We start from the raw sequence: 60,948 nt of genomic DNA, 5'->3' as shown, positions 1-60,948 counted from the left end.
CTACCAGGACAGTCATCTGGACATTGACGATATGCATCAGACTGGCTCGTCTCCAACCCCACCCTTCACTTCTTGACTGACATCTTCCATTATTTCCTTGAAGTCTGATTACCTGACTCCTTCTGACATTGTGACCTGGTAATTCTTGTGATAAATAAATACTTCAAAGAAGGGAACATATTTGCCATGTAACAAGCCAAATCCACCATGAAAGAATTTGTTGCCAAGCTTGAAGTAATAGATACGCAGAGACGAATGAATACAATCAGACTTATGTCATTTGCTTTCAAGGTGTTTAATAATACAAATGTATGTAGAAAGCACAGACATTTAATATCTTAATCACGACTAACAATGCTCGTCCTGCAGTAACTGGGCTGCATTTTTTAGAGAAAAAGTGACTAAACCTTTGAAGCTATTTTTTATCATTTCAGCCATGAATAGAGCAGATGATAATAGTAAACTTTGAAATATATTTCATTAACTAAAACAGCTTCTCTGTCTTTTTCCCCCCCCTCTTTCTCCAGCGGTGAGCTGTGTTTCTGAAAGCCTTATGTCCTTCCACTTCAGACAGATAAGAAGGCTAATAATTAATTGTTTCCCTGCCTAGAAGATATTTCCCTTAGATGATTTAGGTCTCTGAGGAGACTAGGCTATCCTGGGACTGTCTGTAAGGAGTTATTAGACACTATGAGTTTCTCCTTATCTCTCAGCTGGATCAGCGGATGCAGGACTGAAAACTGATTTACACAAACTGCTTAAATAAGTAAAAGACACAGGAACAGATTTCTATAATGAAGTATTTTACAAAGTCCATTATGATCAGAACAATTGATTTACAAAATTTTCGTTGAAAGTTAAGAAACGCTTTCACTCCCCCTTGGCTTATACTGCACAGCAGCAAGATATTCCACTGCACTTGGTCTCTGTTGAGATCACAATTTATTTTCAGTACAGATGAAAAGCCACAAGAAGAGTAGTTCTAGCGAGGCAAATATAAAAGTGCAAAGTTTTTTTTTGGTCCAAAACATGTCCAAAGATTAAAGAAATTTCATTAACGCGTTTCGAATGACTAAGACTAGAGATGAGCGAGTATACTCGTCCGAGCTTGATGCTCGTTCGAGTATTAGCATACTCGAAACGGCTCGTTGCTCGGATGGGTATTTCCCCTGCTCGAGATCGAGCATTTAATTAAGGAAACACCGTGAAGAACAGTGAAGAATACAATGAAAACAGTGAACACAGGATCATTTAAGTGAAAAAACACAGTGAAGAACACATTGCAGATGTTCTGTACATCTGCTAACTTATCCGAAGACACATGTGCCGAACGGTGTTCTTCACAATAGTATGTGAAAAACAATATGTGTGAAGAACACACTGCAGATGTACGGAAACATCTGCAATGTGTTCTTCACTGTGTTCTTTCAATGAAAACATCTTCTTTAGTGTTCTCCTTTCAATGTGTTTTTTCAGTGAAAAATGCTCGAGTCTCCCAATGACTTCAATGGGGTTCGTTATTCGAGACGAGCACTCGAGCATCGGGAAAAGTTCGTCTCGAATAACGCGCACCCGAGCATTTTAGTGCTCGCTCATCGCTAACTAAGAACAAAGCTGAGTTTGAAACGCGTTACTGGAGTTTCTTTCCATGTGCACAGGTTTTGAATCTCAGTTTTTTCCAATATGGACAAAATTTTTTACTTTACGTTTGCCTCACTGGAACTGCTTTTCATCAGCAAGGCCCAGGATTAGCATCTGTGCTGAGGCGGCTTTGCACCTTATATGGTAACTACTTCCAAATAACAGCGTTATGGTAACACTCCTTTTCCTGTGCTTAAATACTTGACTTTCGGTACGTCCTTGGAGAGTGGAAGTAAAACAGAATACCAAGGAGAAACATACGCAAAAAAAAGGGAGAACAAACAACTTTACGCATGGATATCGTCTCTCATTCCTTTGTGCCGTGACTCTTTAAATGCTCCTTTAATTGTATCTTATAAGGAAAATGTTGACCACATTGTATGCAGGAGAGCTGACGTCGCACCGTGTGGATTTTACGATGCATGTTATAGTTTGACTTTGTGATGAATGTTTTACTGCAGTCAGGACAAGTGTATGGCTTCTCTCCAGTGTGGACTCTTTGGTGAACGACAAGATGGTTTTTCTGTTTGAAGCGGCTTCCACACTCCGTACACTCAAACGGCCTCTCAGTGTTGTGGATCCTTCTGTGGTTTACAAGCCCCGATTCTGTCCTAAAAGCTTTGCCGCAATTGGAGCACGAAAACGGTTTCGCTTCAGTGTGTAGTCTCAGATGCTTCACAAGTTCCCAATGATGGACGAAGCATCTTCCACATGAATTGCAGAGGTTTGGCTTTTCATCCGCCTGACAGCACCGGTGTCGGAGAAAAGCAGCATTGTAGGTAAAGCTTTTTCCACAATCAGAACAGCAAAAAGGCTTTTCTGGGGCGTGAAATTTCAAATGTCTCAAAAACTTGTGTTCACTAACAAAATGCCTCTCACAGTAGGAACACGTGAAGGTCTCATCCCCCTCGTGTTGCTGCTGGTGGCCGATGAGGTCATCTTCTCTAGAGAAGCACTTGCCACACCGTGAGCAGAAAAATGGTTTTGGCCCAGTGTGGGTCCTTTTATGTTCGGACAGGTTCGATTTGTTGGAGAATGGTTTTCCACACTCTAAGCAAGTGAACAGTTTCACTCCAGTGTGGATTCGCTCGTGTATGATGAGTTGAGAGGTACAAGAAAACTGCTTATTGCATTGGGAGCAAGAAAGGTAGTTTTCAATTTTATGGCCCTTCATATGGGCCAAAAGATCGGACTTTAAGGAAAACTTAGCTCGACACTTTGAGCACGTTGACTTTCGTGCTCTTCGAAAGTCTCCCATAGATTTGTCAATCTTGTGAGATTGGATCTGGTGTATCAAGAGCTCGGACTGAGAGAGAAACTGTTCCCAACAGATAGAACACGTGGGCTTCTTTCCTTTGTGGGCGTCTCGATGCTTTACAAGATTTCCATGATTGCTGAAGCTTCTCTGACACACAGGACATGCATACATTGTCTTTGTAGTTTGGGAAGGTGAAGATGTAAATTTTATGCATTTATTGGCATGTTCTAGTTGTGGGGATCTGTCGATACCTACAGAAGCCTCATTACTTTCTAAGTATTCTCCAGTATAAGCAAAGGCACAAATCTCATTTTTCACCAGATCGCTTTCTTCACATAATACCGATTCTTTCTTTATCTCCGTTGGTAGATATTGCTGCGATAGGTCAGGTAGTGCACAAGTGCCGGACTGTGTGAGGTTACCTTCTTCACTTGAGGCTGGTTCCTCCTTAATATGAGATGTAATTTGTTCTGTATGATTAGTGGGTGTATAAATGCTGGTGTCTGTAACATTTCCTTCTGTCCACGAGGGTGGTTCCTCCTTAACTTGAGTAGGTGAACATTGATTAATGGATGTATAGATGCCAGGATTTGTCAAGTTTTTCTCATCACAAGAGGTTTGTTCCTTAATCAAATGAGTTAAATGATGTTGGTTGTTTGTAGATGTGCTGAGGTCTACAAGGTTTCCCATCCTGGAGATGGGTTTATCTTTTCCATTAGCAGTGGAATACTGTACACCAAGATTATTGTATTTTAGATCTCCATCCTCCCATGAATTTGGTTCCTCCTTAATATGAGAAGCGGATCGTGGTGTATACCTAGTAGACAGACTGAAGTCCTCTTCCTTAACATGAGGAGTTTCTTCCATAACTAGATCCGATGGGCCCGTCTCGACTATCCTGAGTTCAGTTGTCATGTCCCTTTTACTTTTTGCCAGTTTTTTTTAGGTTTTGTTCCGTATGTAACTCCAGAGGATATTTGACACTTTACTTAATCTTGATGAAAATGTGATGGGTCAGATTTCTAGCCATCGATCTGTTGGATGATAAAACACAGAGCAATTAATACATATGGCTTATGAAGCTTTGAGATACATCTTTCTTATATCTACGATCCTCTAAACTCTGTCTCAGGTGCAACACACATCCCAGATGTTCACATGGAGATGACGTTTCGTAGCAAAATCACAACACGGCAAGAAGATTATCAAGAAAATCCATGATACAACGCTCATCCTTAAGGTCCACTCCAATAAAACAACTTTTCTTTACAGTCACATAAACAATATTTATCCCCATATTCACAAGAGAAGTGTGTAATAGCTATGTGGTCCCAAGGTTGAAAACCAAACCAGATGTAACAAACTGAGATTTCCAAGTTCGCCCAGCCTTCCTGGATAAGACTGTTGGATATTGGTGTCATGGATCAAACCAGTCGTGGTTGGTGGACCTCATTTCGCTCAAAGTTGCTGCTTATATATAGGGCAACATACAATAGTTTTACAGGTACCATAGTCTCGTGATGGATATGGTACCTTCATCCACACCCTTCTATATGTGGATGTCCCGTGATGATGTATAAACCATTCGACATTTCATATTTTTGTTTTGAATTCAGACTTGGGAGAATCATAATCCCTACATGAATATACACTTAAAAGGGGAAAGGCCACTTTAATTATTTTGGGCAGGCCAACAATGATTTTTGTCACCTAGCTTCATAAGGAATTCTCCAGCGTTGTCCCAAATCTCCGATGTGATTCAGCAGCTCCTCCATCTTCTCTCGTCTTCTGTTTGGAGTGTTCACAGTTGTGTTTCCAATCAGTGAGCGGAGGCACAGCTCCGAAACACAGAGAAGATGGAGCCCGACTGATCCCATCTACTGAGGCACCATCCCGGGGTGCAAGAGGGAGAAAGAGAAGAGACCTAAACGGGCGGATTTATTGCTCGATACTCGCACTAGGGGGGGGGGGGCTACTTTATTTAAATCAAATGGGCACAATTAAAATGATTTAAGATCAAGATGGCCAACCCCTTCAAGACGAGAAAGTTCTGATGTGCCACTCATCCTCCTAAAAATTGCATCCTTTTTGGCAGTCATCAGATCGTAGCCTATAGACCGATGTAGACTTCTAATGACTGAGGCAAGCCAGTAGATAACTGTAAGAACTTTTCCCTCTAAGAGACCTGACCGAGTAAGAATATATTTAACTTTCTCCAAACCAGCAAGGTTTTCAAAGTTGTATTCCTGATCATTACTTTTCCACAAGCCATTCCAATATAACAATAATGTACAGTAGACATTGGACATGAACAATGCTTTCCACTCATTTCTAAAAGTAGTAATAGTTTATTAGGTAATTTACCAATATACATCTATGAATAGTTCTGCTCCGCTTTCTTGATATGTAAAGTGAAGTCTCCTGTCATTTACCTCATCAGCCACAGATTCCTGACCATAAAATGGCTGCAGATGGCGGGTTATGTGATCTCCATCTGTCCATGAGCAATCACCCTGCCAGGACCTATACTATTCAGGTCCTGGCAGGGTGATTGTTCGCGGACAGAGAAGACCACATGACCCTCCATTTGCAGCCATTTTATGGACAGGAATGTCTGACCGATGAGGTAAAAGGAGGGACAGAACTGTAAATAGATGTAGATTTGTAAATTACCTAATATCCCCCCCCCCCCACACACACACTTTTTTTTTTTTACACATTTTTGCTGTTGGGTTATGATTTGACCTGCTTTATTTTACATATGTTCAGAGTTGGATCCAGCGACAAATGCTCATCATAAGAAACAAATTTATTGTCATCACAGAAGACTGTCCTATGGGTCATACCAATGCAGTATTGTGTGTCAGGTCTAAAATTCCTCCTCAAATAATTACAGTGCGGTACAGGAACCAGCAAATCAATCGACACGTGTAATAAAGGTGTCCGTAACTTACCTACAAACAGCTGTGACAGAGGCAGAGAAACCTCTAAAGTGGCGACCATTCCAGAGAAGAGGTGGAGCATTTGTGGATGCGACTTAAGGCAAATCTGACCTGTCCCCATTTAATTTTTCTATCCATGAACAAAAACCTGTCAGCAGGAATGTGATTTTTAGCTGGTGGCAGGTTTCAATAGTCTATGTTATGCTGATATTAAAAATACTTTTGTCAGCATTCTGAGTCATTTCAGTACTTCATAAAGCTTTATTTCCTGGCTCCCTGCTAGCAGCATGAGTCCCTAGGAAGGAGGTATCAGTCTCCTCACCTCCACACTCATGCAGATCAATGGGATGGTGTAGAGGAGAGGAAGAATGCATAGGCTTGCAGGCACACACAGGCAGTTGTGGCCCCTCCCCTGGGACTCAGCACACGCTGCTGGCACGGAGCTAGGCAATGTGAAATAAAGCTTTATCAAGTACTGCAATTATTCAGAATGCTGACAAAAGCATTTTAATAGACTATTGGAAGTGGTCACCAGCTAAACAATCCTTCACATTCCTGGTGACAGGTTCACTTTAAATTTAAGATTATCCCTGCTTGCTGGGTGGATACAAAGACATGTTTCTCCCCTGTTAATGGCCTCTACATGGCACTAGTATTGGTTTGGGAGGTATTTTGGACCTTCCTTTTATACAGCAGGCATTCGGAGCCATTGTTCAGACTGCAATGTCAGTAATACAAGACAAGGAACTGGTAAAAGTTTAGGATAAATCCGGCTGCCATCCGTCAAAATGTGCAGCTTCCACTGAGAGTTCAGGTCTTTCAACATGTAACACTAAGGGGTTAAAATCCCTTTTGGATAATGAAGTTTTCCAGCCATTTTTGGACTGATTGACTAAATAGTCCATCATTATGGGATTTTACGGGAAGTAACGTCTCGGATAATCTTCATGTGGACAGAGGAACATGTTAAACCTCAAAGTCTCCGGTGCTTTCCTGGTGATTTTCCAGGTGTTCCTTCAGTTTGCTTTTATATGGGAAATGTCTTCCACACCGCGGGCAGGAGAGTTGTCTCCTCACAGTGTGAATTCTCTGGTGGATGTTAAAGTTGGACTTGGTGGTAAATCCTTTCCCACAGTCGGCACAGGTGTATGGTTTCTGCACATTGTGGACTCTCTGATGTCGCACAAGGTTGTTCTTTTGCTTAAATCTGTTGCCGCACTCCGGACACACAAACGGCTTTTCGCTGGTGTGGATTTTTTTGTGGTTTATTAGACCGGACCCTGTGCCGAAACACTTGTCACATTCAATACAAGCGAAAGGTCTCTCCCCGGTGTGAGACCTCTGATGCTTCACCAGGTCACTTTGTTTCAGAAAACCCTTCCCACAGACTGGACACACCAATGTTTTCACACCAATATGTGTCCTTTCATGCCTAAGGAGAAGAGCCTTATGGAGAAAACGTTTCGCGCACAGGCTGCAAGGAAAGGGTCTGTCCATCGTATGAAATTTCTGATGTCGGACAAACTTGTGCTCATCCACGAAGCTACGACCACATTTATGGCACGTGAAGGTCACTTCTACTTCATGAATCCGCTGGTGGCTGACAAGGTTGTCTTTCCGTGCATACGATTTTCCACACACTGTGCAACGGAACTGCTTTGATCCCGTGTGGACCCTCATGTGTTCGGCAAGATTGGATTTATTGGAGAAACGCTTCTCGCACTCGGTACAAGAGAATGGCTTCTCTCCTGTGTGAATTCTCTCATGGATAATAAGATGCGAGTTGCTGGCGAATACTTTATCACATTCCCAGCAGTACAGACTTCTGCTGGTTTTGTGTGTTCGTATGTGCGCGGACAGATCCGTTTTATTACAGAAGTCAGCGCCACACTCCACACAGCTCATCTTTTTTCCTTTGTGTGTCTCCCGATGTCTCACGAGATTACCATGGTTATTAAAACCTCTCTTACATACCGGGCAGGTGTAGGTGGTCTTTGACGGTTCGAGGGATGAAGAAGCAGAAGAAGAAGTTTCCGAGGCCTTCTTTTTCCCTTCAATTCCTTCAAAATACTCTCCTGTAATGGTAAAAGAGTGAACATTATTGCCGGAAAGTTTTCCTTCAACACTTGATACTTTTTTACTAGGATCTACGGGTTCCTGAACACTGCTAGAACTTCCTTGTTCCTCCTTAATTTGGCTGGGCCGGCACAGGTCTGTATGATCGGTGGCTGTGTTGCCGGTTGTATCTTTGACAGATCCTTCAACATAAGACACTAACTCTTCCTTCACTTCACTCGATGGATATGGAGTATGACATCTGGTTGCATCAGACTTGTGGTCCGTGGAATTTCCTCTAAACACAGTGGTTTCCTCCTTAGCATAAGTAGGAGAATGTTCTATCAGATGTGGGATGCTTCCTTCATAATATGAAGCAGATTCCTCTTTAATACAAGGAGAAGAATATCGTGTAATATTTGGGTCTCTGCGGGTCCCTTCTATAGGTTCTTCCTTAATATCAGATGACAGATCTTGTTTAGTAGAAATGTTGGTGTCTGGGAGGTTGTCTCCATCCTGGAAGGCGGGTTCCTTCTTAATATGAGAAGTTTGATGCGGAATACAATCCGATAGGCTTCCTCCATATTTTGGGGTAGGATGTGTGACATCGGGAAGGCTTTCTCCGTCTTGTAAGACGTTCTTTATTAATGTCCGTACAGGAGATGTTCTGTTCATGATCAGTGTTTTGACAAAGGACTGAAGGGCTCCTTCTACAACCCGGCTCGGCTGTGATCTGTTCCTTCATAGTCTGTCTGTTTATTGGAAATATTCAGTTGTTTTTTTCCTCCCTCTGTTGCAGTTCCCATCACATCTAAGCAGGAGCTCGCCCTCTTTTATCTTCTTGGAGCAATGGCCAACTTAAGAAAGTAATGATGTCTTCCAGATTCGTGATGAACATTCCTGTTAGAAAAAAAATAAGGTAAGTATTTATAATGGTAATGTTCCTACATTATCCAGTACCTTAAAGGGAACCTGTCACCAGGGACCTCATTTTCACTAAAGACAGGTTGTAAAAGCCCATGACACCTGCAGTGCACATCTCCCTCTCTGCCTTTTCTAAGTATTTGCATTACAATATAATTGTGTGTTATAACTTACTCTTGCACCCTGACAAAATCCTGGGGTAGTCACAGGGGTTGGGCTTTAGTTTGGATGCATTTCAAAAAACAACATGTGATTAGTCTGAGCTGCAGACAGCCTCCATCTTTGTGCTCCTGTACAGCTCCTCCCTCCCCCACTGAGGTCAGGCTGACCAGGATGTGACCTCTGAGAAGGAGCAGGAGGAGGAGCTGTATAGGAGTACAAAGGTGGGGGCCAAACTCTGAGGAGTGAGTAACAAAGCCAAGTCACATGTTTTTTTAAATGCTTCCAAACCAAAGTCCAACCCCTGTGACTACCCCAGGATTTTGTCAGGGTGCAAGAGTAAGTTATAACACACAATTATATTGTAATGCAAATGCTTAGAAAAGGCAGAGAGGCAGATGTGCACTGCAGGTGTCATGGGCTCCTGCAACCTGTCTTTAGTGAAAATGAGGTCCCTGGTGACAGGTTCCCTTTAAAGGACTTTTACCATCAGATTTACTGATGCTGGATGTCCCAAACTTACTTTCTTGTCCATTCTGTCAGTGGATGATCTTTCTTTTTTGAAGTCCTGTGACATTGGCATTGTTCTAAAAAAAGACCTTATGAAGATATTCAAATGAGCCAAAGGTGCTCAGTGCTACGTCACCTGAATGCCTCTCAGCTCCAGCTCCTGCTAATATATGCACCTCCACTCCGTGTTCATGCTGCATGGTTCCGTCCACCGCTCCGCTGACGTCACTATCGGAGGCAGGTTGAGGTGCTATGAACACAGGGGGGTCGTGCATATATTAACAGGAGGCGGTCAGTGATGTAGTCCTAAATGCCTCCGGATCATTTCAATATCTTTAAAAAATCTTTTTTAGAACAATACCGATGTTTCAGGACTTCATAAAAACAAGATCAGCCCCTGACAAACGGGACAAGCAAGTAAGTTTGGGACATCTACCATCAGTAAATCTGATGGTAAATGTCCTTTAACTCCAGACCCATGACTACATATGATTGGTTTATGTCACGGGCGCTGTTTCATTTGAGAACGAGTATATGAACACACATTGTCGATTACGGTGGGTCTGGGGTGGGTGTACGGGTGTACGATCATATCTCCTGCTCCTTTAAGGTCCTTTGCCCGCTGTGCTGTGATGGTCCTCGTAAGTTTCATACTGTAGATTTTAAATGTTTGATGATCTCCCGTTGACCATTCTCTGAACCTGCAATGAGACCTCATGGTGGGTAGTCTGGGAAATAAGCAAATATGTTTTCCGAAATAGAAAACAACCTCCTTTTGCTACCTTGAAAGGCAGCCCCCCCCCCCCCCCTGTAAGCCCCAAGCATGACTTACAAGAACCCTAAAAACATGATGCGAGATTACACCAAACCAGTATATTTATTCCAGAAGGAACAGATTCCCAACTGTAGACAGCGCTGTTTCCATGTGGTTGTGTCTCTTCAGTACAGTGTAGGGATCTGGTTTGGCTGTGTGAAAGGCTTGTGACTAGGGTCAGGAAGTAAGCGAGTAATTCATAGTCATAGTTTATATGATTGAAAAAAAAGACACTTGTCTATCAAGTTCAACCAAGGAAGGGTGCAATGCAGGTCAAAATAAATATATTTTTTTAAATTTCAACCAAATTTCCTATTGTCCTTTTATATATTTTTTTTACATTAAGATTTATTAAAAAAAATGTTGGGGGTTAAGAAGGCAACTCAAAAAGATGGACAAAAAAGCAAGACATGCAATGACAATACAATCATCAGGAAAGCTTGAGCGTTGTCGCTTGTAGGGGAACTCCCAAACACACAGCAAGTATATTCACATGGTCTTAATTCCTTCGAGTTTAGGATTCATCCGTCTCCGTCGATGTGTCCTCTGTCAACTCAAGGTAGCGAGCAGAGAGAATGTGAATGAAGACCAATGAAATCAGGTTATCCAGAAAACACTCAGGGGATACTCTTTGTGGGTTTGTATATCAAGATTTTCTTCCTAAATTTTAACTTCGATCACACTTCAGTACAACCCTTTAAGTCGGTGAAATCCATAATATCACCATCTCAGAGTTGCCATATGTGGGTCCTGGTGCTGTGATTAATCAAAACTGGCTCACGGTTTGCATGAATCTGGCGCCCCTGAACTGCTCGGGAAGTCCGCACCATTTTTTTTTTGGTGCACGTTCTTCATGCTGCAGAATTGTGGAGCTCGTCGGATATAAATGTGGTGCAAACTCCGACTAAGGGCTTATTCACATGGCCGTCTGCGGGGACGGACATACGGCCGCACCGGGATCCGGTGGCACACATGTGTGGCACCGATCCGGGCCGCACACCGCAAAAAGATAGAGCATGCTCTACGTTTCGCGGTGTGCGGCTGTGAGCCGCTGTTTTCTATGGAGCGAGGAGGGGTCACCTCCTCCTCTCCAGCACATGGCGGTATGCCCGTACGGCGGACATACCGCTTGTGTATGTACCCTAAGTGCCAACAGCCCTTTAGGTGCACATTTTTTCTGTATTGCGACACAGAGCAGCCGCGACATAAAACTGGCGCAGACACTTTATAAACACATGTACAAGCAGTTTGCACATTCCTTTTAGGGCAAACACTTTAATAAATATGAGCCAATGACTATTACGCCGTGTGGAAGGTGAACATATTAGCCCAAGTGCAGGGTCCATTTATCACCACCTCATCTTTCGCTTCTTCTGCCTCAACCACAGGCCCCGCTTGCTCTTCAGATAAGCACACAGCTGGTTATGAAGTTCCTTTTCATGACATTGCCCTACTACAAGATGTCACCACAACTACTTTTACTAGTCACATTTAGGGCTGAGGAGTCGGTGACCATTTTGGTGGAGTTGGAGTTAGGGAAATTGAGACGTCGGTGTCAGAAGTCTGATGACGGACTCCACAGTCCTGGTCACGGTGTTTGTGCGACTGAGGGAAAGAAATTAATCGATACATAGTAGTAATTCACCAGACATCTTGCCGGAACAACTGTCACTACATTTACAAAGGTCCGTTACTGAAAATTAGACCAACCAAGGCTCCTGATTCTTTGCCTAATCATCAATGATCAAGATGAAGAGGAAGAGAGGAGAGTATAAATACCGTATATACTCGAGTATAAGCCGATCCGAGTATAAGTCGAAACCCCTAATTTCAACACAAAAAACTGTGAAAACCTACTGACTCGAGTATAAGCCGAGGGTGGGAAATGCATTGGTTACAGCCTCCCAGTATATAGTCTGCCAGCCCCTGTAGCATACAGCCTGCCCAGCCCCTGTAGCATACAGCCTGCCCAGCCCCTGTAGCATACAGCCTGCCCAGCCCCTGTAGCATACAGCCTGCCCAGCCCCTGTAGCATACAGCCTGCCCAGCCCCTGTAGCATACAGCCTGCCCAGCCCCTGTAGCATACAGCCTGCCCAGCCCCTGTAGCATACAGCCTGTCCAGCCCTTGTAGCATACAGCCTGCCCAACCCCTGTAGCATACAGCCTGTCCAGCCCTTGTAGCATACAGCCTGCCCAACCCCTGTAGCATACAGCCTGCCACCCCCTGTAGTATACAGCCTGCCACCCCCTGTAGTATATAGCCTGCCCAGCCCCCTGTAGTATATAGCCTGCCAGCCCCCTGTAGTATACAGCATGCCCAGCCCCTGTAGTATATAGCCAGCCAGCCCCCTCTAGTATGCAGCCTGCCCAGCCCCTGTAGCATACAGCCTGCCCAGCCCCTGTAGCATACAGCCTGCCAGCCCCCTGTAGCATACAGCCTGCCCAGCCCCCTGTAGCATACAGCCTGCCCAGCCCCCTGTAGCATACAGCCTGCCCAGCCCCCTGTAGCATACAGCCTGCCCAGCCCCTGTAGTATATAGCCTGCCCAGCCCCTGTAGTATATAGCCTGCCCAGCCCCTGTAGTATATAGCCAGCCAGCCCCCTGTAGTATGCAGCCTGCCCAGCCCCTGTAGCATACAGCCTGCCCAGCCCCTGTAGTAGGAAAAAAAATAATACTGTACTCATCTTTCCGACGTCCCCCATAGGTCCTCTTCTGTCTCAGACTGTCCCAGACAGAAGAGGACCTACAGGTGATGTAAGAAAGGTGAGTTTTGACTTTATTTTTTTAGTTGACTCGAGTATAAGCCGAGTTAGGGTTTTTGAGCACAAATTTTGTGTTGAAAAACTAGGCTTATACTCGAGTATATAAGGTAGGTGTTTTTACAATTTGTTGATTTTCTTTACTGTTGGGAGGCCGCTGGGCATTTTGTAGGGTCTGTATTTCCCACCCTAGGCCAAAAAACTGTAGAGTAGAGCAGCACAGTGATATAAATGGATAATAAACCCCGATGCAGGTGCAAGCCTCAGCGAACCCGACTCAAATGGTAAGCAAGAGTAATCCGAAAAATAGAAAGCGAGGCAGCACTCCTGGTAAAATAAGGCGTTTATTCATGAATCACCCCTTGTGGATTCATCCACCATGGGCGATTCATGGATAAACACCTTATTTTTCCAGGGGTGCTGCCTCGCTTTCTATTTTTCCCATCCTAGGCTTATACTCGAATCAATAAGTTTACACATTTTACACTTAAAATCATATCCAAGTCAATGTGCACCGTCTTTACAAAAAAAAAAAAATCAAGAAGGATAGAAGAAATCAAAATATCTGTTTTTTAATAGTTTAACACTTACAATCTTGCACCTTTGGAACTTTGGTTGAAATAAATGCATGAAGCGCAGCTCAATGTCACCAAAGCCCATCACAGGCAGAGTCTTATACACAATGTACACAGTACAAGCGATCGTGGTGTGCAGGATTCCCATTCCCAGGATTACCACATGTTCTGAGCCTACACTATGTCATCATCTGCAAATTCTTCTAAAAATCAGACCTACCCATAAATAGCTAGGATTACACCAAAACCTACATTTTTACAGAAATATATGCCTTCTATGAAAAAACTAATTAACCATATTCACTCATCAGATTTTACCCCACTAAACTCTGGTCGGGGATGAAATGTCCTTTCTAGAATTCCCTCTTTTATATGAAATCTCCCACATTTACCTATAAAAAAAATCTCCTCCAAAGTCAGGCAAATATGACTCTTCTCACATTATGTTCACATTAAATTAGTTAAGTTTAGTGGACAGTAGTGTCAGTTCAGAAGCCCCCATCTTTGGTTTTATAGCACCTAGATACAAGCTTTTTGTGTAATATTAAAGATAAGAATTCCATCTTTCAAATCCCACCAGGCTTGTTGTTCTGTAAGCTTTCCTTAGGAAGATCAAGATCCTGTAATTAGAAGTCTTAGAAATTGTATCTTTGAGCCATCTAGCAATGGCGGAACAGGAAACCTTTTTCCCTTTGTTCTTTCCTGCGAACTGTGTGAATAGACTCTTGTCTTTTTGGAATGTTTTAGTTCTCTTAATCTGAGATAGACAAGAATAGCTCTTCTAACATCTAGTGTGTGCCTTAAAGGGAATCTGTCACCAGGAGACCCATTTTTAGCCCTCCCCCAGTCCCCACAGAGCATAGTGCATACACTGCCAAAGTGTTTTTGTATTAAAAATTGGTTTTACAGAAAAAAAAGATATGTTATATTGTACCTTTCATTAGCATCTGCTGTGTGACTAGGCAGTTGCCAAATGGGAGGGTCTGGAAAGGAGCAGTCCCCCCCCCCCCCCACCACCCTTGGGGAACAGCTACTCCACGTGACCTTTTCAAATATATGAAAACACCCATCACTTGGCTTAGCGACGCCCCCTGCTACTCTACAGCCACATGTTTGGGCAATACTGCTGCGCTGTATACAGCTATCATACTACACTATACATTATAATAGCTGTATACAGCGCAGCAGTACATTATATCCCTGTAGTGTAATAACAGTATAATATACAGTATCATATAATGGTGAGTGCAGTATAATAGCTGTATACATCCAAGCAGTACATTATATCCCTGCAGTGTAATAACAGTATAATGTATAGTGCAGTATAATAGCTGTATACAACCCAGCAGTACATTATATCCCTGCAGTGTTATAACAGTATAATGTATAGTGCAGTATAATAGCTGTATACAGCGCAGCAGTACATTATATCCCTGCAGTGTAATAACAGTATAATGTACAGTATTATATAATGTATAGTGCAGTAGTACATTATATCCCTGATGAAAACCAAGATTGCCTTCCCAGAGGGAAGGAGAAGAGGGCACTGATACAATACACAATTTTAAAATGTCAAAATTATCCTTTATTAATACAACAATACATAATGCCATTAAAAAACCATGAAGACAGCGAATGTGGCCTCACTGTAGAGGAGGTGCACAGGATACAGTATAATACAGGGTGGTGAGGCACAGAAACAGAAAAGGGCGGTCTACCAATGGGCAAGGTGGAACTATGTTATATGTATATATAGAAATATGGTAGCAGATGGCCAACAGGATTGGTTCCCATAGAAGTTGTTCGTGACCAGTACCGGTGTACACAATGAGCAACTGGTGCCTGGTATGTTGTTTGTTTACACACCAAGGACCCTTGATTTAAGCTACCACTCCTTACCTAAATCGTGAATGTGTTCCACCGCCCGGGAAGACCACCTCCCCAGAGGCCCTCAGTGCCCTCTTCTCCTTCCCTCTGGGAAGGTAATCTTGGTTTTCATTTGTGTAATTTTGTGGCACTGTTGTGGTGCGGTACTCTGGAGTGGGGGCTCCATCACAATTACAGGAATAATCCACTACACGCAGTGGACTGTCCAGCCCCCCCCCCCCCCCCTTCTTTCCTGACCCTATTCGTTAGATTGTACATTATATACCTGCAGTGTAATAACAGCATAATGTACAGTATTATATAATGGTGAGTGCAGTATAATAGCTGTATACAGCCCAGCAGTACATTATATCTATGCAGTGTAATAACAGTATAATTGCAGTATTATATAATGGTGAGTGCAGTATAATAGCTGTATACAGCCCAGCAGTACATTATATCCCTGCAGTGTAATAACAGTATAATGTACAGTATTATATAATGTATAGTGCAGTATAATAGCTGTATACAGCGCAGCAGTACATTATATCCCTGCAGTGTAATAACAGTATAATGTACAGTATTATATAATGTATAGTGCAGTATAATAGCTGTATACAGCGCAGCAGTACATTATATCCCTGCAGTGTAATATCAGTATAATGTACAGTATTATATAATGTATAGTGCAGTATAATAGCTGTATACAGCGCAGCAGTACATTATATCCCGGTAGTGTAATGACAGCATAATGTACAGTATTGTATAATGGTGAGTGCAGTATAATAGCTGTATACAGCCGAGCAGTACATTATATCCCTGCAGTGTAATAACAGTATAATGTACAGTATTATATAATGTATAGTGCAGTATAATAGCTGTATACAGTGCAGTAGTACATTATATCCCTGCAGTGTTATAACAGTATAATGTAAAGTATTATATAATGTATAGTGCAGTATAATAGCTGTATACAGCCCAGCAGTACATTATATCCCTGTAGTGTAATAACAGTATAATATACAGTATTATATAATGTATAGTGCAGTATAATAGCTGTATACAGCGCAGCAGTACATTATATCCCGGTAGTGTAATGACAGCATAATGTACAGTATTGTATAATGGTGAGTGCAGTATAATAGCTGTATACAGCCGAGCAGTACATTATATCCCTGCAGTGTAATAACAGTATAATGTACAGTATTATATAATGTATAGTGCAGTATAATAGCTGTATACAGTGCAGTAGTACATTATATCCCTGCAGTGTTATAACAGTATAATGTAAAGTATTATATAATGTATAGTGCAGTATAATAGCTGTATACAGCCCAGCAGTACATTATATCCCTGTAGTGTCATAACAGTATAATATACAGTATTATATAATGTATAGTGCAGTATAATAGCTGTATACAGCGCAGCAGTACATTATATCCCTGCAGTGTAATATCAGTATAATGTACAGTATTATATAATGTATAGTGCAGTATAATAGCTGTATACAGCCGAGCAGTACATTATATCCCTGCAGTGTAATATCAGTATAATGTACAGTATTATATAATGTATAGTGCAGTATAATAGCTGTATACAGCCGAGCAGTACATTATATCCCTGCAGTGTAATAACAGTATAATGTACAGTATTATATAATGTATAGTGCAGTATAATAGCTGTATACAGCGCAGCAGTACATTATATCCCGGTAGTGTAATAACAGTATAATGTACCGTATTATATAATATATAGTGCAGTATAATAGCTGTATACAGTGCAGTAGTACATTATATCCCGGTAGTGTAATAACAGTATAATGTACAGTATTATATAATGTATAGTGCAGTATAATAGCTGTATACAGCCGAGCAGTACATTATATCCCTGCAGTGTAATAACAGTATAATGTACAGTATTATATAATGTATAGTGCAGTATAATAGCTGTATACAGTGCAGTAGTACATTATATCCCTGCAGTGTAATAACAGTATAATTGCAGTATTATATAATGTATAGTGCAGTATAATAGCTGTATACAGCCGAGCAGTACATTATATCCCTGCAGTGTAATATCAGTATAATGTACAGTATTATATAATGTATAGTGCAGTATAATAGCTGTATACAGCGCAGCAGTACATTATATCCCTGCAGTGTAATAACAGTATAATGTACAGTATTATATAATGTATAGTGCAGTATAATAGCTGTATACAGTGCAGTAGTACATTATATCCCGGTAGTGTAATAACAGTATAATGTAAAGTATTATATAATGTATAGTGCAGTATAATAGCTGTATACATCCGAGCAGTACATTATATCCCTGCAGTGTAATATCAGTATAATGTACAGTATTATATAATGTATAGTGCAGTATAATAGCTGTATACAGCCGAGCAGTACATTATATCCCTGCAGTGTAATATCAGTATAATGTACAGTATTATATAATGTATAGTGCAGTATAATAGCTGTATACAACCCAGCAGTACATTATATCCCTGCAGTGTAATATCCGTATAATGTACAGTATTATATAATGTATAGTGCAGTATAATAGCTGTATACAGCCGAGCAGTACATTATATCCCTGCAGTGTAATATCAGTATAATGTACAGTATTATATAATGTATAGTGCAGTATAATAGCTGTATACAGCCCAGCAGTACATTATATCCCTGCAGTGTAATAACAGTATAATGTACAGTATTATATAATGTATAGTGCAGTATAATAGCTGTATACAGCCCAGCAGTACATTATATCCCGGTAGTGTAATAAAAGTATAATGTACCGTATTATATAATATATAGTGCAGTATAATAGCTGTATACAGTGCAGTAGTACATTATATCCCGGTAGTGTAATAACAGTATAATGTACAGTATTATATAATGTATAGTGCAGTATAATAGCTGTATACAGTGCAGTAGTACATTATATCCCTGCAGTGTAATAACAGTATAATGTACAGTATTATATAATGTATAGTGCAGTATAATAGCTGTATACAGTGCAGTAGTACATTATATCCCTGCAGTGTAATAACAGTATAATTGCAGTATTATATAATGTATAGTGCAGTATAATAGCTGTATACAGCGCAGCAGTACATTATATCCCGGTAGTGTAATAACAGTATAATGTACAGTATTATATAATGTATAGTGCAGTATAATAGCTGTATACAGCGCAGCAGTACATTATATCCCGGTAGTGTAATAACAGTATAATGTAAAGTATTATATAATGTATAGTGCAGTATAATAGCTGTATACAGCGCAGCAGTACATTATATCCCGGTAGTGTAATAACAGTATAATGTACAGTATTATATAATGTATAGTGCAGTATAATAGCTGTATACAGCGCAGCAGTACATTATATCCCGGTAGTGTAATAACAGTATAATGTACAGTATTATATAATGTATAGTGCAGTATAATAGCTGTATACAGCGCAGCAGTACATTATATCCCGGTAGTGTAATAACAGTATAATGTACAGTGGTGACCTCTGACTCCGTCCTCACCTTGCTATAGCTCTGATTTCTTAGGATCGCGCTTCTCCTTTCTCTTCTTTGAAGCAGCAGTCCGGACCGGAAGTGATACCTGCTGCTGCCAACAACTTCTTCCGGGTTTGCGTTCCAGCTACAGTGACGTTGACGAGGCCCCGCCCCGGACGTGCAGTCATGGCGGAGGAGCCGGCGGCGCACAGGGCACGTGTAATTTGGACATTTTGGAGTCAGGACTGGATGTCTGTCCCAATCCCTGACCTGGTGGAAAAGCCGCCTGTGTTGCTCTTGAACACCAATCACAGCGCTGCTTTCATTTTGTGAATGCATTGTAGGAAAGGAGAGCAGTGATATGTTGCTAGGGGCAACAAAAGCATATTTAAAGGGCTAGTCCAGGTTATACCTTAAGGCATTGCACCAGTACTTTTGTGTAAGGCTGGATAATGTATGGCATAATGATGCGGATACTAATCCTTTACAATATATATAAAATAAGTCTTGCAACACCAAAAATCTAAAGAGGCCTTTAATAATAAATAACAAATATACAATGGACTCTTCTAGGCAAAGGTTTATGCCATTACAACCCCCCCACCCACCCACCCACACCCCCACACACACACACACAGTATAATCTCCCCTTTAGTGCCTCCACCTCCCTCTCACACGGTATTAAAGCCCCCCAGCGGCTCACTCACTTATTGTACCCCCAAGCAGCTCCCGCTCTTAGGCTACATTCACACTACCGTATGGAGGACGTATATATACGGCCGATATACGTCCTCCATAGACGGCAATGGGCGCACGGCGCCCTACGGGAGCGGTACGGTGCAGCACACGTGCGGCACCGTACCGCTCCGTACCCGGAAAAAAGATAGGACCTGTCCTATCTTTCTCCATAGTACGGCGCCGTGCGCCCTGTATCCCTATGGAGAGGGGCAGGGGTGAGCTGCGCTCACCTCCTCCTCCTCCTCTCCCAGCGGGCAACGGCAGTTTGAATATATCCTATGGGTGAAGACACACGTGGCGTTTATAGGCCGTTTTTGGGTCGTTTTTAGTTAGTGCGTTTTCAGATCGTGAAAAACGCATGCGTTTTTGACAGGTTTGACCAATTATCTTAATTCAAACTGCTCAAAAAACGCATGTGTTTTTTTCCAATCTAAAACCGCTCTACTAAAAACGCCCCAAAAACGCCATGTGTGTCTTCACCCTTAGGGCACGTTCCGCTAGCGCCGCGTTCATAACGCGACGCTAGCGCACAGGGGGCAGAGTTTGGGGCGATCGCATATGCGTTTCCAGAGAAACGCATGCGATCGGGTTATTAATCGCATGTGTTTCCCGGGAAACACATATGCGATCGGCCCGAGCCCCGCCCACTGTGCGCTAGCGTCGCGTTATGAACGCGACGATAGCGGAACGTGTGAACGCACCCTCAGGTTGAAGACACACGTGGCGTTTTTGGGGCGTTTTTAGTTAGTGCGTTTTTAGATCGTAAAAAATGCATGCGTTTTTGAGCAGTTTGAATTAAGATGATTGGTCAAACCTGTCAAAAATGCATGCGGTTTAAAAAAACGCATGCGTTTTTTACGATCTGAAAACGGCCCAAAAACGCCATGTGTGTCTCCACCCATGCCGTGTACTGCGAAGCTGAAAAGAAATTCCAAATGTGGAAAAATTGTAAAAAAAACTCAAAAAATTTGCCATCTTCTGAAGCTAATAACTTTTTCATACTTTGGCGCACGGAGATGTTTGAGGTGTCATTTTTTGCGTAATGAGGCGACGTTTGCATTGCTACCATTTGAGGTCTGTGCGACATTTTTATAATTTTTTATTCCATTTTTTATGTGATGTAAAAAGGTGTAAAAGTCGCATTTCGGACATTTGGACATCTCCCGTCTCGGAGGTCACCGCCGGCCATAACCGGTTTTAAATTTTGATAGATCGGGCATTTTGGGACGCGGCGATACCTAATATGTTTGTGATTTTTACTGTTTATTATTTTTTATATCCGTTCTAGCGAAAGGGGGGTGATTTGAATTTTTTATATTTTATTAAATTTTTTTTATTTTTTAAACTTTTTTTAAACTTTTTTTTTCACTAATTCTTAGACCATCTAGGGTACATTAACCCTAGATGGTCAGATCGTTCCTACCATATACTGCAATACTTCTGTATTGCAATACAGTCCCCGGGTTACATACAAGATAGGGTCTGTAGGTTTGTTCTTAAGTTGAATTTGTATGTAAGTCGGAACTGTACATTTTCTAATTGTAATCCCAGACAGAACTTTTTTGGTCTCTTTGACAATTGGATTTTAAAAATGTTGTATTGTCATAAGATCCAGGATTAACACTAAAGCTTCATTGTAGACGCCTGTGATAACTGTTACAGCTGATTATTGCAGCCTAAGGATAAAGTACAATAAATTACCAATATCCAGTGGTACGTTTGTAACTAGGGGTTGTATGTAAGTCGAGTGTTCTTAAGTAGGGGACCGCCTTTATATGGCATTTTTGCAGCTCATTCATTACAATGAGCCACTGGCTCATTGTAACGAATCTGCAGAAGCCATTAAGCCTCGGGTCAAACGAAGACCCGAGGCTACCATGGTAACCGATCGCCACCGTCTTTTAAAGTCGCCGGCGGCAATCAAAGGGTTAATAGCTGTGATCGGTGCAAGCACCGACCGCGGTTATTAGCGGTGGGGGTTTGCTGCAATATGCAACAACCACCCCCTTTGTATGAAGAGGACTCAGCCCGTGAGCCCTCTTCATACATTCCCTATACCTCTGCGCCGTAGAGCTACGGCGCAGAGCGTTAACGGGTTAAAAACGGACCAAAAACGGGTTCAAAACGCCACATGTGGCATCACCCTTATAGTGACCCCCAGCAGCTCCCCTCTTATTGAGCTCCCTCCTCCCCAACAGCTTCCTTTGTTATTGCGCCCCCACAGTAAAATAAAAAATACACGAAATCCCCCTGCAGCAGCTCCTCCTCTCCCCTTCAGCTGCTCCTCCTCTCCCCTTCAGCAGCTCCTCCTCTCCCCTTCAGCTGCTCCTCCTCTCCCCTTCAGCTGCTCCTCCTCTCCCCTTCAGCAGCTCCTCCTCTCCCCTGCAGCAGCTCCTCCTCTCCCCTTCAGCTGCTCCTCCTCTCCCCTTCAGCAGCTCCTCCTCTCCTCTGCAGCAGCTCCTCCTCTCCCCTGCAGCAGCTCCTCCTCTCCCCTGCAGCAGCTCCTCCTCTCCCCTGCAGCAGCTCCTCCTCTCCCCTGCAGCAGCTCCTCCTCTCCCCTGCAGCAGCTCCTCCTCTCCCCTGCAGCAGCTCCTCCTCTCCCCTGCAACAGCTCCTCCTCTTCCCTGCAACAGCTCCTCCTCTCCCCTGCAACAGCTCCTCCTCTCCTCTGCAGCAGCTCCTCCTGTCCTCTGCAACAGCTCCTCCTCTCCTCTGCAACAGCTCCTCCTCTCCTCTTCAACAGCTCCTCCTCTCCTCTTCAACAGCTCCTCCTCTCCTCTGCAGCAGCTCCTCCTCTCCTCTGCAGCAGCTCCTCCTCTCCTCTGCAACAGCTCCTCCTCTCCTCTGCAACAGCTCCTCCTCTCCTCTGCAACAGCTCCTCCTTTCCTCTGCAACAGCTCCTCCTTTCCTCTGCAGCAGCTCCTCCTCTCCCCTGCAACAGCTCCTCCTCTCCCCTGCAACAGCTCCTCCTCTCCTCTGCAGCAGCTCCTCATCTCCTCTGCAACAGCTCCTCCTCTCCTCTGCAACAGCTCCTCCTCTCCTCTTCAACAGCTCCTCCTCTCCTCTGCAGCAGCTCCTCCTCTCCTCTGCAGCAGCTCCTCCTCTCCTCTGCAACAGCTCCTCCTCTCCTCTGCAACAGCTCCTCCTCTCCTCTGCAACAGCTCCTCCTTTCCTCTGCAACAGCTCCTCCTTTCCTCTGCAACAGCTCCTCCTCTCCTCTGCAACAGCTCCTCCTCTCCTCTTCAACAGCTCCTCCTCTCCTCTGCAACAGCTCCTCCTCTCCCCTGCAACAGCTCCTCCTCTCCTCTGCAGTGAGGCCGACGCGCAAGGATGACATCATTACATTGCGCCTGCCGGCTCTCTCCACTTTCACTGTATTCAGCAGAGCTGATGTCCCAGCACATACCTTCCGCCGGGCTGGACAGAGCCTGAAAACTAGTACTGTGATATTCAGTCCACCGACCCGGTGTTTGGAAGGCAGAAACATAACCATTAAGTCCACTGCTGTCTATGGAAAGTAGAATCTTCAATACAACGTAATGGTAAATGGAGACATTGATTATCTTCTTATAAAGTATCAAATGAATCAGAATAATGCTGGCGGCACACGTGGCGTTTTGAACCCTTTTTGGTGCCATTTTTAAGCAGTCCATTAAAAAACGCATGCGTTTTTGACCCGTTTTAATTAAGATAGTTGGTAAAACCTGTCAAAAAACGCATGTGTTTTTAACGCAAGTGTTTTTTTAACGCACTGCTTAAAAACGGCCCCAAAACGGGTTCAAAACGCCACGTGTGCCACCGACCTTAAGGTGGTGTCACACATGGCGTTTTGAACCCACTTCAATGGGTCATGCGTTTTCAGTCCGTAAAAACAAGTGCGTTTTTTTTTTGTCCATTTTTGTCCAGTTTTCCAAATTACCTTAATTAAGAACGGACAAAAACGGCTAATTTTTTTTAAAAAACGCAAGCATTTTAACAGGCTGAAAACGCATGACTAAAAATGGACTAAAAACGTGTTCAAAACGCCACGTGTGACACCACCCTTCGATTTTATAGAAAAAGTTTCTTATTTTCTGTTTTCCAGGTTATGAGTCATCATTATCTACCCAATCCCTCTCTGTACTACGTATCTACTGACAGGATGTGATGTGAGAAATACATTTATTATGTTTGTACAGACAGAAACTCACAGAGGAAACCAAAAAAAAACAAAAAACTGATCAAAACCACCACATGAAGATGACAGTGACGATGGAGCCTTTCACTGAGAACTCTGGAGATTTACAGGGAATGACAGAAATCTGGAAGTTTCTAAATTCAGTTTGTTCTGTATAATAAAAGAAAAACAAAGTTTCTCAGTATATTAATCATCCACAGTCTGGGGCTCATTTACTAAGGGTCCGCAGACCGCATTTCCGGCGGGTTTCCTGACTATTTCTGATTTGCGGCGCTTTTAACAGGGGTTTTTGGCGCACACGATCGGATTTTGGCACAATCGCGTCAACTTTCATGCGACACAAATCGGGGGGCGTGGCCGTCGGACAACCTGACTGATTCGGACTAAGCGCGGGATTTAAAATTCAAATTGTGTCGCAAACCAATGCACTTACATGCACCGGGAAGAAGAAGGTGAACTCCGGCGGACCTGAGCGGGGAAGCGACACATGCAGGAACTCGGGCGCACGATCTTAGTGAATTGCGCTGGACTTCATCTTCGTCGGACAGCGCACCTCGGGGATCGTGACAGGACCGGTTAAGTAAATCTGCCCCATTGTATTTCTGTTGAGAATGTTTATACTGCAGAAAGTAATTTGAGAATTTGACCCTGTGCAGGAGTTAGCAGGCAAATGAACTGCTGAACCAAGTTCAGTATGTCAATCACTTGTGGGTAGGCAGCCTCAAGGCACGTTCACACGGTGCGTTGCATCACGTTTTTTTAATGTGTTTTTGATGCATTCAAAAGGCTTCAACCTTGATCACATGCTGAGGTTACATTGCGTTTTAGCAGATGCAGTGGAATGTTACCTCAGCATTTGTTCAAGGCTGAAGCTTTTGCAACGCGTCAAAAATGCATCAATAAACGTGACGCAACACATCGTGTGAACGCGCCCTCAGTGTAACATTTCACTAGCTTCATCCATGTTGTCACTCCACCCATGAACATATAGGGGGTCATTTATCTCTTTTCTTTTATTTTTCGCTACTTTATACGGCACATTTGATATATTTGAGCCTAAATGTGAAGGTATGAAAATTTTGGCACAAATTGTGCATAAAAAGTTACAAATAAACTCCATTCCTGACCAGGAGTAGGAAAAATTAGCAGAAGAAGAAGTTGAAGAAGAGTTCAAGACTTTTGTGTGACTTTTAATTAAAAACACCCCAGAGGGCATGGTCACGCGTTCCGCTAGTGTTGCATTCACGCTAGCGCACAGGCAGAGGCACGATCGCATATGCGTTTTTAGAGAAACGCATGCGATCAGGTTAGGCCGGCGTCACACGTGGCGCTTTGAACCCATTTTTAAACCGCACGTGTTTTTTGAAAACGCATGCGTTTTTTAACGGACTGCTTAAAAATGGCCCAAAAACAAGTTCAAAACGCCACATGTGCCGTCGGCCTTATCAATCGCATGCGTTTCCCTGGAAATGCATATGCTATGAGGCCGAGGCCCGCCCCCTGTGCGCTAGCCTCGCGTTATGAACGTGTGACCGTGCCCATAGACTCAGCTGCCTGATATATTGACCTCTAAAATAAATCAAACAAGTCCAAAAAACAGAAAAAACAAGATGGCGCAAAGGAGTCACCTCTGGCCTATGCAGAGGGCGGGGCGGTCCGGGGAAGAGGCTGCGCTTTGGACTGCCCCCTCATAAATACACTGGACAGCTTTGAGAGTGGGATGGCGTTTCTAGTGTACAGCGCAGCAGTGTTTGTTAGCGTTATCGGAGGTTTCCAATAACGCTATCGTTGTAATACCGCTGTGTTTGTTGTAGCACTAGGAGCTTACTTACTTTAGTAACATCTCCTAGTGCGGTTTTTGAGGGTGACAGTGGGAGCTGAGCTGCAATTACGGGACAAGACGCAGAGCCATCTGCTCCAAGCTCCGTACTCTGTGTTGTGCTTAAACAGGCCTGGGCAGTTAAAGAGGACCTGTCACCCATAATTTCGGCATTAGGAGCTCATTACTAAAGTAAGCAGCTCCTAGTGCTTGATCAAACGCTGCAGTGTTAGAGTGATAGCGTTACCAGAAACCTCCGGTAACGCTATATAACACTGCGGCGGGGTACAATGTAATTGTCGGACAGCTCGCAAAGCTGTCCGATGTATTCATGAGGGGGGTGGGGTTGTGGCGTGGCTAGGGGACGGCCTATGGAGCGAGCGGGGCGGTCCGGGGAAAAGGCAGCGCCTCGGACCGCCCCCTCATGAATACATCGGACAGCTTTGCAGTCCAATTATTACATTGTACCCCGCCGGAGTGTTTGATAGCGTTACCGGAGGTTTCCGGTAACGCTATCACTCTAACACTGCGGCGTTTGATCAAGCACTAGGAGCTGCTTTCTTTAGTAAGCAGCTCCTGGTGCCGAAAAGTTAGGTGACAGGTCCTCTTTAAGCAGCTCTATGGCCAGGTTAGGGTTAGGATCTTTTCAAAGATCTATTTTTAGTTATATTTGTAGAATAACATATGGAAATCTGTACATGCATGGGGCAGTCTCCAGTTTTAGGATTCCTGATCCTTCAACATTTTCTCACTGGTGATGAAGACGGGTGGGGGAGCTGGGTGCCTTTGCTGATGCCGCAGAAGCTTGGAGTACTGGGTAAAGTCTTTGCCACACACAGAACACAGAAAAAGTTCTTCCGCAGGATGGATTTTCCTATGGGCCGTCAGCTCGGACTCCATGTTAAAGCACTTCCCACAGTCCCCGCAGATGTGCTTCTTCTCCCGGAAGTGCACTAGTTGGTGGTTGAAGAGGTCGTCCGTTTTGGTAAAACCCTTCCCGCACTCGGAGCAGGAGTATCGCTTTTCTCCGGAGTGTATCTTCCCATGGGTGACCAAGCTGGACCTGGCGCTGAAGCACCTCCCGCACTCGGTACAGAGGTATGGCTTCTCCCCGGTGTGTGTCCGCCGGTGGATCACTAGAGCGGTGTTGTGCCGGTAATACTTGCCACACTCTGTACAGGGATACAGCTTGCTGTGTAACACGTGCATTGGCTCGTGCTGCTTATACGCTTCACTGGTGGCAAACATCTTTTTACACCTTGAACAGTACATGGGGCTCGGGACCGAAAATAAAGCTAAGTCCAGGCTGGACTGTTTACTGTGATCCACCATACGACTTCTGCTTCCTCCAGCCATAGAGGAAGGCTGCCTGTGGTGGGGCGGCTGCCGAGGAGGAAGGCTCGGGATTAGGAAGTCTCCATCTTGTTCTGGAGCACATTGTATGTTACTGAGAGTCTCCTCCACCACGTGGCTGGGCTGTACACGGCCTGTGGACATGTGGCTTCTTGCCATGCTGCACCTGTCCTGATATAGAGTAGCAGGGTGAGAAGCTGTGACATAGTACACACCCTACATTGACCATACGCCAGACTACACGGGCACAGCACCAGCATGCACATGTCCTCACCCCAGTGACATCACTGCACCATCATTATGACATCACTGCACCACCATTATGACATCACTGCACCATCATTATGACTTTTCAGCTAATATATATTCCTCACTCGCTTCTGTCTATCAGGCCCCTCCTCTTAAACTGTCACTTTCTCAGGCCCCTCCTACAGCCATTCATTGTCTACTCCTATTAAGATGTCAGTCCCTTAGGCTCCTCCCCTTTACCTGTCAGGGGCTCCTCCCCTTTACCTGTGTGGCTCCTCCCCCAGCACAGCTCGCATTATATCTATACAACAGGGTCCTCCTGGGCACCTACCCTAAAGCCGGTGCTGTCCCCGCAGGCAATGCAGGAAAGGAGACTTCCGGTAAAGTACAGGGCACGCCTAGTCTTCACCTTCTTCCGGGTTATGCGTTCCACGGCTCTATAGCCTGATCGAGCAATCAAATCAGGACTTTGCGTTCCAGGCAAATCACGGGCGCTGCGACCCTAACATATTCCCCCGGATACAGAGGCCTGAGCTCATTAGATCCTGTCGATACAAGTTCCCAATGTGCATATAAAGAAGCGGCTCCTCACATTCCCATCTCTACCTCTCACACAACTGACTTCCCCTAGATCCTGCCTGTCTCTCTGACTCCTGTCTGTCTACTGTCCTCTCTCTCTGGCTCCTGTCTCTCTCTCTGCTCTGCTCTCATCTGTATCTGGCTCCTGTCTCTTTGCTCTCATCTGTCTCTGGCTCCTGTCTCTCTCTCTGCTCTGCTCTCATCTGTCTCTGGCTCCTGTCTCTTTGCTCTCATCTGTCTCTGGCTCCTGTCTCTTTGCTCTCATCTGTCTCTGGCTCCTGTCTCTCTGCTCTCATCTGTCTCTGGCTCCTGTCTCTCTGCTCTCATCTTTTTTTTTAGCTCCTGACCGTCTCTCTGCTCTCATCTGTTTCTAGCTCCTGACCGTCTCTCTGCTCTCATCTGTTTCTAGCTCCTGACCGTCTCTCTGCTCTCATCTGTTTCTAGCTCCTGACCGTCTCTCTGCTCTCATCTGTTTCTAGCTCCTGACCGTCTCTCTGCTCTCATCTGTTTCTAGCTCCTGACCGTCTCTCTGCTCTCATCTGTTTCTAGCTCCTGGCCGTCTCTCTGCTCTCATCTGTTTCTAGCTCCTGACCGTCTCTCTGCTCTCATCTGTTTCTAGCTCCTGACCGTCTCTCTGCTCTCATCTGTTTCTAGCTCCTGACCGTCTCTCTGCTCTCATCTGTTTCTAGCTCCTGACCGTCTCTCTGCTCTCATCTGTTTCTAGCTCCTGACCGTCTCTCTGCTCTCATCTGTTTCTAGCTCCTGACCGTCTCTCTGCTCTCATCTGTTTCTAGCTCCTGACCGTCTCTCTGCTCTCATCTGTTTCTAGCTCCTGACCGTCTCTCTGCTCTCATCTGTTTCTAGCTCCTGACCGTCTCTCTGCTCTCATCTGTTTCTAGCTCCTGACCGTCTCTCTGCTCTCATCTGTTTCTAGCTCCTGACCGTCTCTCTGCTCTCATCTGTTTCTAGCTCCTGACTGTCTCTCTGCTCTCATCTGTTTCTAGCTCCTGACTGTCTCTCTGCTCTCATCTGTTTCTAGCTCCTGACCGTCTCTCTGCTCTCATCTGTTTCTAGCTCCTGACTGTCTCTCTGCTCTCATCTGTTTCTAGCTCCTGACTGTCTCTCTGCTCCCATCTCTCTCTCTAGCCCCTGGCTGGCTCTCTCATCTCTCTCTAGATCCTGACTGTCTCTTTGTTCTCATCTCTCTCTCTAGCTCCTGGCTGTCTATCTTCCCTCATCTCTCTTTCTTTCTCTAGCTCCTGATTGTCTCTCTGCTCTTATTTCTATAGCTCCTGACTGTCTCTCTGCTCCCATCTCTCTCTAGCTCCTGACTGGCTCTCTGCTTTCATCTCTCTCTAGCTCCTGACTGGCTCTCTGCTTTCATCTCTCTCTTTACATCCTGACCGTCTCACTGCTTTCATCTCTCTTTAGATCCTGACCGTCTCACTGAGATGAAAGCAGAGACACGGTCAGGATCTAAAGAGAGAGAGAGAATTGAGAGCGGAGAGACGGTGAGGTGCTAGAGAGAGATGGGAGCAGAGAGACAGTAGGAGCTTCAGAGAGAGAGATGGGAGCAGAGAGACAGTAGGAGCTTCAGAGAGAGAGATGGGAGCAGAGAGACAGTAGGAGCTTGAGAGAGAGAGATGGGAGCAGAGAGACAGTAGGAGCTTGAGAGAGAGATGGGAGCAGAGAGACAGTAGGAGCTTGAGAGAGAGATGGGAGCAGAGAGACAGTAGGAGCTTGAGAGAGAGATGGGAGCAGAGAGACAGTAGGAGCTTGAGAGAGAGATGGGAGCAGAGAGACAGTAGGAGCTTGAGAGAGAGATGGGAGCAGAGAGACAGTAGGAGCTTGAGAGAGAGATGGGAGCAGTGAGACAGTAGGAGCTTGAGAGAGAGATGGGAGCAGTGAGACAGTAGGAGCTTGAGAGAGAGATGGGAGCAGTGAGACGGTCAGGATCTAAAGAGAGATGAAAGCAGTGAGACGGTCAGGATGTAAAGAGAGCGATGAAAGCAGAGAGCCAGTCAGGAGCTAGAGAGAGATGGGAGCAGAGAGACAGTCAGGAGCTATAGAAATAAGAGCAGAGAGACAATCAGGAGCTAGAGAAAGAAAGAGAGATGAGGGAAGATAGACAGCCAGGAGCTAGAGAGAGAGATGAGAACAAATGACCAGACTTCATTCCACGCTTCTTCTGCATTTTTGATGTCACTTTTCAAAGAGAGAGATGAGAGCAGAGAGACAGTCAGGAGCCAGAGAGAGAGAGCTGAGAGACTGTCAGGAACTAGAGAGGGAGAGATGGGAGAAGAGAGTCATAAGCTAGAGAGAGAGATGAGAGCAGAGAGCCAGTCAGGAGCTAGAGAGACAGTCAGGCTCTAAAGAGAGATATGAAAGCAGAGACACGGTCAGGATCTAAAGAGAGATATGAAAGCAGAGACACGGTCAGGATCTGAAGAGAGAGAGAGAATTGAGAGCGGAGAGACGGTGAGGTGCTAGAGAGATGGGAGCAGAGAGACAGTAGGAGCTTGAGAGAGAGATGGGAGCAGAGAGACTGTCTCGCTGCCATCTCTCTCTCAAGCTCCTATTGTCTCGCTCCACACTCATGTAGATGTCACTGTGCTGGATACTGAAGCAACTGTTTGGAGGTGTCACTGTTGGGATTCCCTCGGATTATAAATTAGAGGCTAAAATTGTGTAAATTTTCATAACAATCAAAAACATCACTCAAAAATGTTTTAATTCTGGATTCAAAACAAATTTCATGGTTCTTCCATTACCAAAATTAAAAGGCGCATTGGTGACATTGATAAATCCTAAAAGTTCCCTACACACATCCCACAGCAGGTGAAGATCTGCATTGGATTAATCTTCATCAATCTACTCAGAGAAGCTTACATTTCCAAAGACATTCACTGCAAATCTGCCCCAGAGAGTCCATTCCGGTACGCAGGACACCACATAGACCGTGTCACCTGGGCAGAAGAACGATGAGAGGAAGACTACGACATCCTTTACCAAAAGCTGAAGAGCAACCAGCAGGAGCAGAGGCAGTAGTGTCAGTTATTAGGATGGACTGTTTCCGGATGCACATTCCGGATGTTTGGCCGAAGCGGAAGATTCCAAGAGAAAAAAGCCACCTGAGAATATAGCAAGAAAAGACTGCGGGAAAGGGACAAAAAAAGTCATCAGGAGCGCGCTATGTCCAACGCACAGTGGAGCCTCATCCTGATGGAACCAGTGTCATGTCCGTGGATGGTGATGACCGACCTTATGTCATCAGACAGCTTGGATGACCGTCGGAAACATATCACGTTATAGGATTCTCAGATGGGACAATGGTGAAGGGATTACAGGCAGTCCCCGGGTTACGTACAAGATAGGTTCTTTAGGATTGTTCTTAAGTTGAATTTGTATGTAAGTCGGAACTGTATTGTTTTATAATTGTAGCCCCAGGCAAATTTATTTTTGTCCAATTGACAATTGGGTTTTCAAAACTTTGTGCTGTAATGGGAACAAGGATTATTGATTAAATGTCATTACAGACACCTAACAGCTGATCATTGCAGTCTGGGACTAAAGTAAAGCATGCAGAGAGCTTCACCAGAGGTCACATTGGGCAGAGTGGTCCGTCTGTAACTAGGGGTCGTCTGTAAGTCGGGTGTCCTTAAGTAGGGGATCGCCTGTATTCCAATTGGCATCCGCTTTAGGGTCCTTTTTGCTCACCCAGCTGTAGCCCGGGCTGGAGTGGAGGAGTGATAACGCTACTCACCCCTACCCTCTCCATAAAAAGCAGAGTGGCACAGCTGTTCTTCGCAAGCTCTATCATTTTTGCACCGACTACACGGTAGGGTGAACAACTTTGTACTCACCGCATTGCGCCCGGGCGCCATGGGCGTCTCCGGAGACATTGAGGATGAATCTGTATCTCCACAGCGATCGTCCGAACGCGTCCTTAGGATTACAGGTTGGACATACAGAGCTAGGATGATACATTTTCAATAAGCGTATAAAACTATTACAAAGGTTTGGTAAGTTGTAGAATTTATCCTACAGAGCCATTATAAGACTGTTTTATACCATTATATTATTAAGGCAGGCATGTTTGGTCAGTAGTTTGAAGACATCCGCACATCACTTCGTGGTGAAACATTTGATAAATAGTTTTCTGTTGTTTTTTTTTAGAAAAGAGTAGATAATTGGTAAATTGTTCTAAATCTTGATGGGTTATCTGAAAACAGATAAAGATAAAAAAAAATAAAAATTTTGTATAAATGATGATAACATATAATGTTAAGCAGTGTATAAAGTCACCACCTGACATCATCCACGCGGTGGCGCTCTCATCTCATATTCCTTCTCCTGTTTTGGTTTTTCCGATTCCACATTAGATGGGTGCGTATCTACAAAAGACCATGGGCGGAGACGTCATGAGACAGGTCGTATCGTGTCAGTATAATGTGTAATACAACCAGTGGCCCATAGTCCTTCCCTCTATGTAATATTCTTCACTAACAGAAAGTGTTCTCCCCCAACAGAATGTATCCCCCATGATGAGATGCTCATGGTAACCCACCGCAGGCTCAGCTACAGTAGCTTTGCCCCCGGGTAGTTCTTAAAGGAAACCTACCATTTCAGATCGTCGGTGTAAGCTGTAAACACCGAGCACCAGCTCAGGGTGAGCTGGTGCCGGTGCTTAGTTTCGTTAGTGTTAAAACCGCGGTATTGCGGTTTTAACACTTTTTAAACTTTATAGCAGAAGCTGCTTCGGCGCTGCGCGCGACCGTGCGCGCGCAACGCCTGCGGCATTTCCTATGTGTGCGCGCGATCGTGCGCACGCAGCGCCGAAAGCAGTTTCTGCTATTAAGTTTAAAAAGTGTTAAAACCGCGATACCGCGGTTTTAACACTAACGAAACTAAGCACCGGCATGGTGGTAGGTTTCCTTTAAGTTGAATTTGTATGTATAACTCCAATCAAAACCAAATGTCCCTGTGACTCCATTTAAAATTTTTGGATTGTCATGTGAACAAGGACTAACAATAAAGCTTAAAGGAAATTTAATGTGTACTTTGAGAATGCTGTAGCTACACTGATCTTGTTTAATCCCTGAGTTTAGTGGTTTTGCTGAAAAAACAAATATGACATTCCTGACCTTAGGAAAGCTGGATTGCATGCTTCTTGCAGTACATCTTGCAACCACATTACATGAGCTATCTACACTGTCCAGACAGGACTAATGAACCTGAGCTGGATCACTCATACACAGCAGCTGGGGGATGGTGCAGCGATCGATTACTCCTGTCTGTCAGTGATTACATGATTCTCCAGAGCAGTGTAAGGGTGATGCCACACATGGCGTTTTGAATCCGTTTTTGGTCCGTTATTAAGCAGTCTGTTAAAAAACGCATGCATTTTTGACAGGTTTTACCAATTATCTGAATTAAAACTAGTCAAAAAGGATGAGTTTTCAAAAAAACGGACGCACTGCTAAAAAACGGAGAAATAACAGGTCAATATGTCATGTGTGGGGAACGAGCCGCCGGTGTTTCGCGTTAATTTAACGCTAAACACCGGCGGCTCGTTCCCGATCGCAGGCGTTTCCATAGAAACGCCGATGCGATCAGGCCGAGGCCCGCCCCGGTGGGCGCGACTTTGTCTGCGTTTGCGTTTGCAAGCGCAGACAAAGCGCCCTGTGTGGCGCCGGCCTTTGGGTGATGCCACAGGTCGCGTTTTTGGACCGTTTTAAAGCACACGTTTTTAGTCCATTTAAAATCGTGTGCGTTTTTTAATGTCTACCCTGCGTTTGGCTGCTTTGAACCTGTTTATCTTCATTTCTAGAAGTGTAGGCGGCTGTGCAACTGAATAAACCAGCCAAACGCATAGTAAATATACAAAAACGCATGCGCTTTTAAACGGAATGAAAACACTTGCTTTAAAAAGGTCCAACAGAGAAGCGCTGAACCAAGCAAAGGAGTGACAAATTTTATAATAGTTTTTTCAAGCAAATCCACTCAGCACAGGGATTAAACAAGATATGTTTCTGCAGCAGTGTAGTTACAGCATTCTCAACGTATGTTTGCTTCATAATGCATCAAATCAAACAGTAGGTTTCCTGTAAGTGTAGCACCGCCTGTCAGGAATGGGTATAGCAATCCGCACCCAACAAGCTGGGAACAGACAGGACCAGATATGACAGGATTTGATTCACATTGTGACCCGGGAAGTATCACACATGGTGGGATTAGATACATATCTTACCTCAGGCAGTATCACAGATGATAGGGTTAACCAGCAGGGGTGAGGTTACGTGTTGGGTCCTGTCAGCTCAATGTTGTTGTTGTTCTGAGAAGACATCCAGGGACACAGCAGAGCCTTAACCCCGCCAGATGCCACCACATGAACGTCTTCCACAAGTGGTGGGGTCTAACACTATAACTGGTCACCTAAGACCCCAACCTTCCTTACATGGAAAGCCACAGTGTTTCTGGTGCATGTACCCCACATATATCCCTCCTCCCCCCACTGACCCGCCTTGTACATACCATATATCAACCTGACTTACCACAATGTGACATAAAGGACTCACCTCCATCTTCTTGTCCCCTCTTGCGTTTGCTGGACGATTGCTTCTCAATTTCTAGAGGAACATAAAGAATAACCTGTTGTGTGTTGTACTTCTATCTATACATTTATAGCAGGGGGGGTCACGCGCTGTGGTGGTCCGAAGCTCCTACAACATGGGTAACGTGAGGCCACATTGTATCAGGCAAGGCTTCCTCTCTGGGGCCGGGTGGGGTCGGCTCGGTTATTTTTAGTTAACCATAAACATTACAAGGACACAAGAAAGTCATGTGACCGCCAAGAATAACATTCGTATACACGTAACTCCTGAGGGGGAACGCCACCCGAAATATCCCCAGTGTCCGCCGCGCCTGCATTGTGATCAGATATTTGTCACATCTTCTAATCCACGATCCACAATTCCATGTGTAAAAGGGGTTGTCCAGATGTTGAAAAACCATGTCTGTTTTTCTTCCAAAAACAACACCCACACCTGACAGTGGTTAATGCCGGAATCGCAACTCAGCTGCACAGAGATGAATAGAGCTTAGTTGCAATAGCAGAGACTTCCCCTGGTCAGGAATAAATCAAACATATGTTTCAGCCTCCGTACAACTCACAACCCTAAGCCAAGGAAAAAAATATACTCTTAAAGGGGTTGGCCAATTTATCTTAAGTTTTGTGTAGTATGTGCAAGTGTAGAGGGCAGGATATGAGGTAATTTACCAATATACATCTAATAATAGTTCTGCTCCACTTTCCTGATATGTAAAGTGACGCCTTTTACCTCATGATTTCCTGATATGTAAAGTGAAGCCTCCTGTCATTTACCTCATCAGCCACAGATTCCTGACCATAAAATGACTGCAAATGGATGGTCATGTAATCTCTATCTGTCCATGAACAATCACCCTGCCAGGATACTATGATAAGGTCCTGGCAAGGCGATTGTTTATGGACATATAGAAATCACATGACCCTCCATCTGCGGCCATGTTATGGACAGGAATGTCTGGCAGATGAGGTAAATGACAGGAGGCGTCGCTTTACATATCAGGAAATCATGAGGTAAAAGGCGTCACTTTACATATCAGGAAAGTGGAGCAGAACTATTATTAGATGCATATTGGTAATTTACCTCATATCCTGCCCCTCACACATTACAGAAAACATGAGGTAATGGTCAATACCTCTAAGTTTTTTGACTGCAGATTCACAGAGAATATATCTGTTCCTGTTGAAAGAAATCTGCAAATCATTGGGGCACATGTATCATAAGTCAGGGTTTTTTCTAGGGGCGTAACTACAGGGGTAGCAGCCATAGCAGCTGCTATAGGGCCCACAGTGTCATGGGGCCTGACCTCTGAGGTATTTGGTGTGAATATGCTATATTGTATTTGTGATGTGTATATGCTTTATGTCTATGTATATGATACATGGCTATATATGGTAGTGTATGTATGTGTGTATATATGGTGTGTATACATTATATGTATATTTTGTAAGGGGTAAGTGGGGCCAGATTAAAAAAAACAGTTTTTTTCCTTATTGATACATGTGTCTTTTGGTCTTTAGTGAATTTGTGACTTTATAAAATAAAAGTCACAATCAGTTCTAAGTTCATTTCTACACCTTGTGAGGGGCATCCATAGATTTGCGCCCAAATTTGTGCAAATTTCACATCCGGATTCAGGTGATGACTGCAGAGAATGCGAATGAGCACATGTATCATGAAAAGTCTCAAAAATGAAGGGTAAAGGCAAGACAAAAGTTTGATACATGTGTCCCAATGTCTCAAAGATTTTTAAGCTACTGTAGATTTCCTGCAGATAAACGGTGGAAATCTCCACTTTGTGCAGGAGTCTAAATATCTGACTGAGAGGCTGACACAGCGGTGCCCCACTAGGGTGAGATAACAGATTATAGTATCATAACCATACAACATTGGGGCTCATTTACTAAGGGTCTGAAGCGGGTTATTCCGCCAGGTTTTTTTCCGCCGGAAAAAACGCTGAATATTAAAAAAAAAATTGTGTTGCAAAAATAGCACTCACATACACCGAGACGGAGGAAGTGAACTCCGGCGGAGTTCAGCGCAGCAGCGACACCTAGTGGACATCGGGCGCACGACCTTAGTGAATCCCAGCAGAACCCGAATCAGCGTCGGAGAACTTGCCGCTGGGGCTGCCGATTATCGGGGCAATGTGTGGCTGATACTGCAAATTTTTTTCTCTGTTCTGTTGGAGAGCTCAACCTAACCCTGAGACCTAACATAACCCTGAGACTAACCCCGTTACCTTCAACTGACCTAACCCTAAGACTAACCCCGTTACCACCAACTGACCAAACCCTCACATTATCCTCATTAACCCAAGTGACCTAACCCTGAGATTAACCCGTTTCCTCCAACTGACCTAACCCTAAAACTAATCCTGTTACCTATACCTGACCTAACCCTGAGACTAATGCGTTACCTCCAACTGACCTAACCCTGAGACTAACCCCATTACCTCCAACTGACCTAACCCTGAGACTAACCCCGTTACCTCCAACTGACCTAACTCTGAGACTAACCCCGTTACCTCCAACTGACCTAACCCTGAGACTAACCCCGTTACCTCCAACTGACCTAACCCTGAGACTAACCCCGTTACCTCCAACTGACCTAACCCTGAGACTAACCCCGTTACCTCCAACTGACCTAACCCTGAGACTAACCCCGTTACCTCCAACTGACCTAACCCTGAGACTAACCCCGTTACCTCCAACTGACCTAACCCTGAGACTAACCCCGTTACCTCCAACTGACCTAACCCTGAGACTAACCCCGTTACCTCCAACTGACCCAACCCTGAGACTAATCCTGTTACCTCCAACTGACCCAACCCTGAGACTAATCGTGTTACCTCCAACTGACCTAACCCTGAGACTAACCCCGTTACTTCCAACTGACCTAACCCTGAGACTAACCCCGTTACCTCCAACTGACCTAACCCTGAGACTAACCCTGTTACCTCCAACTGACCTAACCCTGAGACTAACCCCGTTACCTCCAACTGACCTAACCCTGAGACTAAACCCGTTACCTCCAACTGACCTAACCCTGAGACTAACCCTGTTACCTCCAACTGACCTAACCCTGAGACTAACCCAGTTACCTCCAACTGACCTAACCCTGAGACTAACCCTGTTACCTCCAACTCACCTAACCCTGAGACTAACCGCTTCAAATGCAACTGACCTGACCCTAAGACTAACCTAGTTACCTCCAACTGACCTAACCCTGAGACTAAACCCGTTTCCTCCAACTGACCTAACCCTGAGACTAACCCTGTTACCTCCAACTTACCTAACCCTGAGACTAACAGCTTCAAATGCAACTGACCTAACCCTAAGACTAACCCAGTTACCTCCAACTGACCTAACCCTAAGACTAACCCAGTTACCTCCAACTGACCCAACCCTGAGACTAACCCCGTTACCTCCAACTGACCCAGCCCCGAAACTAACCTTGTTACCTCCAACTGAACCAACATTAATCTTAACAGTCTTACCTCCAACTTACCTAACCCTGAGATTAACCCCGTTACCTGCAAGTGACCTTACCCAGAGATTTATCCTGTTACCTCCAACTGAAGCAACATTGAGCCTAATGTTCTCCAACTGACCTAACCCTTAGATGACCTCTATTATCTCCAACTGACCAAACCCTGAAACTAACCTTGTTTCCTCCAACTGACCTAAGCCTGAGATCAACACGATACTTCCAACTGACCTGACCCTGAGATTAATGTGTTACTTCCAATTGACACAACCCTGAGACTAACCACGTTACCACTAACTGACCTAAACCTGAGACTAACCCCATTACCTCCAACTGACCTAAACCTGAGACTAACCCCGTTACCTCCAACTGACCAAACCCTCACATTATCCTCATTAACCCAAGTGACCTAACCCTGAGATTAACCCGTTTCCTCCAACTGACCTAACCCTGAGACTAACCCCATTACCTCCAACTGACCTAACCATGAGACTAACCCCGTTACCTCCAACTGACCTAACCCTGAGACTAATGCGTTTTTTTTTTACTTTTTACTGACTTAACCCTGAGACTAACCTTGTTACCTCCAACTGACCTAAACCCGAGACTGACCCTGTTACCTCCAAAGAACCTAACCCTGAAACTAACCTCCTTACCTCCAAGTGACCTAATCCTGAGACTAACCCGTTACCTCGAACTGACCTAACCCTGAGACTATCTCACCTTCTACTGAATCAACCCTGACCCTACTCCTGCTGTTTATATTTCACTAAGCACCCCTGTTATTTACTTCTAACTTAACCCTTAAATCACTTACATACCAAAACTCCCCCATATAACTCATGTAACCCGGATAATTACCCCTTAGCGGTGCCCCAGGCTGATGAGTTTTAGTCAGTAGATATCACCTAGTATAAGGAGGGTACACACAGAGCTGGGCAGATGCTGTGACATAATGGGGGCTACTCACAGGGTTGCGGGGCGCTGGACCCCTCTCGGTCACGGTCCCTCCCTGGTGCTGCAGACACATTCCCATCTCCTGGAGCTGAAGGGTGCGGAGGAAAATACCGAAAGGAATGGGCAGTGGGTGTGCACAGGGAGTCACGTGCTGAGAACCCACTGCCTATACAAGGAGAGGAAAGCCATACTGCACAAACAGTACTATTCCTAATACACAGAGAGGAGTGGTCCTGTGCCCTCCTTATACACAGAGAGAAGTGGTACTGTGCACTTCTTATATACAGAGAGAAGTGGTACTGTGCCCTCCTTATACACAGAGAGAAGTGGTACTGTGCTCTCCTTATACACAGAGAGAAGTGGTACTGTGCCCTCCTTATATACAGAGAGAAGTGGTACCGTACACTCATTATACACAGATAGAAGTGGTACTGTGCCCTCCTTATATACAGAGAGAAGTGGTACTGTTCCCTCCTTATATACAGAGAGAAGTGGTACTGTGCTCTCCTTATATACAGAGAGAAGTGGTACTGTGCCCTCCTTATACACAAAGAGAAGATGTACTGTGCACTCCTTATACACAGAGAGAAGATGTACTGTGCCCTCCTTATACACAAAGAGAAGATGTACTGTGCACTCCTTATATACAGAGAGGTGGTACTGTGCCCTCCTTATATACAGAGAGAAGTGGTACTGTGCCCTCATTATATACAGAGAGAAGTGGTACTGTGCCCTCCTTATACACAGAGAGAAGTGGTACTGTGCTCTCCTTATATACAGAGAGAAGTGGTACTGTGCCCTCCTTATACACAGAGAGAAGTGGTACTGTGCTCTCCTTATATACAGAGAGAAGTGGTACTGTGCACTCCTTATATACAGAGAGAAGTGTTACTGTGCACTCCTTATATACAGAGAGAAGTGTTACTGTGCACTCCTTATATACAGAGAGAAGTGGTACTGTGCACTCCTTATATACAGAGAGAAGTGGTACTGTGCCCTCCTTATACACAGAGAGAAGTGGTACTGTGCATTCCTTATACACAGAGAGAAGTGGTACTGTGCACTTCTTATATACAGAGAGAAGTGGTACTGTGCACTCTTATATATACAGAGAGAAGTGGTACTGTGCACTCCTTATACACAGAGAAAAGTGGTACTGTGCATTCCTTATATACAGAGAGAAGTGGTACTGTGCACTCCTTATATCCAGAAATAAGTGGTACTGTGCATTCCTTATACACAGAAAAAAGTGGTACTGTGCATTCCTTATACACAGAGAGAAGTGCTACTGTGCATTCCTTATACACAGAGAGAAGTGGTACTGTGCACTCCTTATACACAGAGAGCAGTGGTACTGTGCATTCCTTATACACAGAGAGAAGTGTTACTGTGCACTCCTTATATACAGAGAAAAGTGGTACTTATATACAGAGAGAAGTGGTACTGTGCACTCCTTATATACAGAGAGAAGTGTTACTGTGCACTCCTTATATACAGAGAGAAGTGGTACTGTGCACTCCTTATATACAGAGAGAAGTGTTACTGTGCACTCCTTATATACAGAGAGAAGTGGTACTGTGCCCTCCTTATACACAGAGAGAAGTGGTACTGTGCATTCCTTATATACAGAGAGAAGTGTTACTGTGCACTCCTTATATACAGAGAGAAGTGGTACTGTGCCCTCCTTATACACAGAGAGAAGTGGTACTGTGCATTCCTTATACACAGAGAGAAGTGGTACTGTGCACTTCTTATATACAGAGAGAAGTGGTACTGTGCACTCCTTATATATACAGAGAGAAGTGGTACTGTGCATTCCTTATACACAGAAAAAAGTGGTACTGTGCATTCCTTATACACAGAAAAAAGTGGTACTGTGCATTCCTTATACACAGAGAGAAGTGGTACTGTGCATTCCTTATATACAGAGAGAAGTGGTACTGTGCACTCCTTATATCCAGAAAAAAGTGGTACTGTGCATTCCTTATACACAGAGAGAAGTGCTACTGTGCATTCCTTATACACAGAGAAGTGGTACTGTGCAATCCTTATATACAGAGAGAAGTGGTACTGTGCATTCCTTATACACAGAGAGAAGTGTTACTGTGCACTCCTTATATACAGAGAGAAGTGTTACTGTGCACTCCTTATATACAGAGAGAAGTGTTACTGTGCACTCCTTATATACAGAGAGAAGTGGTACTGTGCACTCCTTATATACAGAGAGAAGTGGTACTGTGCCCTCCTTATACACAGAGAGAAGTGGTACTGTGCATTCCTTATACACAGAGAGAAGTGGTACTCTGCACTTCTTATATACAGAGAGAAGTGGTACTGTGCACTCCTTATATATACAGAGAGAAGTGATACTGTGCACTCCTTATACACAGAGAGAAGTGGTACTGTGCACTCCTTATATCCAGAAAAAAGTGGTACTGTGCACTCCTTATATCCAGAAAAAAGTGGTACTGTGCACTCCTTATATATACAGAGAGAAGTGATACTGTGCACTTCTTATATCCAGAAAAAAGTGGTACTGTGCATTCCTTATACACAGAGAGAAGTGGTACTGTGCATTCCTTATACACAGAGAGAAGTGGTACTGTGCATTCCTAATACACAGAGAGAAGTGGTACTGTGCACTTCTTATACACAGAGAGAAGTGGTACTGTGCACTCCTTATATCCAGAAAAAAGTGGTACTGTGCACTCCTTATATCCAGAAAAAAGTGGTACTGTGCACTCCTTATATATACAGAGAGAAGTGATACTGTGCACTTCTTATATCCAGAAAAAAGTGGTACTGTGCATTCCTTATACACAGAGAGAAGTGATACTGTGCATTCCTTATACACAGAGAGAAGTGGTACTGTGCATTCCTAATACACAGAGAGAAGTGGTACTGTGCACTTCTTATATAGAGAGAAGTGGTACTGTGCACTCCTTATATATACAGAGAGAAGTGGTACTGTGCACTTCTTATATACAGAGAGAAGTGGTACTGTGCATTCCTTATACACAGAAAAAAGTGGTACTGTGCATTCCTTATACACAGAAAAAAGTGGTACTGTGCATTCCTTATACACAGAGAGAAGTGGTACTGTGCATTCCTTATACACAGAGAGAAGTGGTACTGTGCACTCCTTATATACAGAGAGAAGTGGTACTGTGCATTCCTTATATACAGAGAGAAGCGTTACTGTGCACTCCTTATATACAGAGTGAAGTGTTACTGTGCACTCCTTATATACAGAGAGACTTGGTACTGTGCACTCCTTATATACAGAGAAGAGGTTCTGTGCACTCCTTATATACAGAGAGAAGTGATACTGTGCAATCCTTATATACAGAGAGAAGTGATACTGTGCATTCTTTATACACAGAGAGAAGTGGTACTGTGCACTCCTTATATACAGAGAGAAGAGGTTCTGTGCACTCCTTATATACAGAGAGAAGTGATACTGTGCAATCCTTATATACAGAGAGAAGTGATAATGTGCACTCCGCATACACACTCGCACTCGCCCAATGTGGAGGGGGCAGGTAATTTCATCCCACTGGGGACCCTAAGGGGTACGTTCGTGTCTAAGGAGGAATTGCTCAGGTATTTCCCTGAGAACTTTTTTGGTTTACATCCTTGGAGATGACTGAGGGCTTGTTTTGTGTAGGATTGAGCTGTGGTTTTTATTGGTAGCATTCTGGGAAATATACGGTAACACTTTTTCGCTATGTTTGGAAAGTGATTGTACAACTAGAAGACTGGACAGGGGCCCCAGGAGAGGTCCTTTAGGCAGAAGATGTTTCTGTGACCACAGGTGTTGTACCCGACTCATCACAGGTTGTGTTAAAATCAAAATAAATATCTCTTAGTAATGTTCATTTTAATAGATAATTATAAATAATTTAACAATAAACCCAACTGTTTCACAAAACAACAGGCCTAAAAAGCCTGATTCCTCCAATGCTATTCCTCTTGTAACACCAATGACGGATTCAGGTACGACTGTAGTGACCATAGTGACTGTAGGTTCCCATAAAACTGACACCCATCTTTGAGCTAAAAATTGTCTACCTCACATCCCCATAAAATCAACTTTGTTATCTTACCGGACATAACCCTGTGTATACAATGACAAATAGTGGTAGACGGAGACTTAGTTGTTGCTTGCACCGTTCGCTGGTGTTATCCCGCACATCGCCGCTGGTAAAGCTACCGGCGGCTTCAAAAAGATGGCGGCACATGGGCGTGGACGATTGTTGTTCCCCATGATGTCATCAGGGAGCGGCGATCTGTCTCCATGACAGCCTTGGGTCGATATAACCCATTCATTACAATACATTTGTACATTTTAATGAATGAGGAGGAAAATCCCCATATACTGCCATACTGTAGTATGGCAGTATATGGTAGGATCAATCAGACAACCTAGGGTTAAAGTACCCTAGGGAGTATGAAAAATAGTGAAAGTAAAAATAAAATTAAAAACCCTAAAAATTCAAATCACCCCCCTTTCCCTAAAACTGATATAAATAAATAGTAAAAATCATAAACACATTAGGTATTGCCGCGTCCGAAAATGCCCGATCAAAATATAATTAAAAAATATTTAAAAAATCTATAAAAAATGATCAAGAGGTCGCACAGCCCTAAAAATGATAGCATTGAAAATGTCAAAAGTCGCACAAAATGACCCCACCCTCAGCTCCGTGCACTAAAGTATGAGAAAGTTATTAGCGCCAGAAGACGGCAAAATAAAAAAACTAATTTTTGTACAAGAGGTTTTAATTTTCGTAAATGTATGAAAACATTATAAAACCTATATATGTGTTATCCCCGTGATCGTACAGACCCGAAGAATAAAGTAGACCTGTCATTTGGGGCGCTCAGTGAAAGCCGTAAAATCCAAGCCCACAAGAAAACGGCGCAAATACATTTTTTCACCATTTTTACTGAATTTGGAATTTTTTTCCTGCTTCCCAGTACACGGCATGGGATATTTAATACCAACACTATGAAGTGCGATTTGTTACGCAGAAAACAAGCCGTCACACAGCTCTGTACATGGGAAAATAAAAAGGTTACAGATTTTTGATGGTGGGGGGTGAAAAATGGAAATGAAAAACAAAAAATGGCCAGGTAGTTAAAGGGGTTAAAACATGATATCATGTCCTGTTCATCAGCATCAGCCCATCACCGGCTGCTGTGGATGTACACTCCTCCCACCTCATTTGGGGGGGGGGGGGGGGGGTCTCCAGGCAACTTCAAGGGATATGTCCTTGCCATTCATTGTAAGGACACACCGCAATCCTCCTGACGTGTAGGGACACCGTATGGCAAATAACATGGTGTGAACCCAGCGTAAGATAACAAAGTTGATTTTATGGGGATGTGGCCATCTCTATAAATGGAGGAAAGATTATGTAGAATATGTGAAATATTAAAGGGATATTCTCATCCACACACTGCCTTCCAGTGAGTACACCGGCTGCACTGCTAGTCTGGAGAGAAGGTAAGGTCTTCATTTCCATCCTTCAGAAATTCATCACTTTATTACGGCTGATGGTTAGATCGCTCCAGCCAACAACTGTTCCTCTCAACCTTCTCAGATACTGGCACACTCGGCAGTCCATGTATATCTTTACAAAAAAGTGAGTACAGCAAGTCACATGTTTCTACTGTGGGACCAAGCCTGGATGGAGAAAGGTGAGGCAATGATGTCATAGAACATCTGGAGAGGACCAGTGACATCATCACCTGTCTATTCAATTCATGCGTGGGTTTCCTCCGGGTACTCTGGTTTCCTCCCACACTCCAAAACATACTGTTAGGTTGTTTAGATTGTGAGCTCCATTGGGGACAGGGACCAAATTTGCCATGCCTTGTGCAGCCCTGCGTAATCTGTGTGCGCTATATAAATAAAGAATTATTATTATTATTGTCAGATTTTGACCCGTTAAACTACTTTAACTACTACTTTAAGAGTCATATTTTGCCTGAGATGAGTCCCTTTTAGAGGCTGCAGGTGGAGAGTCAAATCAAATGCCCCTTTATTGGGATCCATAGAAATAGGCGGGAATTGGATCTTTGTCTTCTGCTCACGTTTCCATCTATGTAGCTACCTGCCTCTATGTCCAGTCCTGTAGATCACAGAATAACAAGCCTGATGTAATCTTAAAGATGAGATTCTTATCTTAAACCACTTTACTTCATGTTTTCTGTAATGTGTGAGGGGCAGGATATTAGGTAAATTACCAATATACATCTAATAATAGTTCTGCTACACTTTCCTGATATGTAAAGTGACGCCTTTTACCTCATGATTTCCTGAAATGTAAAGTGACGCCTTTTACCTCATGATTTCCTGATATGTAAAGTGAAGCCTCCTGTCATTTACCTCATCAGCCAGAGATTCCTGTGCATAAAATGGCCGCAGATGGAGGGTCATGTGATCTCTATCTATACCTTGAGCAATCGCCCTGCCAGGACCTTATCATAGCATTCATGAATATAAGTTTAACTGTAACATTACTGACAAAAAAATAGTGTTAGCACGGCTGGGGAGAGCCTTTGACAACAATGGTTGTGACATCAGCTCAACCCACTGAAGCAGAACAGGACAGCATGTTTGTAATTGGCCGATCTGAAGCATGTGATGAGTTACATGTTAGTGACATCACTACAGGTCCTACAGCCCCTCTCAACAAGCCTCCTGTCATCTCTAGCTGTTCTATATGGTTTCCCATATTTACCAGAGAGCTTGGCAAATGGAGATTAGCCTGGGAGACAAGATAAAACTGTTTGATGCTAAACACCAAGAAAATGAGAGTATTGCTTATTTTTACTTAGTGCAAAAGTTTTTATACTTTATAGTTGCACATTAAGGTCTTGGCATGGTGATTGTTCATGTACAGATAAGATCACATGACCCTCCATCTGCAGCCATTTTATGGTCAGGAATGTCTGGCTGATGAGGTAGAAGACAGTAAATCACCCAATATCCTGCCCCCCACACTTTGCTGCATTATGTAACATAATGATAGCGAGTGCTGAATGCCAGGGATGTGTGGGTGTGGCCATCTCGGTGGGATCACCTCTACATGTGACATCATCGGGGAATCACTGCAGGGCCTGTCATTTCTGCAGCACTATAGTGTTGCATATATGGTAGGAGCAATTGGACCCCCTTAAGTTATAGTTCCTTAGGGGTCTACAAATGCAGTAAAAAAAAAATAGTTCAAAATTTAAAAAAAAAACTAAAAAGTTCCCTAGAACTGACATAAATATAATCATATAACATGATAAACATATTATGTTTTGCAGCATCCCAAAAGTCCTGACCTATCAATATATAAAATCTTTAATTCCTGGCAGTGAACCCTGTAACGGAGAATAGCACCAAAATGTCTGAAATGTCACTTTTTTTTCCATTTGGCAATGCATAAAATTGGAATAAAAAGTGATGAAAAGGTTGCACAGTCCCCAAAACGGTAGCAATGAAATCGTCATCTCATCCTGCAAAACATGATACCGTACACCAGAGTATGGAAAACCTATTGCTGTCAGAAAACGGCAAAAAGAAGAACTTTTTATTAAAGCCTAATAGAACATACATAAATTTGGTATCCCATGACTGTACCGACCCAGAGCATAAAAGCGCTTCCCAGTACCATGTACTATGGAACCCAAGAAAGGAACAGCTAAAGGAACACTCCACCGGCTGACTCATGGATGTTTCATACCCAGCTGAGGGAGATGGAGGTTTAAAGGAAACCTACCACCACGGATCTACCTATAAAGGTGGTAGGTGCATCTATAGGATGTGAGGATAGCTGTTTTAAGGGCTAATCCTCACGTCCCCGCAATCTTTTTAAAATTTTTATTTCCCTAATATGCAGATTTTCTAAAGAGGCTACTGGGGTGTGGAGTATCCGGAGCAGAGGTTACACGGCGCAGCTACTCCACGCCCCAGTTGCCTCTTTGATCCTCCTACCAGAAATCTCTGGCGCGCAGCTATGAGGAGCTGCACGCCCTTGTCCGCGAAGCCTGCCGACTGCACATGCGCAGAACAGCAGGTCGGCAGCTGCGGGGTCACTGCTCTGAAGTTGGAGCCACTGTGCATGCGCAGACTTCGTGGACCAGGGCCGAAGATTTCTGGTAGGAGGATCAAAGAGGCTACTGGGCCGCAGTTCCAGCTACTCCACACCCCAGTATCCTCTTTAGAAAATCTGCATATTAGGGAAATAAAAGTTTTAAAAAGATTGCAGGGACGTGAGGATTAGCCTTTAAAAGGGCTATCCCTACATCCTATAGATGCATCTACCACCCGATCTACCTTGGTGGTAGGTTTCCTTTATAGAGCACCTGTCAGATCTGGGACACTAAGTTATGGACCAGTGGTTTAGTGTCCCTATAGAAAACGTTTATACTTCTTTTATACTTTTATGCTCTAGTGCACATTACACCACTGCGCATGCCCTGTAGTTACGGCGCTTGCACAATGAAGCTGGGCTGTAGTACCAGAAATGGGTCAGATGCGCCGCATCACTCCGTAAGGGTTTTATTTTTATGGCGGCCATGGAGGGACATGGTAAAGGGCAATTCTGGACACGAAACCACCGGTCCATAAGGATCTGTCCCAGCTTGCACAGACAGGTCCTCTTTAATGGGCCAAAATCTGATGAATTTAACCATTGAGCAGCCCTGTGTCTAAACTTCCTGCCCTTTCTGCACTGGGTCCTGATGCTGGTTGTGAGCTCAATGGTTTTCATTGTTATTTCTAGTATAACGCGGTTTCCATTTTATGTATTGTCTGCCGTGTGCACTAATAATAATTGATACAGTTTCATTTTCTGGTCTTATTTTCTTTTGACTGACCTGTATTTGTTGTGAGATGTGGAATGCTATTATTAGATGCCCGGTCTGGGGTCTCCCTGCTGCACAATGGTATTTGGTACTTCTAGGGTGATCCTCAGATTGAGAAAGGTTGTGCACTCCTATTCTTCACCAACTCATGCTGAAAGGCAAAACATGAATGAAAAGCAAGTCCAATTCTTTCCTAGCAGAGGTCAGACTAGATGACTACCCGTGGTCCACAGCGTGGTGCTGGGTGGCATGATGAAACCGTTTATGGGCCGTGAGCTGTGAGCTCTGGCAGAAACGTTTCCCACACTCACAACACATGTATGGTTTCTCCCCGGTGTGGGTCCTCAGGTGTTTCACCAGACTATCATGGAGAGTAAATGACTTTCCACACTCTGAACAAGTAAACGGCTTCTCCCCTGTGTGTCTTCTCTGATGTTGCACAAGACCAATGCGTTGGGTAAAGCCTTTCCCACACTCCTGACATTTATAAGGTCTGTCTCCAGAGTGAACCCGTTCGTGTACCACAAGGCTGATCCGCTGTGTAAAGTTGCGTCCACACTCCAGACATGTGAATGGCTTCTCGCCGGTGTGGAGTCTCTGGTGGGAGATCAGGGACGTGTTCTGACTGAAGCATCGCCCACACTCAAGACAAGCATATGGTTTCTCCCCGGTGTGAGTCCTCTCGTGGACAATAAAACATGACTGCTTCCGAAAACCTTTCCCACACACTGGGCACAGATATTTTTTGTTTTCTGTATGAATCTTTTTGTGATATTCGGAATTATATCTACTCTTAAACCTCTTCCCACATTCGGAACAGGAAAATGGCCTCTGACAGGCTGGGTTCTTTTGATGGGCCACAAAGCCTTCTTGATCCTCAAAGTTTTGGCCACAAACTGGGCAAAGAAAGGGATTGGCTTCGGAATGGACTCTCCTGTGTGTAAGAAGGTAACGATTATTAGGAAAATGTTTGCCGCAATCAAGACACGAAAATTCCTTTTTCTCCGTCTTCTTAAGTGACTTCTTGCTTTCTTCTCTATGTTTAAAATGTTGTCTTATGAGCTTGAGGGTCGCGTTGAGACAATTCTGACACTCGGAGCAGTTGATTGACCATTCAGTAAGGTGGGTTCCACAGATTCTGGCCTGCGACACCTGGCAGAAATGTTTTTCATATTCCAGACATTTCGACAGGAACACATCCTCCTTGCTTGCTTTAGTCGGACACCAGTCTGAGGATCCAACATGATTAGATACATATTGGATTTCTGCAAGGCCCGCATCTGTAGCAAAGCCCTCCACTGAGCTTGAAGGCCCAACCATATGAGGCAAGGACTTCATGAAATCTTCGACCAACTTTTCAGCCCCTAGATTACATTTACGTCTGCTGAGATGTGTATATGTATGTTCTGTAAAGATATACCTAGAATTGTTATCTTTGTCTTCTCCCTCAGTAGATGTATATTGTTCTGTATCATAGTGCCCCGTGAGGATTCCACCATTACAGGAGATGAGTTTCTCCATAATATTAGTCGACGGACAAAGCTGTGAAGGATCTGTGAGTCCTCCATTATTAGAGGGGACGGGTTCCTCTATAATAGGAGTACAGGAGTATATTGGAGTAATATCTGTGGGCGTATAAGTTATACCTGTGTTTGGTGCCATTACACAATGACCAGAGCTCTGATGTCTACGATCTAAGGCGATGGACGAACCTCCTTCATCCCTTACAGAATTCTCTTTGATATGAGTGAGTAGATGTTGTGTATTCGGAGTATAAATGGAAGTACGTTGTCCCTCTCCCTGTGAAGCTGGTTCTTCTTTAATATCAGCGGGTGAATATGGTTGTATATGATTTATGGGTAGGAGGGTATTAGGGGCTTTTAAATTTATACCATCACAGCTGACCAGTCTCTCCTTAATATTAGCAGCTGGTTGTGCCAGATCTGGTATATAAATGCTGAAGTCTGTAAGGTTTTCTCTATTGTATAAGCCTTGTTCCTGTTTAATCTCCTTTAGTGGACATTCGTTTGAGCCACTTTTGGGCAAACCTAGTGGAAAAAAAAGAAGACGGTAAAAAAATCTCAGTCTTTCCATCTATGATGTGGTTCTAGTATGTCACTTACCTTGTGACATTAGGTTCTGGAGGTCTTCCATCATGGCGTCCTTGTACTGATCCTTGTGTTCTTCTATGTAGTCCCACTCCTCCAGGGAGAAATGGATGGAGACGTCCTGACACCTTATAGGGACCTGACACCCACAATGATACAGTCATCACCCAGACACATCACCCCTTGTATAATGTCCCAGCATTCCCTGCAGCACTCACCTCTCCGCTCAGCAGCTCCAGGATCTTGTTGGTGACCTCCAGGATCTTCTCACATTCCACTAATGGTTGTAGAGGATACATGGCGGGGCTCTTGGCCCATAGATGGTCGCTAGCAGTAACATTCTCACCAGATTTCTTCTTCACTACTATACAATCCTGTGAATGCAGGAAGGCTCTAATAAATATAAGTACATTCCCTAAATCATTGCTGATCCGGCTGTGTCATCACTCACCTCTCCGGTTAGAAGACAGATGATATCTAGGGTGAGGGTTAGTATCTTCTCAGTCATCTGACTCTCCTCCATGTTGTGCTGCTGTATAGGGAGGCAAAAACAAAAGGGAACATTATACTGAGCTGTGAGAGAGCCAAGGGTATCTGTGCACGGGTGTGGGAAGGCTGCGGGATTTATCCCGGATGTAAACAAAGCACAGACCGCAGGTGTTATTGGTAAGTGTTTGCTGCAATATGCAGCAAAGACTTACCGGCTATGGAGAGGTCTCAGCCCGTGGGAATCACTACAACTGTTGGGGCATCCCTATGGCTACTGGGGGCATCACTACAACTACTAGCGACTGGGGGCATCACTACAACTACTAAGGGCATCCCTATGGCTACTGGGGGCATCCCTGTGACTGAAGGGGGCCTCCCTGTGACTGCAAGATACTTGTGGCATCCCTGTGACTACTGGGGGCTTCCCTATGGCTACTGGGGGAATCACTGTGCCAGCTGGGGCCATCCCTGTGACTACTACATACTTGTGGCATCCCTGTGACGATTGGCTACTGGATCATCCCTGTGACTACTGAAGGCATCCCTATGGCTACTGGGGGAATCACTGTGACTGCTGGGGGCATCCCCGTGACTACTAGATACTTGTGGCATCCCTGTGACTACTGGGGGAATCACTGTGGCTACAGTGAGCATCACTGTAACTAATAGCTACTACAGGCATTACTTTGACTACTGGGGGCAGGTACTGTGACTACTGGCGGGATAATCATGGCTACTGGTGGATTATTGTGGCTACAGGGGACTGGCATATTGAGTAATGGCTGTGGGGGGGCTGCTGATATTGCCCACACACAGTAGCCAGTAGTAACATGACCATTAGCTACCGTGTGGGGGCACTGTTACTGTATTGGCTACTGTTACTATATTGGCTACTATGTGGGGACAATGTGACTATATTGGTGAATATGTGCGGAATGTTGCTATTTTGGTTGCTGTGGGGACGTAATAATGATCTTTAGGGGGACAACAGAACAGTATTAAGTTTATGATAAGAAGATGGAGTAGATGATGATGAAGAAGAGAGGAACAGACATTTCTGTGTTGCTAAATCTGCTGAGAAAAGTTGTGGCTTGAAGAAGCTGAATGGCGACCAGGTAGAAGAAGAAGCTGAAGGAGTCTCCAGCGTACAGACATTACCTGATATACAGTAAGTGCTGGCGCAACACATGAGCTCACACTTCTGCACGCTGGTTATGGCGCTGTAATATATATATTATACCTCTACATAAGAGTAAATTCCTTATGAGTTACATAGTATATAAAGAGCATTTTAAATATTGGAAATATTGATTAGAATAGGCAGCGCCCTGTGTACAACAACCTCCCGTAAGGCACCCGCCGAATGTTTCTACTTAGGATCAAAGCAAATATACTGCGAGAATATAGGGGATGACGGGCCTTGTAGTTAGATACCAGAGAACTAGTATGGGGCTTGTAGTTATAGGTACAGAGAATGGACTACATGAGAGGATGATGGGGCTTGTAGTTAGATACCAGAGAACTGGTATGGGGCTTGTAGCTATAGGTACAGAGGACTGACTATATAAGAGGATGATGGGGCTTGTAGTTATAGAGGACCGACTATATGAGAGGATGATGGGGCTTGTAGTTATAGAGGACTGACTATATAAGAGGATGATGGGGCTTGCAGTTATGGAGGACCGACTATATGAGAGGATGATGGGGCTTGTAGTTATAGAGGACCGACTATATAAGAGGATGATGGGGCTTGTAGTTATAGAGGACTGACTATATGAGAGGATGATGGGGCTTGTAGTTATAGCTACAGAGGAATGACGATATGAGAGGATGATGGGGCTTGTAGTTATAGCTACAGAGGACTGACTATATGAGAGGATGATGGGGCTTGTAGTTATGGAGGACTGACTATATGAGAGGATGATGGGGCTTGTAGTTATAGAGGACTGACTATATAAGAGGATGATGGGGCTTGCAGTTATGGAGGACCGACTATATGAGAGGATGATGGGGCTTGTAGTTATAGAGGACTGACTATATAAGAGAATGATGGGGCTTGTAGTTATGGAGGACTGACTATATGAGAGGATGATGGGGCTTGTAGTTATAGCTACAGAGGAATGACTATATGAGAGGATGATGGGGCTTGCAGTTATAGAGGACTGACTATATGAGAGGATGATGGGGGTTGTAGTTATAGAGGACTGACTATATGAGAGGATGATGGGGCTTGTCGTTATAGAGGACTGACTATATGAGAGGATGATGGGGCTTGAAGTTATAGATTGATTATATGAGAAGATGATGGGGCTTGTAATTATAGAGGAACGACTATATGAGAGGATGATGGGGCTTGTAGTTATAGAGGACTGACTATATGAGAGGATGATGGGACTTGTAGTTATGGAGGACTGACTATATAAGAGGATGATGGGGCTTGTAGTTATGGAGGACTGACTATATGAGAGGATGATGGGGCTTGTAGTTATAGAGGACTGACTATATGAGAGGATGATGGGGCTTGTAGTTATGGAGGACTGACTATATGAGAGGATGATGGGGCTTGTAGTTATAGAGGACTGACTATATGAGAGGATGATGGGGCTTGTAGTTATGGAGGACTGACTATATGAGAGGATGATGGGACTTGTAGTTATGGAGGACTGACTATATAAGAGGATGATGGGGCTTGTAGTTATAGATGACTGACTATATAAGAGGATGATGGGGCTTGTAATTATGGAGGACTGACTATATGAGAGGATGATGGGGCTTGTAGTTATAGAGGACCGACTATATGAGAGGATGATGGGGCTTGTAGTTATGTAGGACTGACTATATGAGAGGATGATGGGGCTTGTAGTTATGTAGGACTGACTATATGAGAGGATGATGGGGCTTGTAGTTATGGAGGACTGACTATATGAGAGGATGATGGGGCTTGTAGTTATGGAGGACTGACTATATGAGAGGATGATGGGGATTGTAGTTATGGAGGACTGAGTATTTGAGAGGATGATGGGGCTTGTAGTTATAGAGGACTGACTATATGAGAGGATGATGGGGCTTGTAGTTATAGAGGACTGACTATATGAGAGGATGATGGGGCTTGTAGTTATGGAGGACTGACTATATGAGAGGATGATGGGGCTTGTAGTTATAGAGGACTGACTATATGAGAGGATGATGGGGCTTGTAGTTATGGAGGACTGACTATATGAGAGGATGATGGGGCTTGTAGTTATAGAGGACCGACTATATGAGAGGATGATGGGACTTGTAGTTATGGAGGACTGACTATATAAGAGGATGATGGGGCTTGTAGTTATAGATGACTGACTATATAAGAGGATGATGGGGCTTGTAATTATGGAGGACTGACTATGTAAGAGGATGATGGGGCTTGTAGTTATAGAGGACCGACTATATGAGAGGATGATGGGGCTTGTAGTTATAGAGGAATGACTATATGAGAGGATGATGGGGCTTGTATTAATAGAGGACTGACTATGTAAGAGGATGATGGGACTTGTAATTATGGAGGACTGACTATGTAAGAGGATGATGGGGCTTGTAGTTATAGAGGACTGACTATATGAGAGGATGATGGGGCTTGTAGTTATAGAGGACCGACTATATGAGAGGATGATGGGGCTTGTAGTTATGTAGGACTGACTATATGAGAGGATGATGGGGCTTGTAGTTATGGAGGACTGACTATATGAGAGGATGATGGGACTTGTAGTTAAGTAGGACTGACTATATGAGAGGATGATGGGGCTTGTAGTTATAGAGGACTGACTATATGAGAGGATGATGGGGCTTGTAGTTATGGAGGACTGACTATATGAGAGGATGATGGGGCTTGTAGTTATGGAGGACTGACTATATGAGAGGATGATGGGGATTGTAGTTATGGAGGACTGACTATTTGAGAGGATGATGTGGCTTGTAGTTATAGAGGACTGACTATATGAGAGGATGATGGGGCTTGTAGTTATGGAGGACTGACTATATGAGAGGATGATGGGGCTTGTAGTTATGGAGGACTGACTATATGAGAGGATGATGGGGATTGTAGTTATGGAGGACTGACTATTTGAGAGGATGATGTGGCTTGTAGTTATAGAGGACTGACTATATGAGAGGATGATGGGGCTTGTAGTTATAGAGGACTGACTATATGAGAGGATGATGGGGCTTGTAGTTATGGAGGACTGACTATATGAGAGGATGATGGGGCTTGTAGTTATAGATGACTGACTATATAAGAGGATGATGGGGCTTGTAATTATGTAGGACTGACTATGTAAGAGGATGATGGGGCTTGCAGTTATAGAGGACTGACTATATGAGAGGATGATGGGGCTTGTAGTTATAGAGGACTGACTATATGAGAGGATGACGGGGCTTGTAGTTATAGAGGACCGACTATATGAGAGGATGATGGGGCTTGTAGTTATAGAGGACTGACTATATGAGAGGATGATGGGGCTTGTAGTTATGGAGGACTGACTATATGAGAGGATGATGGGGATTGTAGTTATGGAGGACTGACTATTTGAGAGGATGATGCGGCTTGTAGTTATAGAGGACTGACTATATGAGAGGATGATGGGGCTTGTAGTTATAGAGGACTGACTATATGAGAGGATGATGGGGCTTGTAGTTATAGAGGACTGACTATATGAGAGGATGATGGGGCTTGTAGTTATGGAGGACTGACTATATGAGAGGATGATGGGGCTTGTAGTTATGGAGGACTGACTATATGAGAGGATGATGGGGCTTGTAGTTATAGAGGAATGACTATATGAGAGGATGATGGGGCTTGTAGTTATGGAGGACTGACTATATGAGAGGATGATGGGGCTTGTAGTTATGGAGGACTGACTATATGAGAGGATGATGGGGCTTGTAGTTATAGAGGACTGACTATATGAGAGGATGATGGGGCTTGTAGTTATGGAGGACTGACTATATGAGAGGATGATGGGGCTTGTAGTTATAGCTACAGAGGACTGGCTATATGAGAGGATGATAGGGCTTGTAGTTATGGAGGACTGACTATATGAGAGGATGATGGGGCTTGTAGTTATGGAGGACTGACTATATGAGAGGATGATGGGGCTTGTAGTTATAGCTACAGAGGACTGACTATATGAGAGGATGATGGGGCTTGTAGTTATAGCTACAGAGGACTGACTATATGAGAGGATGATAGGGCTTGTAGTTATAGCTACAGAGGACTGACTATATGAGAGGATGATGGGGCTTGTAGTTATGTAGGACTGACTATATGAGAGGATGATGGGGCTTGTAGTTATGGAGGACTGACTATATGAGAGGATGATGGGGCTTGTAGTTATGGAGGACTGACTATATGAGAGGATGATGGGGCTTGTAGTTATGGAGGACTGACTATATGAGAGGATGATGGGGATTGTAGTTATGGAGGACTGACTATTTGAGAGGATGATGTGGCTTGTAGTTATAGAGGACTGACTATATGAGAGGATGATGGGGCTTGTAGTTATAGAGGACTGACTATATGAGAGGATGATGGGGCTTGTAGTTATAGAGGACCGACTATATGAGAGGATGATGGGGCTTGTAGTTATGGAGGACTGACTATATGAGAGGATGATGGGGCTTGTAGTTATAGATGACTGACTATATAAGAGGATGATGGGGCTTGTAATTATGTAGGACTGACTATGTAAGAGGATGATGGGGCTTGCAGTTATAGAGGACTGACTATATGAGAGGATGATGGGGCTTGTAGTTATAGAGGACTGACTATATGAGAGGATGACGGGGCTTGTAGTTATAGAGGACCGACTATATGAGAGGATGATGGGGCTTGTAGTTATAGAGGACTGACTATATGAGAGGATGATGGGGCTTGTAGTTATGGAGGACTGACTATATGAGAGGATGATGGGGATTGTAGTTATGGAGGACTGACTATTTGAGAGGATGATGCGGCTTGTAGTTATGGAGGACTGACTATATGAGAGGATGATGGGGCTTGTAGTTATAGAGGACTGACTATATGAGAGGATGATGGGGCTTGTAGTTATAGAGGACTGACTATATGAGAGGATGATGGGGCTTGTAGTTATGGAGGACTGACTATATGAGAGGATGATGGGGCTTGTAGTTATAGCTACAGAGGACTGACTATATGAGAGGATGATAGGACTTGTAGTTATAGCTACAGAGGACTGACTATATGAGAGGATGATGGGGCTTGTAGTTATGTAGGACTGACTATATGAGAGGATGATGGGGCTTGTAGTTATGGAGGACTGACTATATGAGAGGATGATGGGGCTTGTAGTTATGGAGGACTGACTATATGAGAGGATGATGGGGCTTGTAGTTATGGAGGACTGACTATATGAGAGGATGATGGGGCTTGTAGTTATGGAGGACTGACTATATGAGAGGATGATGGGGCTTGTAGTTATGGAGGACTGACTATATGAGAGGATGATGGGGCTTGTAGTTATGGAGGACTGACTATATGAGAGGATGATGGGGCTTGTAGTTATGGAGGACTGACTATATGAGAGGATGATGGGGCTTGTAGTTATGGAGGACTGACTATATGAGAGGATGATGGGGCTTGTAGTTATGGAGGACTAGGAGAGGTGATATCAGAGAGGATGAGGTGACAGCAGAGACTCACCTGCATCTCCTCTCATCGTTCCCGGATGGCTCCTTGTTGTTCCTGACGTCACTGGGTCACGTGAGTTCGTTTCGCACGTGACGTGCCGTGAGCTCGGGTGACTGCCGGCTTGTCTGCCCGGGTCAGTGTGCAGTGCGGGAGAGGAGGCTCCTCTGCTGCCTGTCATGGCTCTTCTGGCTCCTGTATACAGTATAATAGGGAGCCGCAGGACAGTCACGACCCTCCATTGTATCGGGTTAAAGGGGGCGTGGTGAGCCAGTTAGGGGTGGGCTGCCTGTATACATGGGGGAAGCTGACTGGTCTGGGGTCTCTGCCTGTATATATGGGGGAAGCTGTCTGGTCTGGGGTCTCTGCCTGTGTATATGGGGTGGGGGGGGGGCGCTGTCTGGTCTGGGGTCTCTGCCTGTATATATGGGGGAAGCTGTCTGGTCTGGGGTCTCTGCCTGTGTATATGGGGTGGGGGGGGGGGCGCTGTCTGGTCTGGGGTCTCTGCCTGTGTATATGGGGGGTGGGCTGTCTGGTCTGGGGTCTCTGCCTGTGTATATGGGGGGTGGGCTGTCTGGTCTGGGGTCTCTGCCTGTGTATATGGGGGGTGGGCTGTCTGGTCTGGGGTCTCTGCCTGTGTATATGGGGGGTGGGCTGTCTGGTCTGGGGTCTCTGCCTGTATATATGGGGGAAGCTGTCTGGTCTGGGGTCTCTGCCTGTATATATGGGGGGGCGCTGTCTGGTCTGGGGTCTCTGCCTGTATATATGGGGGGGGGGGGCTGTCTGGTCTGGGGTCTCTGCCTGTATATATATGGGGGGGGGGCTGTCTGGTCTGGGGTCTCTGCCTGTATATATGGGGGGGGGGCTGTCTGGTCTGAGGTCTCTGCCTGTGTATATGGGGGGGGGGGCTGTCTGGTCTGGGGTCTCTGCCTGTATATATGGGGGGGGGGCTGTCTGGTCTGGGGTCTCTGCCTGTATATATGGGGGGGGGGCTGTCTGGTCTGGGGTCTCTGCCTGTGTATATGGGGGGGGGGGGGGGGGGGGGCTGTCTGGTCTGGGGTCTCTGCCTGTGTATATGGGGGAAGCTGTCTGGTGTGGGGTTTCTGGCTGTGTATATGGGGGGCTGTCTGGTCTGGGGTCTCTGCCTGTGTATATGGGGGGGGGGCTGTCTGGTCCAGACCAGACAGCTCCCCCCGTATATACAGGCAGAGACCCCAGACCAGACAGCTTCCCCCATATACACAGACCAGACAGCTCCCCCCGTATATACAGGCAGAGACCCCAGACCAGACAGTTTCCCCATATACACAGACAAGACAGCCCACCCCCCAATATAGACTGGCAAAGACCCCAGACCAGACAGCTTCCCCCACATACACAGACAAGGGGGGCTGTAAGGTCTGTGTTTGTTAGTGGGGTACACTAAGGGGGGTAGGTCTGTTTAGTGGGGTACACTAAGGGGGGGTAGGTGTTTGTTAGTGGGGTACACTAAGGGGGGGTAGGTCTGTTTGTTAGTGGGGTACACTAAGGGGGGGTAGGTCTGTTTGTTAGTGGGGTACACTAAGGGGGGGGGTAGGTCTGTGTTTGTTAGTGGGGTACACTAAGGGGGGGTAGATCTGTGTTTGCCGGTGGGGGTCCTGTGTTTGGTTGTGGGGGTCCTTCCTGTGCTTGCCATTGAGGGGCTTGTATGTGCTGGACTATGGTGGATTTTGTGGACTAGACTGAAGACTTATTTTTTTTTAATTGAAATGGTTAATCAGGGATTGTGTTATGAGATTATTTTTAACATTCTTTTTACGAACTTAAAACTTGATTTATTGACTTGGTTATGGTTCTGTATAATTGACGGTAACGGGTTAGTATTAGACCGTCTTCCATCTAGATGTATCTGGCTGCAAAAGAGCGGCCTTTTCATATGGGTTGATTCTGCAATTTTCTACAATTGTTTCATGTAAATTTTGACTATTATAACTGAAAGACATTATCAGGTGTCTCTGTCTCTCCTGCGTTGTTTTGTTACTGTTTTTATATTGTTTTGTCTGATCAGTTGTTGCATATATTTATATTTGCATTTTTTGTCAATAAAGATGATATTTTCTTTGCTACCTGACACATGGTTTTGCGTTAGATTTCAGGCCTCCACATACGGCCCTTACTCGTGGTCTCTGTACACGGTTCCGGCCCTTACTCGTGGTCTCAAAAATAAGGGCCATATGTGAAGGCCTGAACCGCGTACAGAGACCATGAGTAAGGGCCATAAGTCAAGGCCTGAAATGCATAGGTTCACCTACTTTTTATGCTACATTTGGATTTTATTTTTGTCAATTCTAAAGGAACTCGCTTTTACAACGTTCTTCGTGTCCTGGAGGATTCAACTTTTCGCTTGAATAACATTTTAATATAGTGATCTTGGTTCTGGTTATATATTGATTTAGCAAAGTTGGTTCTGGTTTTCTATCAATGTAAGAATCTTAGTTCCAGTGCTGCTTCTATGTAATAAACTTAGTTCTAATAACTTATCTATGGAGTAACATGAGTTGTAGACCTTGGCTCTGGTAAGTATTTATGTAGTAGCTGGTATCTCTTTACAGCCCAGGGCCCATGATAGTTCTAAACTCAGTTGATGTGGTATAGTATGAGATGGAAACTTAAAGGGCACCTGTCATCAGGTCTGTGTCACTAGTCCTGTCACCTCTACCTGATGGAGCAGCTCACAAGGATCCATCGCAGCCTTTATCTAGTTATTTCATACATTAATCATTGTAAAATCATCTATTTTTTATCATGTAAATGAGGCTGGTCACATGGTCAGAGGCAGTGATGTCACCCCTGTTACCCCTCCCATCTCCTCCCCCTGCTCATGTCTGTGTGTAATGTATAGTAAAGCATTGCTGGTGTGTGTGCTGCATCCTCCTAATATACAGGTGAGAGACACAGACATCAGCTACACATGAATCTGACATGTTCTGCTGTAACATGGCTGCCTGGAGCTGCTGTATCTCTCCTAAACACACACATGCACACACAGGCTGCAGGGGGCGTGGCCAACAGCCTCACACCATTATACAGGCTGTCAGTCATGTGTATAGGAGTATCTCATACACACACAGGCTGCACGGGGTGTGGCCACCAGCACCAGGAAGCATCATTATACAGCCTCACATCATTATACAGGCTGTCAGTCAGTCACTGGGGGTGTGGCTGTGCCTCCCACTCATGAATAGAGTGGACAGCTTGAATATGCTAATGACTCATTGGACATTTCACAGGTCATTTGCATACAGCTTTAGGACCTCATTGCTTAGGATTACAGGCATGTAGAGGGACAATGAAGGGATAGAGGCAATGCTCTCTAATGGCAGTTTATGAAAATCTATTTAGTTTAGGGGGGTTATTTTGCATGACGGGTTCTCTTTAACATGTCAGGGGGGCCCCCAAAATACCTAGTATCTGCCCTGGGAGTTTATGTAGCATATTCTGTGAAAGCAGTCCCTATTTTTGGAGCCAGAATTGTTTAGTGTGGGATTGTTAACAGCCCTTCTCCACATCTTTCCACAGCTAACAAGCATTACCAGACATATTGGGGTGAGGGAATAATCTGGTGAATTACGTGTATTACATACTGCACAGAAATTGAGTCTCACAGTGGGTTCCAAGGCATTGTAGTAACTGTCACTATTGCAGTGACCAACATATGTTACATATTTTATAGGCTGAATGTGTTTGTTTTAGCCCTTAAACTTGGCTTTACACAAATACGCACAATGTCCACGAACCTTGGCCCCTGTTGGGAGCGAGATATTACAAACCACACACTGAGCA

At 44.4% G+C, this 60,948-nt stretch overlaps 4 protein-coding genes across 10 annotated transcripts in view; 1 reads left to right on the top strand and 3 right to left on the bottom strand.

Moving 5' to 3' along the window:
- Nucleotides 1-297: 297 nt before the first annotated feature.
- On the bottom strand, nucleotides 298-19,184 carry LOC140106062 (uncharacterized). Of its 5 annotated transcripts, XR_011850705.1 has the most exons (4): nucleotides 19,047-19,184; nucleotides 10,034-10,190; nucleotides 5,854-8,796; nucleotides 3,816-3,933 (listed from the first exon to the last, which is right to left on the bottom strand). XR_011850705.1 is itself a non-coding variant. In XM_072130253.1 (2 exons), the coding sequence occupies exon 2, from the start codon at nucleotides 3,812-3,814 to the stop codon at nucleotides 1,949-1,951; it is 1,866 nt and encodes a 621-aa protein (XP_071986354.1). In that variant the 5' UTR covers nucleotides 3,815-3,933; nucleotides 19,047-19,183; the 3' UTR covers nucleotides 298-1,948. The 5 variants fall into 5 exon arrangements, 3 of the variants coding, with proteins under 3 accessions (XP_071986354.1, XP_071986355.1, XP_071986356.1); XR_011850704.1 differs by lacking the exon at nucleotides 10,034-10,190; XM_072130253.1 differs by lacking the exons at nucleotides 5,854-8,796; nucleotides 10,034-10,190 and having other exon boundaries at nucleotides 298-3,933; nucleotides 19,047-19,183.
- Nucleotides 9,853-23,968, top strand: LOC140106458 (uncharacterized). The gene is made up of 3 exons (XM_072130904.1): nucleotides 9,853-9,906; nucleotides 22,190-23,299; nucleotides 23,842-23,968. The coding sequence occupies exons 1-2, from the start codon at nucleotides 9,853-9,855 to the stop codon at nucleotides 23,276-23,278; spliced, it is 1,143 nt and encodes a 380-aa protein (XP_071987005.1). The 3' UTR covers nucleotides 23,279-23,299; nucleotides 23,842-23,968.
- On the bottom strand, nucleotides 23,902-28,212 carry LOC140106143 (uncharacterized). Of its 3 annotated transcripts, XM_072130402.1 has the most exons (3): nucleotides 27,381-27,599; nucleotides 26,452-27,272; nucleotides 23,902-24,084 (listed from the first exon to the last, which is right to left on the bottom strand). In XM_072130402.1, the coding sequence occupies exons 1-2, from the start codon at nucleotides 27,389-27,391 to the stop codon at nucleotides 26,474-26,476; spliced, it is 810 nt and encodes a 269-aa protein (XP_071986503.1). In that variant the 5' UTR covers nucleotides 27,392-27,599; the 3' UTR covers nucleotides 23,902-24,084; nucleotides 26,452-26,473. The 3 variants fall into 3 exon arrangements, with proteins under 3 accessions (XP_071986503.1, XP_071986505.1, XP_071986504.1); XM_072130404.1 differs by lacking the exons at nucleotides 23,902-24,084; nucleotides 27,381-27,599 and adding an exon at nucleotides 27,687-28,212; XM_072130403.1 differs by lacking the exons at nucleotides 23,902-24,084; nucleotides 27,381-27,599 and adding an exon at nucleotides 27,687-28,211 and having other exon boundaries at nucleotides 26,452-27,277.
- A 3,783-nt stretch (nucleotides 28,213-31,995) lies between these two features.
- Nucleotides 31,996-60,948, bottom strand: part of LOC140106457 (uncharacterized) — a 36,358-nt gene continuing 7,405 nt past the window's right edge. The window contains exons 6-12 of the mRNA XM_072130903.1: nucleotides 50,410-50,490; nucleotides 50,177-50,332; nucleotides 49,974-50,097; nucleotides 47,863-49,898; nucleotides 34,513-34,563; nucleotides 32,243-32,328; nucleotides 31,996-32,156 (exon numbers count right to left, since the gene is read on the bottom strand). Of these exons, the coding sequence (XP_071987004.1) occupies nucleotides 48,067-49,898; nucleotides 49,974-50,097; nucleotides 50,177-50,332; nucleotides 50,410-50,490 (2,193 nt within the window). The 3' untranslated portion in view covers nucleotides 31,996-32,156; nucleotides 32,243-32,328; nucleotides 34,513-34,563; nucleotides 47,863-48,066. The remainder of the gene's footprint in view (nucleotides 32,157-32,242; nucleotides 32,329-34,512; nucleotides 34,564-47,862; nucleotides 49,899-49,973; nucleotides 50,098-50,176; nucleotides 50,333-50,409; nucleotides 50,491-60,948) is intronic.

Source organism: Engystomops pustulosus, chromosome 11 (genome assembly GCF_040894005.1).
Source record: "Engystomops pustulosus chromosome 11, aEngPut4.maternal, whole genome shotgun sequence".
Classification (NCBI taxonomy): Eukaryota; Metazoa; Chordata; class Amphibia; order Anura; family Leptodactylidae; genus Engystomops; species Engystomops pustulosus.
The sequence above is the reverse complement of the archived record's forward strand: the minus strand, read 5'-3'. Positions and strand labels throughout refer to the sequence as shown.

What these genes read in the sequence shown, in the direction of transcription:
- LOC140106062 (XM_072130253.1), bottom strand. Translation starts at nt 3,814, where the DNA reads ATGACAACTGAACTCAGGATAGTCGAGACGGGCCCATCGGATCTAGTT.
- LOC140106458 (XM_072130904.1), top strand. Translation starts at nt 9,853, where the DNA reads ATGTTTCAGGACTTCATAAAAACAAGATCAGCCCCTGACAAACGGGAC. An exon ending in CTGACAAACGGGACAAGCAA is followed by an intron (nt 9,907 to 22,189) that starts GTAAGTTTGGGA and finishes TCTCCCCTTCAG; the next exon opens with CAGCTCCTCCTCTCCTCTGC.